Here is a 72,089-nt window from a genome sequence, read left to right on the forward strand (position 1 = left end):
TGTCTGATCCTCCGGATATAAAGTTAATCACTTGTGCGTTTGCCGGAGGTGCTGGAGCCTTTTCAGGGATCCTTTCAGGATCATGGGTCCTTTGCTTTTTTCTCCCCAACAATTCTTTTAGATGCCCCTTGCTTAGCAGGTATCCAATTTCTTTTCTTAAGGCTATGCAATCTTCAGTTAGATGCCCGAAATCCTCATGGTATGCACACCATTTGGACTTGTCTTTAGTCCCGGATGGTTTATCATTCTTCCTGGGCCACCTAGCCTTTTCACCTAGATTCTGCATTGCAAGGATTAGTTCATGATTATCAACGGAAAAACAATATTCTGAGATTGGAGGATATTCTTCGTCATCCTCTTCTTGGTCAACAGCATGCACATTTTTGTTCTCGTTTCTATGGTAGGATTTGAACTTGTTGCTTTTGAAGGAGGATCCTTGCTTATCTTGTTTCGAGGATCCTTCTTGTCTTTCCTGGATCCTCTTGTCATCCTCTAGCCGGATAAACCTGAGTGCTCGAGTTCTTACTTCATCTAAATTCCTGCATGGTGTCATAACAAGATCATCATAGAATAATGAATCCTTAAGCAGTCCCATTTTGAAGGCTTCAACAGCCGTAGCCATATCCAAGTTGGGAATGTCCAAGGATTCTTTACTAAATTTAGTTATATAATCCCTTAATGATTCATTATTATTTTGAGTTATCCTGTACAAATCACTTGTTAATTTTTCAAATTTTCTACTACAAGAGAATTGGTTATTGAATAAATTAACTAAATTGGCAAATGAAGTAATAGAGTAAGGGGGAAGACTTAGCAGCCACTTAAGAGCTGATCCAGTAAGAGTGGATCCAAATCCTTTACATAGGCATGCTTCCTTCAATTTTTCTGGGATAGGATTGATCTCCATCCTCTCCCTGTATTGTGCTATATGCTCCTCTGGATCCGTTGTGCCATCATACAACTTCATGGTAGGGATATGGAACCTTTTGGGTACCTCTGCATCACAAATTGGTGGTGCAAAACGAGATACCTTGTGGCTTCCATCTGCAATCTCTGGGATAGGCTTGACTACCCCTGGAACACTTGAGATCATGTCCTTTAGTTTCTGTAATTCCCTGGCCATAGCATGATTGGTACCTGTATCCTGCATGAATCCATGGTTAGTGGTAGGATAATTGTTTAAAATGTTACCTCCCATTGGGTTCAAGTTAGGGAATCCATATTGCTGGGTTTCTGGAATAACGGAGGGACCAGTGGAAGCAATGGTCTGCATTGGAATGAAGTCCCCTTGATGGACATCTAGACTTCCTGTTTGCAAACTTTTTAGAGATCCTGGCATCTGTAAGGATCCTGGTATCTGGAAGGATCCTGGTGTCTGGGATGATCCTGGAACAAAGGAGGATCCTTGAACCTGGGATGATCCTGGAACAAAGGAGGATCCTTGGCCCTGGAGTGATCCTGGAACAAAGTAGGATCCTTGAAATTGCTGTGCCCCTGGATAGGCTCCTGAATTCATGAAGGATCCCATGTACTGAGGATAGGATCCTACTGGCTGAAAATGTGAGCCTGATGTCTGAGTCATTGCTGCCGAGTTAAGATGTGATCCTCTTGACTCCCCTATGATTTGCACGTCCGGGATCCCTGATGGCTGGGAAGTGATCATTGGAGTATCAAAGCTCAAGGATTTGGGCATCAGTGGAGAATGATCCTCTGTCGCTTTCTTTTGTCTTTTGAGATCTCCAATTTCCCTGAGGATCCTTTCGTTAGTTTCATCTTGCCGCTGCATACGATCCTTCATCTGCAAAATTAAAGCAAATACATCACTAGTACTGGGAATAGAAGAATTCATAGCAGAAGAAGATAGAGGTTTAGAGAAGGTGGGAGTTGATCTCTTCTCAGTATTTTTCTGAGATCCTGCCGGTGGAGGAGGCAAGGTGATCTGTGATGAAGTGACCGCAGACATCGCCGTGGACGTGTTCTTCAATGATGAAGCCATGTAACTCTCTGAAATGATTTCGAACAAAAGATTTTCTTATGAATGAAGCACCAATTGCCCCACGGTGGGCGCCAAACTGTTTTGGTCAAAAATCACACAAGGATAATGTAACCAAACTTTATGAAAACGGGGTATGATGCTTGGTTAATTACGAAAGTAAAGGATCACTTCTGTGATAAAGATGCAAAGACACGATGATTTATACGAGGAAAAAGCCCTTGATCAATGAATGATCTCCGGCATAAAAAACCTCGGGTGATGGCAACTACCGATCACCAACTTCAATATAACAAAAATATGATTACAACTTTGGATGATAATGAGCTGAGTACAAGGATCACTATTGCTTTTGGTGTCTAAGTGTGTGAGAGTTGCGTTGTATGTCGTGTGTGTTCTTCCGAATGAAGAAGGGTGGTACTTATACGTGTGTAGGTGACTTATTTTAGGTAAAAGGACTAATTATCAGCTCATTACCCCTTTAGAAATAAAGACAATCTATCCTAAATTGCAGCCCATGAATCAAGCCATGTTTCCAAATCCTGTGCAACGTCCTTCTTCAATTAAGCTCTTGCCATATTTGTGAAGACGCGTCCCTGGATCATGATGTCTAGAGCATATCCTGCTAGATGGTCCTGCAAAACAATATTGTATTAAGCGGAAGTGGCCGTTAGTATGAGGATCACCATAATGTCCCATGATCCTGATCCTGGAGTCCTGCCGAGGATCACTGTCTGCCAAAGAAATAAGGATCACTGGTTAGGATCATGTGTAAGGATCACCTATAACAGAAATCCAGCCCTAACAGGAATAAAATCTCCTTGATGGACATCTGAACTTCCTGTTTGCAAATTCTTCAAGGATCCTGACATCTGGAAGGATCCCTGAAACTGGGATGATCCTGGAACGAATGAGGATCCTTGAACCTGGGATGATCCTGGAATGAAGGAAGATCCTTGAACCTGGGATGATCCTGGAACAAAGGAGGATCCTTGAACCTGGGATGATCCTGGAACAAAGGGGGATCCTTGAACCTGCTGCGCTCCTGAGTAGGCTCCTGAATTCACGAAGGATCCCATATGCTGAGGATAGGATCCTACTGGCTGGAAATATGAACCTGATGCCTGAGTCACTATTGCTGAGCCGAAGTGCCCTCCTCTTGGTCCACCCACATGTTGCATGTCTGGGATCTCTGATGGCTGAGAAGTAATCATCGGAGTATCAAAATTCAAAGATTTGGGCACCAGTGGAGAATGATCCTCTGCCGTTTTCTTTTGTCTCTTGAGATCTCCAATTTCCTTGAGGATCCTGTCATTAGTTTCATCCTGCCGCTGAATACGATCCCTCATCTGCAAAATCAAAGTAAACATATCACTAGTACTGGGAGCAGAAGAAGTTGGAGCAGAAGAAGATGGAGGTTTAGAGAAAATGGGAGTAGGTCTCTTCTCAGCATTTTTCTGAGATCCAGCAGGTGGTGGGGGCAAAGGTGGAATGCCCTGAGACGCATTGAGTGCAGACATCGCTGTAGAGGTGTTCTTCAACGATGAAGCCATGTATGCAACGATCCGGAATGATCACCAACGGGAAACTTTCTTATGAATGAAGTACCAATTGCCCCACGGTGGGCGCCAAACTGTTTTGGTCAAAAATTACACAAGGATAATGCAACCAAACTCTCTGTAATGGGGAATGATGCTTGAAATGATGAATAAAGATAAAGATCACTTAAATGTAAATTGCACAAGTGACACAAAGATTTATACGAGGAAAAAGCCCTTGATCAACGAATGATCTCCGGCATAAAAAACCTCGGGTGATGGAAACTACCGATCACCAAACTTCAATATAACAAACAATGTTTACAACTTTGGATGGTAACGAGCTAGGTACAAGGATCACTATGGTGTAGTATGCAAGTACGTGTAAGAAATGTGTTGTGTCTTCCGAATGCTTGAGAGTGCCCTTTATATAAGTGTGTGTGGTTGAATTTAGGTAAGTCACCTAACTACTAGCTCGTTACCCCTTTAGAAACAGAAGTAAATTTAGCCTAACTAATTGCCCGTAATTTGTGCTAAGTTTCCATATTCTCCACAACGTCTATTTCTGGTTATGCATGTGCGAAATTAGCGTGAAAGATTCCTTAATAACGTTGCCAAGACCAGGTCCAACTCGTAATTCCTGCAAAACAACATTAAATTCAAAGAGAACAATCGTTAGTATGAGGATCCTTAGGATGATCCATTATCCTGATCCTGAAGTTCTTCTGAGGATCACTATCTGCCACAGAAACAAGGATCATTATTAGGATACTAGGTAAGGATTACAGGTCATTAGAAATCCTGCCCTAACAATATATACCCGAATTTGGTACCTCCCGCGTGTCGCGACAGGTTTACCCGTGCCTGTCGCGTATCGCGGGGCAAGTCCCCCTAGCCTAGGGTAGGCTTGTCACCTGGGTAGCCCTGCTGAGTCATCGTACAACGAAAATTTTACTTAGACAACGAATTCGGAGGATAAATATCAATTAGGGTTTATCCCCCCTAAGTTTTAGGGGCCCTGATCCTGATTCTGATTATTTTGAAAATTTTAGGGTTTATGCAGAACTACTTGGGTTTCTCAATTAGGGTTTCCTTATTAGACAATTAACATAATACATAATGTTTTTAGTGAGAGTTGTTACATCCTCCCCACCTTAAGAAAAATCTCGTCCTCAAGATTTACTGAAATAAATGAGGATATTTTCGCTTCATTTCTGATTCTAGCTCCCAAGTGTATTCTGGTCCTCGTTTTGAATCCCACTTGACCTTGACCAGCACTAGTCGCTTGTGTTTGAGAAACTTGACTTTCTTGTCTTCTATTTGCAGTGGTTTCTCTATAAATTTTAATTTTTTGTTTACCTCTATCTTTGGAAGAGGTACTACCAGGGATTCGTCTGATAAACATTTCTTGAGATTGGATACATGAAATACATCATGTACTCCAGCTAATTCTTCTGGTAGTTGTAAACGATAAGCAACTGGTCCTATTCGTTTGATTACTGGAAATGGTTCTACGTACCTTGGACTTAGTTTTCCTTTCTTACCAAATCGTACTACTCCTTTCCAAGGAGAGACTTTCAAAAGTACTTTGTCTCCGACTTGAAACTCTAGCGGCTTGCGGCGATTGTCTGCATAGCTTTTCTGGCGATCTCTAGCAGTCTTCAGTCTTTCCTTGATTTGAGTTATCTTGTCTGTGGTTTCTTGCACAATTTCCGGACCTGATAGTTGACTTTCTCCTATTTCTGCCCAACAGACTGGAGTTCTGCACTTGCGTCCATACAGTGCTTCGAATGGGGCAGCTTCGATGCTTGAATGATAACTATTGTTATAGGAGAATTCAATTAAGGGTAAGTGGCTATCCCAATTACCACCAAAATCAATTACACATGCTCGGAGCATGTCTTCCAGGGTTTGCATCGTCCTTTCACTTTGTCCGTCTGTTTGAGGATGATATGCAGTACTTAGATTTAGTCGGGTTCCCATTGCTTCCTGGAAACTAGTCCAGAAATGGGAAGTGAAACGACTATCCCTATCCGATACAATGGAGAGTGGGACTCCATGTAAGGATACTACTTTATCTACGTATAATTTGGCTAATATTTCCATGCTAAAGGTTTCCTTCATCGGTAGAAAATGAGCTGATTTGGTTAGTCGATCCACAATCACCCAAATCGCATCATTACCTTTTCTGGTTTTGGGCAACTTGGTAACAAAATCCATGGTTATGAGTTCCCATTTCCATACTGGCATTTCTAATTGTTGTAGTAGTCCTGAAGGTTTCTGGTGTTCTGCCTTAACTTGTGAACAAGTAAGACACTTAGATACATAACTAGCTATATCCTTTTTCATTCCTATCCACCAGAAATTATTCCTTAAATCTTGGTACATCTTATTATTACCTGGATGTATGGTATACCGAGATTTATGAGCTTCTTCTAAAATCTTATTTCTTAATTCTCCCTGCTTAGGTACCCAAATTCGTTTCTTGTGGAACCTCCAAATTCCATCATTTCCTTGCTCTAGTTCCTTTATATAACCTTTCATTCCTTCAGCATCATCCTTGATTGCTGTTTCCTGAACTTTCTTCAATTGTTCCATTAAATCTAATTGTAGATTTAATCTAAGCATACGAACTCGTCGTTGCTTCTCATGATACTTACGACTTAAGGTATCTGCAACTACGTTCGCCTTTCCTTCGTGATATTGAATATCACAGTCGTAATCGCTTAGGATTTCCATCCATCTTCTTTTCCTCATGTTTAATTCTTTTTGCCCAAATATGTACCTTAAACTTTTATGATCCGTATATATAGTAAACTTACTTCCATACAGATAATGTCTCCAAATCTTAAGGGCAAAAATTATGGCTCCTAATTCTAAGTCATGAGTCGTAAAATTTTCTTCGTGCTTCTTCAATTGCCTGGAAGCATACGGAATTACCTTCTTGCGTTGCATCAACACACATCCGAATCCTAATTTTGAAGCATCACAATATACTTCAAAATCTTCAGTTCCTTCTGGCAAGGCTAAAATTGGAGCATTTGTCAATCTTTGTTTTAAAATCTTAAAATCTTCTTCTTGTCTAGGTCCCCATTCAAACTTAACTGCTTTATAGGTCAGCTTAGTCAAGGGTACAACTATCTTAGAAAAATCCTTAATAAATCGCCTATAGTATCCAGCTAAGCCTAGAAAACTTCTAATTTCCATAGCCGTTTGTGGGACCTTCCATTTGGTGATTGCTTCGATTTTAGAAGGATCTACGTGAATTCCTTCGTGATTCACCATGTGACCTAAAAATTGCACTTCTTGCAGCCAGAATTCACACTTCGAGAATTTGGCGTAAAGCTTTTCCTTTCTTAACAAAGTTAAGAGTGCATGTAGGTGCTCACAATGTTCTTCCTGACTTTTGGAATAAATAAGTATATCGTCGATGAAAACGATTACAAATTTATCCAAGTATGGTTTACAAATTCGATTCATCATGTCCATAAATGTTGCTGGAGCATTTGTTAGTCCGAAGGGCATGACTGTAAACTCATAATGACCATACCTCGTTCTGAAGGTAGTTTTAGGTATGTCTTCCTCTTGTACTTTCAATTGATGATATCCGGATCGTAAGTCTATCTTAGAAAAATACCTAGCGCCTTGGAGTTGATCAAAAAGATCATCAATCCTAGGTAATGGGTATCGATTCTTAATTGTAACCTTATTCAGTTCCTTATAATCAATACACATCCGTATCGATTCGTCTTTCTTTTTCACAAACAATACTAGTGCTCCCCAAGGGGATGAACTAGGTTGTATAAATCCTTTGCTTAATAATTCATCTAGCTGCTTTTTCAGTTCTAGCATTTCAGTGGGTGCTAATCGATAAGGTGCCTTGGCTATTGGTGTAGTTCCAGGAATTAGATGAATTCTAAACTCTACTTCTCTATCGGGTGGTAACCCGGGTAATTCTTCTGGAAAGACATCTGGGTATTCTGAGACTACAGGGATGTCCTGAAGTTCCTTGCTTTTAGTGTTAATGATTACGGAAATCATATACACTACTTCTTGTTTTCTTGAATAACTAGCCAACTTCATTACTGAAATGAATTTTAGTGGCTTTCTAGGTTTATCTCCTGTAATTAAAATTACCTCTCCTGTGGGGGTACGAATTTCTACAGAATTCTTATCACAAAGGATTCGAGCCTGGTTAGCTACTAACCAATCCATTCCTAATACTACATCGAACCCGGCTAATTTCATAGGTAACAGATTTGCTAGAAAACTTATGGCCTAAAAGTTCTATTTTTCCTTCTTGCAAAATCTTATCTATGTTAACAGAATTCCCATCTGCTGTTTCGACTGAAAAAATTTGCCTAAGGGTGGTTAATGGTAAATTAAGAGCTTGGCAGAATGAAGTAATGATAAAACTTTAATTGGCACCAGAGTCGAATAGTACTTTTGCATAAATGTTGTGAACTAAAAACGTACCAGCTATGACGTCAGGAATTAGTTCGGCTTCCTGAGTAGTCAACTGGAATGCTCGTGCATTCTTCTTGGTTGTTCCGTCGATTGGTTTAGCCTTATTGTCTGCAGGGTTGACCAGTTTGGGGCATTCAGGTCTGAAATGTCCGGCTTCTCCACAGTTATAGCAAATCCTGGTCTTTCTCCTACAATCTTCCTCACGATGCCCTATGGCTTTGCAAAAGTTACAGGTTTCATTGCATTTTCCAAAATGTTTCTTTCTGCAATTCCTGCAGAAAGGCAGAGTGGAAGATTGCCCGATTCCCCTTTTCTTGAACTTGTTGTTATTACCCATATGAAATCCTTGGGTAATTTTCTGAGCCAATTCCTTCTTCCTATTTTCTTCCCTTGTGCGCACCAGTTCATCAGTTAGGGTGTTAGCTAATTCCACAGCATCGTCAATAGTGCGTGGTCTCGCAGCTTTAGCGATGTTACGGATTTCGCCAATTAATCCCCAAATATAGCGAGAAATGAGTACTGGTTCTGGCGAAGCCAGTGTTGGTACCACTCTAGCATATTCAAAGAATTTCGAAGTATAACCGCGACAATCTACACCCGTCATACAATGATTTAGGAACTTATTTGTCATTTGATCTTTTTCATATTCGGGACAGAATTTTCTTTCTACAAGACTCTTAAATTCTTCCCAATTCATCGCATAGGCCATCCTTCTTCCTTTTGCTTGTAATACCGTGTTCCACCATTCTAGCACCCCTTCTTTGAACAAATTTGACGCATACATGACCTGATCGTTCATATCACATTTGCTTATTGCAATTACTGCTTCGGTTTTCTCTAACCATCGCAGTGTTACAGTGGCTCCTTCATTACCTGCAAATTCTGCTGGTTTACAGGCAAGAAATTCTTTGTAAGTGCAACCAGGCGTTGCAGCTTTCATTTTCTTAGGAAGTGAGGCCTGCCGTGGATTATTCTCTTCATGATTGCCGCCCCCATTTATGCTGTTACTGCCGTTATCTTCCGGAGTACGTTTACTAGGAATGAATTGTTGTGGTTCAGCAGGTTTCTGAGCAGCAGCCAGGATGGCTGGAATAGCATTAGCTATCCCTTGAGCAACGATATTCTTGATATCTTGCCTAGTCATATATTGATTTTCCTGATTTTGCTCAGATTGATTTACTTCATTAACTGGTTCGTTACCAGCGATTTCCATCTGATAATTATTATTGGTGTGAATTATTAGTATCCAATAATTGATAGTTAGATATAACAAAACAATTACACATAAGCACATAAAATCTTACAACATATATATATAGCCAAAATTGTCGATTTCTCAACCTTCAGTTTTATAGATTATATAGGCATCCATACACACTGTTTATCTTACAACGTTTTATTTCTATTTTACAGTGTTATATGTTTATTATACAACCACAGTTTCGTAACCCACTATTTCTTTGTCAACTGGCATTTCAATAGTGACGCTCCCTTCGTCGTATTTCCAGGAGATTTGTTCTCCTATTTCCCGGATCCTATTCCCTGTACCTATCAGTTCTTCACCAAACTGACGAAGTTCGGCTAAGTTTTCGTTGCTCCTTGGCGGGTTGGGGATAGGTTCTGGATCAAACTGAGGGAGAAAGGTATAAGGACTATTTATTATGTTTTGAAATTGCCAGTCGTTCGTCCACCACTCTTCCATTTCGCCTAAAGGTCGAGTGTGGATTAGAGGGTCTGGAATAGCTGGTTCCAAATTTACTGGAAGTTGAATTTCGGCCGGATAAGGGTAAAGGTTGTTGTTGATAGGGCGAACAACATCACAGTTTGCTAGTAGACGGTCTATTTCTTCTTGAAACGTGATTTCTTCAATTTGTTTAGAACTCTCTCCAGTTTCTATTCCCTTTTTCCTAGAATTTTCCCTGATTTCTATTTCTGCTGGCTTAGAGCTCTCTCCGGTCTCGATCTCTTTTCCTTTGTTCATAGGATTTTCTATCTTAGGGAGTCTCCTAGTTGCTGGTTTCCTTCTACGCACTTTTCTCCATCCTACATATCTTCTTCTTTTCTTAGACTTTGCTTTTTCCGGAGGTGGAGCTTGAAAGTCCAGGGGTTCCTCCACATCAGCAAAATAACCAGTAAAGTCATTGGAGACTTCAATTGGTACTGGGTAGAGATTGAGATTCTGAAATGCTTCAGATAGCTCACTCATGCTGTTTGGCATATATGCAAAATGCACAAAAATGCTAAGTTAAAATCTTATAAGGAAATTTAGATAAACATTCTGTTTTGTAACAACTCTCACTAAAATCAATACTTAGGATGTTAGTTATCTATTAAGGAAACCCTAATTAAGATCCCCAGGTGATTCTACACAAACCCTAAAAGTTTCAGAACAATCAGAATCAGGATCAGGGCCCCTAAAACTCAGGGGGGGTAAACCCTAATCAATATTTATCTTCAGAATTCGTTGTTCAATTTAAAACTAATCGTACAACTGACTCACCTAGGCTATGCAGATGACCAGGCTACCCTAGGCTGTAGGGGTGTGCCCCGCGACACGCGACAGGGACCAAGGAACCCTTCGCGACACGCGGGCGGTTCCAATTTTCAGTATATATAGAGGGGGTTGGCACTTGACATTCTGCTTTACTTCGACGTAGAAATTCACAGTATACGTTAAGTTATACGTAAATTACTATCAACACACACAAATCTCGAAGTGCTGCCGCAATCAGGGTAATAACTCGATCGCTATTACGATTCAACGTCCGATCGATTGTAACTATCCAATGATTGTTTGAGTGCTGCTCAAATTGAGTTTATACTTTGTTATTCATCGTGATTTCGACTTGAATATTTGAGTATTATCCAATTTCGGACTATGCTCTGTCATTCGTTGTGAATCCGCTGAATTGTTAAGTGTTGCACTTTGTTAATCGTTGTGAGGGTTTAATCTCGTGAATTGTCGTAACTGCTGTATTAGTTACTAACCCAGTTCGTGTGCATCATTGTTTAAATTAGGTTATTAGGCTAATCAGTAAGCTAAACTCTATCCCATACCCTTACAATCAAAGAAGATAAGCAAACTGAGCAAAACAAAAGCAAAGGTGAGTTCACGAACCTTCTACAAGGCACGGCCATCCTCCAGAGGTAGGATGCCACTCCACTAATCTTCGCACACATGCCTGTAGGGCCGCGACGCGATATGGATACTAACCTTCGCACACATGTCTAGGAGACCGCGATACGGGCTAGTAAGCCAGCGAACCAACCGTGAATTCACTCAACTTTGTTGTTGACTCGTTGTTACATGCCTTGCAGATCATTAGGTCCCTAGCTTAAGGAGGTTGCACCAGGAGGCGTGGTCGTTGTGGGGAAACTTATATTAAAACTTATGTTTTGCTTCCGCTGTAAACTCAAAATATGTTTTGACACCAATTGTATTGTGGTTAGTTTTATTTACTTAAATACGTTGTTCAATATGATTGGTGGCTATGATCCTGGGCATGTCACGCCTCCAAGGCGGGGTGGGGTTTTGGAGGGGTGTGACAGAGTGGTATCAGAGCCATTGGTTATAGTGAACTTGGTTTTAAAAAGGGAAAAGCTTTTTGATAAAACCAGACTTTAACCTGTACAGTGCTCAATGATCCACAACGATGCTTCGCTCCAAGTGCAAGACTCAATACTTTACTATGTTCTATAATATTCATTTTAAGTGTTACGGCTAAGGTTAAGTCCTCCCTAAATATTTCATGTATCCAACTTTAAGAAATATCTATTTGATGAATAGCTGGTAGTACCTCTTCAAGACATATAATTGAATGAAAAATTTAAAGATTAGTTGAGAAACCACTTTATATAGAAGACGGAAAGGTCAAGTTTCTCGAGCATAAAAGATTAGTATTGGTCAAAGTCAAATAGGTTTGGAAGAAAGGACCAGAATATACTTAGGAACTGGAAGCAGAAATAAAGCGAAAGTATCCTAACTTATTCCAATAAATCTTGAGGACGAGATTTAAATAAGGTAGGGAGAATGTAACAACTCTCACTAAAATCAATACTTAGGATGTTAATTATCTATTAAGGAAACCCTAATTAAGATCCCCAGGTGATTCTGCACAAACCCTGAAAGTTTCAGAACAATCAGAATCAGGATCAGGGCCCCTAAAACTCGGGGGGGGGGGGGTAAACCCTAATCAATATTTATCTTCAGAATTCGTTGTTCAATTTAAAACTAATCGTACAACTGACTCACCTAGGCTATGCAGATGACCAGGCTACCCTAGGCCATAGGGGTGTGCCCCGCGACACACGACAGGGACCAAGGAACCCTTCGCGACACGCGGGCGGTTCCAAATTTCAGTATATATAGAGGGGGTTGGCACTTGACATTCTGCTTTACTTCGACGTAGAAATTCACAATATACGTTAAGTTATACGTAAAATACTATCAACACACACAAATCTCGAAGTGCTGCCGCAATCAGGGTAATAACTCGATCGCTATTACGATTCAACGTCCGATCGATTGTAACTATCCAACGATTGTTTAAGTGCTGCTCAAATTGAGTTTATTCTTTGTTATTCATCGTGATTTCGACTTGAATATTTCAGTATTATCCAATTTCGGAATATGCTCTTTCATTCGTTGTGAATCCGCTGAATTGTTAAGTATTGCACTTTGTTAATCGTTGTGAGGGTTTAATCTCGTGAATTGTCGTAACTGCTGTATTAGTTACTAACCCAGCTCGTGTGCATCATTGTTTAAATTAGGTTATTAGGCTTATCAGTAAGCTAAACTCTATCCCATACCCTTACAATCAAAGAAGATAATCAAACCAAGCAAAACAAAAGCAAAGGTGAGTTCACGAACCTTCTACAAGGCACGGCCATCCTCCAGAGGTAGGATGCCACTCCACTAATCTTTGCACACATGCCTGTAGGGCCGCGACGCGATATGGATACTAACCTTCGCACACACGTCTGGGAGACCGCGATACGGGCTAGTAAGCCAGCGAACCAACCGTGAATTCACTCAACTTTGTTGTTGACTCGTTGTTACATGCCTTGCAGGTCATTAGGTCCCTAGCTTAAGGAGGTTGCACAAGGAGGCGTGGTCGTTGTGGGGAAACTTATATTAAAACTTATGTTTTGCTTCCGCTGTAAACTCAAAATATGTTTTGACACCAATTGTATTGTGGTTGGTTTTATTTACTTAAATACGTTGTTCAATATGATTGGTGGCTATGATCCTGGGCATGTCACGCCTCCAAGGCGGGGTGGGGTTTTGGAGGGGTGTGACACGTTTATTGCATGTCGAAAGACTAATTTTACAAAGGATAACGGAAGATTTAAAACACACTAAGATTTATTTATTTACGGAGTAGTGGTTCTTGGATAAAGATGCTAATACTGGATCAGGTTTATTAGAGGTTTGTATTCTCTGCTACAGTAGCTTGCATATAGAGGTTAGCCCATTTTTCGTCTAATTTATCTTCCCAAGGTGGATTATTGCCTATTTCCTAGATTTCTGGATTAAACCTCACTTTCTTGAGTTGGGGTTTCTGACTTTTCCTAATAATCGAATTTCTTTTCTCTGGGGTAAGAGGATTCTCATATTGAGCTTTACGGACAAAGATTCCCTCTTCCAGATCTGCTGGGTATTTTGAGGAAGAGGTTCCTTTTTCTTTAGGTGCAGTATCTAATTTGTGGTAGATAGCAGAAAGTCTTTGTTTACCCATACTGTAACTAACAAATAACTAGTTAATAAAACACATAATCACAGAATGGCAATTTAAATATTCCTTAAATTTTAATAGACTTAAATCAGTGGCAAGCTTATATTAGTGGCTCTGATACCACCTTTTCCTGTCACGGCTCTCGACCCTGGTTTGACCCGGTCCAGAGCCGCGAGGCAGGAAATCCCGTGGTATTAAATTTAAGCGACATCGGAAGTCTTTTAAAACAGGATCTTTTAATATTAAAACTGCCCGTTTACATAATTTACGGATAAAACCTTATAATTTACAATAAGATGATTTCACCGGGAAATCTTTATTTTACAAAACATGTTTCTTTATTTATTTACATTGAGCCACTTCTCTAAGCTTGTAGTGCTTCATGGCACTTTTCTTGGATCACAACAGATCACCTGAAACATGTTTGAAAAAGGTTTTGTCAGCGGGGAAATACTGAGTGAATCATTCAGTTTAATGAAGACGACACATTTGTTATAATTTACAGTATTAAGAGCGATTACAATGTTTCTATATCAACCATATACCCACGGTATTTGTCACTCGACTACCCATTGGCTATCTCGTTGTCCAAATGGTGTCTGTGACTATGGTCAGATCACCCATTGGCTAACTCGTTGTCCAATGGTGACGGGAAATAAGTAATGTATACAAAACCCCACATACCGGTTGTAACTTGGTGATTACAAAGACTTAATCCCTGTAATTATAACTTCGAAAACAATTTTGGAGTTTTGTAAAACAGTTGATAAAAAGAGAATGACTCACATTGCAGATTTAACGAGCAGAGTATAAGCCTACTGATTAGCCTTGTTTAACCTAATTTAAATAACAATGCACACAAACTGGGTTAGTAACTAATACAGCATTTACGTCAATTCACGAGATTAAACCCTCACAACGATTGACAAAGTGCAATACTTAAATATCCAGCGGATTCACAACGAATGACAGAGTATAGCCCGAGTTCGGGCAGCACTCAAACATCCTGTCGAAATCACGATGAATAACAAAGTATAAACCCAATCTGAGCAGCACTTAAACAATCGTTGGATAGTTTCAATCGATCGGACGTTGTATCGTAATAGCGATCGAGTTATTACCCTGTTTGTTGCAGCAGAGTTCCGTGCAGTGTGTGTTTTGTAGTAAACAGCTAATATCTCGTAGTATGTATTGAATTTTAACGTCGAAGAAGTATCAGAATTCAAGTCCTAAGGCCCCCTATATATACCCGAATTTGGTACCTCCCGTGTGTCGCGACAGGTTTACCCGTGCCTGTCGCGTATCGCGGGGCAATTCCCCCTAGCCTAGGGTAGGCTTGTCACCTGGATAGCCCTGCTGAGTCGTCGTACAACGAAAATTTTACTTAGACAACGAATTCGGAGGATAAATATCAATTAGGGTTTATCCCCCTAAGTTTTAGGGGCCCTGATCCTGATTCTGATTATTTTGAAAATTTTAGGGTTTATGTAGAATTACTTGGGTTTCTCAATTAGGGTTTCCTTATTAGACAATTAACATAATACATAATGTTTTTAGTGAGAGTTGTTACACTAACACCCACCTTAGCTTACAGTGGTTTTGCAGAATACGCTTCGGGATATAGCACCAGGATACACACTTAGGACACTTCGAAAGATTAGAGGATTGGCCCCCTCTCTCATGTCTAAGGGATCCTGATCCCTTCACAGGTTTAAAGGTATTCACCTTTCTTCCGAATTGGGTTTAAACAACCCGCCTGGAGCGCAAGTTATTCGGGAATAGTTCAAGGTGGCGGGACCAGTTCATGTAAAAGTGGCTGACAATGTCGTTACTATTGGCTAAATCCTGAATCCTAAAGGTATATGAGGATTGATCACCCTCTCTCACGAAAGGGTATTTTCATACTCTCTAAGGTTTAAAGGTTTTCACCTTTCTAAGTCTTGGAGTTTATACACTCCCGCCTGTAGCGCATGAAATTTGGGATTTTCCCCAGGATACTAAGGATTTATCTCCAGTGTATTTTTGGGTTTTACCCCTGTAACACAAGAATCGTCTATACAGTTGGAACTAATGTTGAATAATTTTCTAAGTGTTCGAGGACATCATGCACAGGGGACATTCCTTCTAAAGCAATTGTGTGAAGTTCGAAAGATCAAAATTGGGCTAAGTGTCTCGGACTGGGGACATCTTGGTAGGAGAAGTTGCAAAAGGGGTTGGTGTTTGATGCTAGGGTTACACTCAATTCCGGGTATGATCTTTCCTTTGTGAATCTTACATGAATTATTTAACTCTGATTAACGACATATCTTTAGGATATGCCTTCAGAATATGTTTTTGGATATGTTTCGGGATATCTGATTGAAATATTGGGGAAGTAATACTTGGTTAAAAATAAAACTCTGATCAAACAAGTGTTATCAAAACAGGTTTTAGAAAGTGGACTATCTTTTATCTAAAATTGATTGAATTTTTAGAAATTCTATAAAAATTTCCACAATGTATCACTGAGTATAGTGATCAGGATATTTTGCAAAATGCATAACAGAAATTAGGAGGCAACAACAAGTAAGTAAAGAGGTAGTTATATTAACAAATCAAAAGTTGTGCTTTTGGTTTCACCTCAAACCGAGGCCCATCCACCAAAAGCACGATTAGTTTCAACCATATTTGCGCAACGGCTGAAGGTTTGATCTCAAAATGAGACCCATCCGCCTCCAACCGTTGCATCATCCAAAATATCTTATACTAACCGATGACCAAGGGCTTCATCCTGAAACACAGGACCCATCCACCTTTGGTCATCATATTGTTCTAGTGCAGAAAATATAAATTGTTCGACGGCAGGAAAAGTAAATTGTTTGTACAAACCACAACCATGAAATTTAAAAAAGTGGGCTCCGGCCTTGGCACGTATATCCATCATCGCCCACTTCACCGCCTAAGGGGCAGCACCTTCTTGATCAGCAACCTCTTTCCCAGCATCTGCACCAGCATCACCCTCAGGATTCTTCTCGGCATCATCACCAGCATTGGCCACTTCCTCTGCCGCCTTAGAAGGCTCTTCACCAGCATGCTTTGCGGGATGAGCAACAGGATGGCCTCCAAGATCCTGTAATTTCGCTTCCCAAGCCTTGACATTCCAGGAGGGGCATTCGAAGCCCAAGGCTTTGGCCTCATAAGCCATCCTTAACCTGGCTTGGAGAAGGGAAATAACAACGGATGCTTTGAGACTGTCCCGATAGGAACTCATATCCTGCTGGTATTGAAGAAGGGCGGCATCTAGTTTGGCTTGAGCATCCTCATTGGCTTTGTGAAGGGCAGCTTGGTGCTCCTGGGTCATGGCCTTGAATTTATCTTCATAATGCTGGGACTTGGTGGCCGCAATCGCTCCTTGATCAGCTATACTGGCTTCAGCTTTTTCGAGCTTGATCTCCAGCATCTTATTAAGCCCGCAGGCATCTTCATACAAGTGCATGAGACGTTCCAAGCCCTGCAGTTAAAGACACAGGTATCAATATGAAATGAGCAGGATAATGGTTAACATGCATGTTCAGGATATCGGAAGGGAATTTTTACCTGCTTGAGGAATGAAGTGGCTTCACTAAATCCATGGGTCTCGAGAGAGAACGTCTCGGAGGCAGCTGGAGAATCCATTTCTTTTCTCTTCCGGGAGCTAGAGGCTCGGGTCCTGGATGCCGGAGGAGCTTTAGGAGCAGTAGTGATCTTTGAAATAGTAGGATTTGGTGTGGCAGACGACTTCGGCTTAGGTTCTTGCTTGACAGGTACAAGGCTAGAGTAACTATCCAACTCGTCAAGTTGGAAGCCTTCGAGGTTGACAACTGGTACTGCACAAGGGAAGATATTTTTAAACTCATCATAAATAAAGATAATTACTGAGAATATGCTTACCAGACATCTCTGAACTTGACTTTTGGCTTGAATCTGTAAGAAACGGGGAGAAGGTTCTTTCACTAGCAGGAAGTCGGTAGATTTCTTTGATCCTGGACTCGGATTCCGCACTTGGGTGTGCTAAATCTCTAAAGTTTGCTGCACAAAAACATCAGGATATAAGTCTGGGATATAGTTTAAGGATACATTTGGGGATATTCCTAAAACCCTAGATCCTACCCTTGGTTAACCATCTAACCGGCAGATCGAAACCCTTGTCAATAGAGTCTCTTTTCACGAAAAAGAACTTTCGCCGCCGTTGGTCTTCGCTCTTGGTGGCTTTAAGGACTAAAGGGCTCTTGGAGGTGGAGAACAAAAGAAAACGGCTATCACCATGGGACCTCAACCGGTATGCTATGGGGAGGTCTTCAATACACAGGTCAGGGCAATGGCGAGATTTGATTTGATCTAGCACCATCAAAACTCGCCAGACCATTGGCATAGTTTGGGCATAACTAAGGCCGGTGAGGTCGAAGAAACGAAAGATGAAGGGTGGAAATGGATACCGGAGTCCCAAAGAAAAGGGGTATGCGAAAAAGCAGACCCACTCGCCTGATGACACGTCTGATCGGACCTCCCGATTAAAAGGGCGAATGACTGTTCCGGCGGGGAAGGCGGAATCTTTCAGGGCAGCGATATCGGCATTATTGAAGCAGCAGATTTCTTTTTCTGGTTCTCATATGAGGTTTTGACTCACGAGGGTTGGGACTGGTTCATCCGAACGAGATCTTGTCCGTGATGCCATGAGGGGTATCAAGCAAACTATAAGAAATTCAAAGAAAAACAGAGGATGAAAGAAAGGATGAGTACCTGGAAATTGCTTGAAGAGTAATGATAATAATGTGAGATATCTCAGCTAATTATAGGCTGGATATAGGGGGATGAAGAGTAAAAGTAGCATGGGAAGTTGCACAATGTCCTCTCAAACGTCGCTTCGTTTTAATTGCCTCAGTCTGCGAGATAGAATTTTTAAAATATATTCGTTGGATTGGTATACCAACATATATATTTGGGGACAATTGTATGGGCCATTTTCTGAGCGTATATATCCTGACTAATATCTTGCTTTTGACTGTTTGCTTGTGATCAGGATACTGGATTGGGATATTGGTAACATCCTGGGCGATATCCTGGTGTTAACTAAATAATCCACGTGCAGGTAAGAAGCTATAGGTCACTAACGGTCAGATGGACTTCTTCTCCTAGAGACTCGGGCAAATCAGTTATTTGAGAGATGTTGGACCCGAAAGACCAGGTCTACAACGTTCAAGTGGGGAATATCCGCCGGATCCCGGTTTAATAGGATAGTTTGTTATATTTCTTTTAAAAAAAAATTCCCTAAAAATAATACCTTTTCCGGGGCTTATTTACGTTTCAATTTTTTGCAGATTTACATGCCCGTAGCGCACAACGAAAACCACTGGTTACTTCTAAAAATAAATATGCGTTCGCTTAAGATGCTTATTTTCCCGATAACTGTAACCTAAGTAATTGCGGAGAAGGATTTTGCATACACAGGAAAATACATCAAATTCTTTTAGAATTTGAATCTCCATTCGTATGGTTTCTGGGCCGTATATCGTACTGGCAACACTCGGGGATAGATAGTGTAGAAGCCTTAGAGTATTGCGGGGATGTTGTGTGGCCTGATCACGGAGCTCATATTGGCAGAAACTCAGGTGTTATCATATGTATGCTAATAGAAAATCTAGTTTACAACCGTTCATTGACATGGAATGAAGTAAACATGCAGGATGCTTGTGTCAGATATAGACGCTACATGGCTGATGAACTCTACGTCGGGCGCTACACACCAACTAATTTTTGAAGGCTGGACGTACGAATTGTAAAATTTAATTCTTATATAAATTAAAAGTACTAATTACTATTGCGGTTACGAGAATTTGTTACATGATTTTCCTAATTAAAACATAAAAAACTAAGCTATTATTAAAATTCTGCTAAATTATAAGATGGACAAATGTCATCCGTTGGACTCTGGGTTTCTACCTCTTTCCCTTTTCCTTTGCCTGATGATTTACGTGAACGAATCTGTGATGGCATTGGATCTAAACAAACGTCACGAACATGGCCGTATGTTCGACCCCGCGAACAATATACCTGAACGGGCTCTTCCCCACGAGACAAGATTCGGGTGTTTTCTTTTGGATGGCCAGATTGACGTTTTGTATTATGCGAGGGTAATACACTGCCAAGGCCTTCTGGTATCACCCATTCAGACCTATGAGGCAGAGGATTAATCGATTCTTCATACGTTTTTTTGTATACTTCGTTTGAATAACACGAGAATGCATAATGACTGCAGTCAGGTTCACCCAAAAATCTTGAAACAGCAATCACATGCCCACAAGGTAGACCAGAAACTTGCCAGACACGGCAGCTGCACGAACGATTCAAAAAATCAACTACACCCCTTTTCCCACCGTCTTCAACAACAAAATTGTGTACCCCGATGCCTCCAACAGTCCAGGTTCTAGACCCTTCAATTTTCTTTAAAATTTTCTTCTGTGCCCACTGAGTCAGTGAGTGGCTCTCCTGCATGCCCTGCAGTCGACGGTCATAAAACCATTTTTGTACAGACTCGCGGAAGAATTCGATAAGTTGCGTTATCGGCATCTTACGCGAGAATCTAGACAAAGAGTTAATAGACTCCGCACTATTAGATGTCATATAGTGGTATCGATTTCCAGGACAATGAGCTCTTGCCCATCTACCAAACCCAATATTTGTTAAAACCTGGCGTATTCTAGGAATGGCAAGACACAAAGCATTGAATGATTCGCTAAAGTCAGACATCCGATAAGATTTACATGTCTTCCACCATAGTGCCTCGTACTCTTTTTTTAGACGACGGCAAACGTAAATTCATCATTAAATGACGACAACACAACCCGTGGTAAACACGTGGAAACACGTTTCTAACACCTACATGTATAGAATTCGCCCTATCCGAAATGATCGCCATATTTGCTATTTCACCAACACAGTCTCTAAGCTTTGAGAGAAACCATGTCCAAGATTCACCATCCTCTGATTTTCCAATGCCATAAGCAATTGGTAAAATCTGATTATTTCCATCCATGCCCACTGCTAAAAACAACGTCCCTTTAAATTCACCCTTTAGGTGTGCCGCGTCAATGATAACGACCGTCTTAGATTAAACATAAAGCTACGAATCTGAAAATTAATGATAACAAAATAAGATCAAAACCCATGTTACTTTAAAAAAAATAAGAGCAAGTACAAAAGAAAAGGTGTAAATTACCGCAGCACCTAAAGCAACAAAAACCATTTCAAAACGACTTTGCTGATCAACCAAGATGTGAGTAACGCTTCCAGGATTTGCAAGCTTCAAATTGTAATAGTATATTGGTAGTTCGGCAAAAGAGTCTCGGGTTGTTCCTTGTAGAAGTTCAAGTACATGGCTTTTACCACGCCAAGCTTGAAGGTTTGTTATCTCAACCTTGAACCTTTGTCTAAAATCTTTGACAATCTCTTTCGCTCGATATATCCTACCACTGTCTTTTAGTTGTTCCTTTAAAAAGTGACCCAAAACCTTGGGTTAGCCTGACGGAAATGTGGGTGTGTTTGTGTCTTCGAACAGGTGTGTCTATCGTTCATATGTTTAACAAAAAATAAACTACCACCAGGAATAGCGTATGCCTTAAATCGCCATTCACAACCATCACCCATGCATGACACTTCATACCGTGTCTTTGATGATCTATCAACTTTAAACTCGAAATGCTCTAACAAACATTTCTTTCCCAACTCAAGCTTCATCTCTTCTTTGTTATTGAACATATGACCGGCCTCAAACACTATAGATGAAGAAGCTGATTCGTTGTTAGACGTGGATGATTTTTCAAAATTATTTTCTAAAATAGGACACTCATCGTTTAAAACATCAACACTTTCTTTTACTGAAATATTTAGATCTGGAGTTTTGAACTTGTTTAAAGAAGAAAAACCAGAGGAACCAACACCAGACTCTTGAATAACATATAATTTATATAATTCAAAAGGATTCTGCATCGCCAAATCACAAAAAAATCTAACATCTCGATCATTAATTATATCGATCGGATCAGTAAACGTAGACATCCGGTATGACAACCGTGTAATGTTTGGAGTATCACACATCTTAGAAACATAGTTTAAAAAACTATTATATGAATGATCTGTTTCAATTTCTAAACCACGTCTCCTTGAATCGCCATGAGTAACATACTCAATGTTTCCGTTAATGACATCCCACTTCCCCCCAGTATAAACAACAAACTTGACCCTCATGTTGTGAGATAATTACTAAAAAACAAACTCGTAGAATCTTAGATTTATACTTCAAATACGGTTTTTCATAATGTACAGTATTTAAATAAGGGGTCCCTCTAAATAAATGCAAAATGTCTTAAATTCCTACAAAAACGTCTTAGACTCGTACAGAAACGTCTTCAATTCGTACAACAAACGTGTTAAAATAAGAAATCCGGCTCGAGCTGATGTAGCCGACTAAAGAGAGTGAAATGGCTCAAGCCGGGCGGAAACGTCTCAAGCCGTCTGAAAAAATGGGCAGCCATAACGAAACGTCTCAAGCCGTCTGAAACGTCTTAGCCAAGACGTCCAGACGCCTGAGTTTACTGTCGGACACGTGGCAGCGTATGGTTGGTTAGCCGCCAAGACGCTAGACCCCATTGGTGGCGTCTCCCCAAGACGTTTGACTTGGCCATTTTCGCAAGGTTGACCAAGTCTTGGCCATTTTGGCTATTTTCTCATTTATTTATATGTAGGACTCACTCCTTTATAAAAACAAAAAACAACCCCATCCCCACCTTCATCTCTTTTTCTTCTCTCTTCCCCCTTCCCCTGCAGCTCCATTCACCCCACCCTCTTTTACCACCTTCACCTTCACCACCACCACCAACTCATCCTGTCGGAAAAACGCCACTTGTGTTTAAATTTAACAAATGAAAGATACACAGCACAAAAGAGAACACAGTCCAGTGGTTGGGACATGTGTAAACGAAACGGAGGTCACGGGTTCGACCCTACCATCCCTATGAAGAACCCTAATTACAGTTTAAGTTTAATAAAAGAACCCGGTATTCCACAAAGACAGAGCACACCCCAGTGGTTGGGGTGTTAGTATACATAACAGAGGTCGCGGGTTCAAACTCGGCTGACTCTGTTTTCATTGTTTTTATTTCTTTTTATAACTAACTATAAGATTAAGACTTAATTATAAAAATACAAATAATTAATGATTTATTTTTATAACAAAATATAAGAATAAAGATTTATTTCAAATAATTAATTAATGAAAGTTTAAGCAATAAATAATAGGATTTTTATTAACTTATAAATGATAACTAGATCGTTTATATGGTATGTTAATATCTAGGGTAATCGCTTTTGTTCTTTCGGAATTCCCTATTTTCCTTGTGCGCTTATCTTCAAGGAACCTTCAACGCAAAATTGTGAGTAAATCTACAACTCTCCTCTTTATTACACGTTTTTGGGGTGTATCATGTGTCCCTTTTGTCAACTCACGTTTCCAAACCTTACGTGCCAATTACCATATGTTGTGTTATGTGATTATTTTGTTGTTGGTTGTTGTTTTGTTATTTACCTTACATTGTACATTACCATTGGATATAATTGGCCATCCGCTTCCCCATTACCTATGAGTGGAACAAGATGATGCCAACACACGAGATCGGTTCCGTTTGATTGAGCCTAGATCTTGCATTACAAAACCGCACAACATATTACTGTGCACCTTAACATATTGAGATGCTTATTGTTTGAGATTGTTATGAGGTTTGTCGTTTTACCATACAATATGTTCATTTATTACAAGTTGATACATGATTTTGCCATAAACAAACTAAGCTACATTTTTCCAAATAACAAATAAGATTTACTCACCAACCTTTGTTGACCACAAAACTACTTTTACACATGATACAGATGAACAAGCATGAAGAAAGGATCACGCGGGACTTGGGCCTTAGAAGAAAAATGAAGTTATTTAAGTTGGAACATTTTGATTTGTACTTGTTGATTTGAACTATGTGTTATTTGAATTATTTCAATTTTGAATAAATAAATATTGAAACATTTAATAGTATGTCACAAGATTTGTACCAACAAATCATGCCCCACTCACCTTGTCTATTGTTGGTTGGGGTGTGACAGCGTGGGTTCTAAATCGACTTAGTTATTCTTTTCAATATTTTACGTTTCGTCTAATTTCTCCGCATTAACACGCCACAACGGGTGTGCGTGGTTCAACGATTTTACATTTGTTTTTTATTTAGTGTTATTTTTCCTTTTTATTTATGTTTTTACGAGTTTTTCGGGTGTTGATGATTGTCGACAGTGGTATAACATTGGTACTACTTGACGTAACGGGAGGACTTAATACTAGTTTATTAAATTCCAAAAGGAAATGCAATAACATGTAATAGTAATAAAAGAGTCTATTTAATGCAAGATGGCATTCTTTCCTTCAATTCACCACCACCACCACCACCACCACTGCTATTATTATTATTAATTAATACAAAACAATGAAAAATTCCGTATCAACTTAATACTAATAAATGTTTTATTGTATATTTAGATATTGATCATTTACTTTTGACTTATCTGAAATATATAATTAGTTATTAGTAATAATTCTAGTTATAATAAATAATTTCAAATAATGTCAATGTGACAATACCGTCATATTTTTTAAAATGATTTTTTTACTATATGTTTAAAACATCTATTAAATAAATTATTATTTTACATTACTCTATATAACATTTTGTGTAGTTCTTGGCTACAGTACATAAATATATCGTTTTTATGACTTAATTACTATAATGTCATCCGTAAGTTTTTACTTCTCTTCCTTGAGTCTTTTAGTTTTTACACCATAGAGAATCGACTGTTGGAGGGCTGTTATTTTCTATTTTATTTTCTTGTACTGATTTTTCTTTAATGTGGTTTACATTTTTTGTCCATCTGATTTCTATTTCTATGTTTCGTTTTTGGTTGTGTAAGTTTTGTCTTTAAATTAATGTTTTTCGCTATAAATGCAATTAAAGTTTGTCTACGTTTTATGTCATCCCATGGCATAAGTTAGCTTTTGTCTTTGCCTATATTTGACGTAACATGGCGGTATAAATTCGCACTTTTGTTTTACGATTTTCACGGTTTTAGTTGTTTTTTGCTTACTACCTAACACGATTTTATGACCTACGCCCCGCAAAATCTATGATTGTTCATATAATCATAACTTTCAGCCAGAGGCTTGCCGAAGCTCAACTAGATGTCTGTCGGAATCTAAACAGATCAGAGATAATGGTTGAGAACAACCTTTCATGGAACCTAAAAAAATATTAAATACTAATAAAAGGAAATTAAAATCAAACAATAAAAAGGAAAAAAAAAACATAACTCACCGTGTTCTTAAAATCAAACAATAAAAAGGGGAAAAAATATAACTCACCGTTTTCTAGATGTGATGATTTATTAAACAATAAAATATAAATTAATAAATCAATCACCGTTTTCTTCTTCAACAAACTAGCATCGGTCGTCTAAGGACGAGAAGGGGTGAGGAGATAGTTAGAGGAAGAAGTTGGAATGGGTGGTCTCGGAACAAAACAACAAATAACGATAGATTATTTTGTTCGAAGCCACACATTCCATCACCTTCCCCGAACCTTGTCTCCCTTTCCCTCTATCCCACTTTCTTTCAACAAAAACTTCAGAACAACACGGCAGGAACAAAGTAAAATTACTGGGGTTGAGGTATTTACAAATCTGATGGTGGGTTGAGTTTTTATAGGCGAATGTTGAAATATGTTTAGGGTTTTGGGTGGGGTAATAAGGTAATTTCACCTAGAATAAAAGAAAAACAATATTAAATAGTAAAATTGATTATTTATTTATTTTAATAGACATTGAATTAACCGGTAGCAAAAGTATGGGTTATGCTTTAGCCGACATCAAAAAGTGCGAACTGAGTTGTCAAAAGTGTGGGATAAGCCACCAAATGCGTGAGTTAAGCCTTAGCTGTCACAACCAAATAAATTTATTTGACAGAAGGTAATTGGTTGTAATCATAAATGTCTATTTTCTTAACTCTGAAATTTAATAACTATTTAGGTGATTTTCTCTTTTGTATAAATTTATTTGATGTATACTTTTAAAAAGATTAAAGTATTCCCTTAATAAACCAAACACAAGATACATTATATTACATCTAATATTTACAGCTCATTTATCAATAAATATGTCTTGGTAGAATAAATGTTTATGAATTAATTTACGTTTACTAAATTTATACAAAAGCTTGATTTGGTATACTCAAATTACATGGTTAGTAAAAAATGTTCAGACCATGTTTGTATGGGACGTTGTCCTTTACGTTGATACTACGTATTTCACGTTCGTATCATATTCCCTGTGGTACTATGTTCTTCACGTTGGTACTATGTCATTTACGTTGGTACCATGTCCCCTTATGGATGGTCATATTTATGTTTATTAAAACGATTAAAGTACTTCTTTAATAAATAACTCATAAATAAAACACAAGATGCATGATATTACATTTGATATTTACAACTCATTTATCAATAAATATGTCGTGGGGAAAATAAATGTTTATGAATTAATTTACTTTTACTAGATTTATACAAAAGCTTAATTTGGTATACTTAAATTACATGGATGGTCAAAAATGTTCAGTACCATGTTTTGTATGGTATGTTGTCCTTTACGTTGACATGATATCTTTCACGTTGGTATCATATTCTTTATGGTACCTTGTCCTCCATGTTGGTACTATTTCCTTCACGTTGATATCATGTCACTTATCGATAGTCAAAAGCATCCTAGTTATAATAATAAAAATAGTAAAGAATAAGTTAATCCAATACTTGAAACCCAGTTTACTTCCATGCTTTGAAAACACTTTTAATGTTATTAGACCCGTGTAATACACGAGTTTAAGGATAGAATATCTTGATAATAATTTTGATGCAAGTCTATACTCACTAAAGGTCCTAAATGGAGTTATATTTTTAGGCTTGCCAAACCATTGATAATTACCAAAGGTCGGTGTTCTAGTGACATTATCAAGAAATATTGATTAAAATAATGCTTTATGTAATGGAACTCGATTACAAGTCCTATCACTAGGTTATCAGGTTATTGAGCCACTCATATTATCCAAAAGTAATACTGGCACTCAAACGTTCATCCCTAGATTTCGTTTAATACCATCAAATAAAGGGATTCCGTTTAAATTGAAAAGAAGACGGTTTTCTCTCGCTCTATGTTTTGTTATGACGATAAATAAAAGTATATGAGAATTTCTATGTAAAGTTGGTTTGTTTCTCAAAGAAACGGTTTTTACACATGATCAATTGTTGCGTTATCTATGTTAAAAAAATTCACTTATATAAATTAATGAAGACAATATAAAATTAAGTAATTTATAATTTTATATCCTTAAACCCGTGTAGTACACAGGTTTAATAATCTAGTAAGAGAATAAAACCGTTAATAAAAGGTGGTTTAAGTTAAATAAATCCAGTTTATTTATATTTCAGCAGCTTGCAGAAGTTAAAAAACAAACTGTTTTCTTCTTACAGACTGCAAATGTTTTGTCCACCTCTTCAGCTGCAGATGTGATCCACATACTGTAGACGTTTTACATCTAAAAAAAAAAACACCTAATTCTATGCATTTTGCTAATCTCAATCTAAAAGGAAATGCAATAACATAAATAAGAGAATAAAATCGTAAATAAAAACCTAAGTCCATGCATTTTTCTAATCTCAAGACACTTGTTTTGTCTCTCGTCAATTAAACAATTGGGGTGCCAACTACCAAACCCCCTTTCTACCCCCTCTCTATCTAACACGATGGACCAACGAGTCCATGACAAGAAGATTACGGCAACGCGGTTGAATAAAAAATTAGTAACTCTCATTAAATATGTTTGTTTTTCATACTTTTTTCTTTTTTCTTATTATTTTACTAGTAATGGTCTAAAATGTGAACAAAATTTAAGTTTACCAAATAGTAAGCAAGTACGACCCTCTCTCATTAGTGCCTTGTTACATTATACCATCAACACTTATCTTCTTAGAACCACACACATATGATATTATTTAAAAATCGGTTCTTTAAGATAATCCACATAATTTGTATAAAAAAAATTACCAATACTAATTCATTATCAAAACTGTAAACGCCTTTAAATCTTTAATGTAATCAGACGTGCTTCATTTGGTTGATTACTTGGGCGGCTCGGATACTAAGAAAGGGATTATATATGGCATTTTTATTTTGACGTGTTGGCGAATGTTACTAAAATCGTTTCCGATATAAAATCGTTGGGGTTTCTTTGGTATAGGAGTAGACACAAGGAGGGTACGGTAGAATGGAGAAACTGGTGTAACTTTTCTTTTGTCCTTGATGTAACAGTTTTTTAGGCGGGTCATCTCTATCTCTTTCTTGGAGATGTCCGTTCTCTTTGGTGTTTAATGAAGTTTACCACTCAACCACCACCTCATTGGCAAAAGTACTCATTAGTTTACTTTATTTTTGAGAGTGTTTTTAAAATGGATGGATCTGACAAGTATTCTAAAACCTCAATGGTTCAGGTAAGAAAAATGTTTTTTTTTTTTTTGAATGAATTTGACAAATTTGACTATACCTCAGGGACGGATTTGATAATTTACTCTAAAAAAATTATTATTTTTAAACTGTTAAGACTTTTAGGAAGCAACCCTTCACTTTCCCTGTTTATCACCATGAATTCCTCAATTGTTCATTTAGATTTGAACTAGTATTGAAGCCTGCGCTTCGCAGCGGGATCGTAGCAGGGTATTGGCGAGAATATATTTTTGTTAATTGATACATCGATGAGTTTTTATAGACCAAGCATGCTATAATGTAAACGGCGGTTACAATAAGCAATTAATGCGGTTAAGTAAACATGTCTAAAGTTAAAAGTTAGCTTTAATTTAAACAACGGTAAAAATAAGGAAGCAACACCATTAAGTTAAGTAAATAATAAGTAAAATAGAACAGAATCAAACTTATAAAAAAGATAAGAGAACAAATACTTGTTAAAAAATTAACTTTATTAAACTTTAAGGAACATATGATAACTCCATTAAAGTTTGGGGTTGAAACATAAATCGTTTATAGAAAAAAATTATTATTAAACTTCCGTATGATAAATATATTAAGAATCACATGTATATGTAAATCGTTTATAAATAATATTAGAGCTCAATTAATAATTTTATTAAAGTTTAGGGTTAGAAATGTAAATTAATTAAAAAATAATATTGTAGCTCTGTAATTATAAATTAAAGTTAAAATGACCAAATAAATATTTCCTACTGTTTACAATTTGTTTTGTTAGTATATAGAATGCTAGCAATAATAAAATCTTAAAAAATATCAAATTTTGCAATATACATTAAACGAGCTCCACCTCAGGATTAAACCGAGGCTTATTTAATAGGGGTTTTTGCATATTTCCCTTTAAAAAACTTTGAAATTGCATATATACCCAAGTAAAAAATTAAATTGCATATTTCCCCTCTATTAACTAGTAAAATTACAAATTTACCCATTTTAATTTAATTTATTAAAATTAAATTATAGAAAGACTTTTTTACCCTTCATTTTACTAAACTTTAAAAAAATGCATATTTACCCTTTTTTTTTTTTTTTTTTTTACTAGCTTTCGTCTTTTTCTAACAAAAAAAATACAAGAATTAAATAAAACAATAATAAAAACAAAGTTGCTGTGACAAATTAGTGTTCTCAAATCACCTACTTCAAGCTAAAAAAAGGACTGCAATTCAAACTTATAATTTCAATCATATTCAAACTAGAAATCTCAAATAAAACAATAAAACAATAACTAACCTGCAATCGTAAAGTTATAAACTTATAACTGTAATCATATTCAAACTATAAATCTCAAATAAAACAATAACTAACTGCAATCGTAAAGTTATAAAGTTACAAATAAAACAATAATTATACCTGCTATGTCGCCGGCCGAAATCATGATGCTGCTGTGTCGCCGGCCGAAATCACGATGCTGCTGTGTCGCCGGCCTGAAGAATCGCCGGTCGAAATCACGATGCTGCTGTGTCGCAGGCCTGAAGAATCGTCGGGCGAACTGAAGATGCTGCTGTGTCGCCGGCCTGAAGAATCGCCGGCCGAAATCATGATGCTGCTGTGTCGCCGGCCTGAAGAATCGCCGGCCGAACTGAAGACGCTGCTGTGTCGCCGTAGAAGAAGAAGATACTGAAACGTGGCATGTGAATTATAATGACCTGATTTTTCTATAAGCTTTATCTTTTAATTTTGAGAATGGGTAATTTTGTAATTTTAATAGAGAAGGGGAGATATGTAATTTTTATTTAGGTTTGGATAAATATGTAATTAAGGGTGTTTTTAAGGGGAAATATGTAATTATTCCTATTTAATAAACAAACTTAAACCCAAACTTCACATATTAAGGTTGACTAGGCTTGAGAACCTATTATTTAAAAAAATATCATAACTACTATTTCATACTGTAAATATATAATCTATCTACTATAATAAAAGAAACCAAGTTTTGGACACGTGTCATTCATTTGGACACGTGTCATTCATAGAAGGTATCCTCAAATCTATATTTATCTTATATTAACTAAATAAATAAATAATAAATTAATATTAAATTTTATCATATTTTATTAAAATATTATCCTCAAATCTAAATTGTTAATTTAATATATTTTTAAAACAAATACCTCCCTTTCCTGTCTATCTTATAATAAACTAGGTTATAACCCCGTGTATTACACGGGTTGAATAAATAAATTTTATCGTGATAAATAATTTGTTTTATTTAAAAATATCTTAAATTAACAATTTAAATTTTAGAATAATATTTTATTAGAAAAATAAAAGAATGGTATTCAAAATTTAAAGTAGGATGAAATTTAATATTAGCTCATTATTCATTTATTTATTTATTTATTTAATATAAGATAAGTTTGAAAGTGAGGCAAGAAAATCATAAAACAAATGCTTACAATGAATGATATGTGTCACACATTAAGGTTTTATTATATAATATTGTATAGATATATATTTAGATTGATATAAATAGATTATTATATTGTAGTACAATTTGTTAACGAAGTTTTAATAAATTTAACTCTTTATTTAAAACTTGTAAATGTAACGAAGTCTCAATAAATTTAACCATTTATTTAAAACTTGTATATGTAGAAATGATAAATAATATTAGTTAATTTTATTTTAAGTTTCGTAGAATCTATTTGATACTAAACTAAACAAAACGTTCAAATATACAGTTAATATTAAGAGTAAATTACGATTTTGGCCCCTGTGGTTATATCACTTTTACCCTTTTAGCCAAAAAATGAATCTTTTAACATCTGAGCACTCAACTTCTTTTTTTTTTTTTTTTTTTTTTACCCTTTTGGCCCCTAACACTAACCCCATCCATTTACTTTTAGTGGCCAAAAAGGTTAGAAAAAAAGACGTTGAAGGCTTAGATGTTAAAAAATTCTTTTTTGGGCTAGAAGGGTAAAAGTGATATAACCACAGGGGACAAAATCGTAATTTACTCTAATATCAAATTAGATAACTAAGTTTGAATTTGAAGTAAATAGATAAATATAAAAGTAATAATTAAACTAAATAATATTTAGTAGGAGGATTATCTATAATTAATTAGAAAAGATAAAACTAAAATCATAATTATCCATAAGACATGGCCTAATATGATGACAAGTGTCTCAAAAATAGTTTCTTTTATTATATAGTATAGATATATAAATAATAAATTAATATTAAATGTTATCCTAATTTATTAAAAATATAACTTTTTTTATTAATTGGTATATAAAATTATATTTATTCAACTCGTGTAAAACGCGAGGTTTTTAAAAATATAACTTTTTTTTTATTATTTAGTATACAAAGTTACATTTATATAACACGTGAAATACACGAAGTTTTTAAAGATATAACTTTTTATCATTTGCTATGTAGAATTAGATTTATTCAACACGTGTAAGACACAAGGTTTTTAAGGATACAATTTTTTTATTATTCGGTAGATTTTTCAATCCGACTATACAAGGGTTTTTTAAAGATACGACGTTTTTACATTTATTTAACATGTGTAATACACATGATTTTTTATTTAATATGTGTAATACACATGATTTTTAAAGATGTAACTCTTTTTAGATCTATTCAACATGTGTAACATAGGAGGCTTTTAAGGATGTAGTATTTTTATTATTTGGTAGATTTATTCAACCCGATTATACACGGCTTTTTTAAAGATACGACGTTTTTATTTTTTAGTATTTAGTATACAAAATTACATTTATTTAATCTGTGTAATACACATGGTTTTTAAAGATATAACTATTTTTTTATTATTTGATATATAAAATTACATTTATTTAACCCGTACAATATACGGGGTTCTTAAAGATATAACTTTTTATTATTTAATATATAAAATTATATTTATTCAACCCGTGTAATACACGGGGTTCTAACCTAATTATATAATAAATATTATTTATAGAAATCTTCGATTAAAAAACAAAGTAATATACTTGTCATATAAATAAATTTGTATAAAATATATAAACACTCTAAACCCGTTCTCAAAAAAATATTAATGAATTAGGCTCTAGCTTTAGAAACAAAACTCGAAACAAACTAAACTTAAGCCTAGACGAGCTCGTAATCAACTCATTTAGAACTTAGCTCATGGAATGCTTCCTAGGGTTAGGGTAGGTTCAAATTTCACAATCAAGCATGTTGTTTTTTATTTTTAATTTAACTTTTTTTGTTCTGCTTGGATGAGATCTATCCACTCACCCAAAAGGCCAAAAGTGTACACCGGCCCAGACCAACCACACAAGCCCAAAAGTAAAACCCCATCCATTTTTTGCATATAATAGACAAACATTATTTAACATTAATTTTTTTGCTCCTAAAATACTTACCAAATTGCCTTTGAACGCCACTTTTACGGTGGATAAACACCATACCAGTAGGAAGGAAAAACAAACCTATAGATGTCTATTTCCCTTTAATGAATTATCATTTCAAATTGCACAAGATGGAGGAATTGCACTTGCTTTCCAAACTAATTTACAAAAAAATTATTTCTTGAGCAAGATATTGTACAAAATTTGATTCCAAGCATCGGGCACGCCAGCGAGGCACCAGTGGCTGCAGTCTATGCCATCGTCACCGTACTTTGACGGGTGTCCGTCTTTTCTTAACTGTGTAAGAAGCGTTATATCCAATAAATAAACCGGATTTTTCATTTTCGCCAATACATCTTTCACCACTTCTTCCCCGGGGTATCTCTTTCCTGGGTAATGAAGTCCCCGAGTAGGTAGTGTTTGCCCTATACAATTTTGAGCACTAGGTTCGTTCCAGCCTCTAATCACACAAATTAAATATACTTTAGAACCAAAAGCAAAACACCCGATTCACTAAGATTAATTTAGGAGGTGCTAAATCAGTGGTGACGAGTCGAACACCATAGGAGTTTTCGTTAGTTGACACGAACACTGTATTTTGAATCTGAAAAATTATTTTCTCGTATTGTATTGTAATATCCTTTTTTTCTCGTTACAAATTTACAAAAAAAAAAAGTACAAATGTATATAAAATAATTACATTTAATTATCTTTAATTTTTGGATAACATACCCAATTAATTGACTGATGACATAAAACATTTTCTTTCTCAAAACTTTTATATAAACAAATGGTTGTTGTAAACCCACCATATTGACCCTAGAATGCAACCCGTAACCCGTTCACCTAAACGCGATTGCATGTTCCACCCGAAACTGACCCCAACCCGTTTAGAAATTCACAAATCCACAAACTTCATGTTAGGTTCGTGTTGTGTCAGAAATTCACACCCCTAAAGATTATCATCAAGTAACGTAGCTTACCGGTCATGAACAGCAGAAACCCCCTGGAAAAAGACCCGGGTTTTTTTGAAATCTATGTAGGAGTCAACCCAGTTGGCCCATGTTGTCAAAGCAATCTTGTAAGCCAACATGCGGCCCATGTCTTTGTATATGTTTTCACCAACTTGATAGTAGTCCCATCTGCAGCCAAAACCATACACATATGTAAGAATCACGGCATAAAGATTAAAGAGGCCGTACAATGTGTATAATGAGTTGTGAATGGAGCGTACGTTTGACGGGTTCCGGTGTGTGTCCACCAGTGATAGCTGTTGAAGATGAGAATGTCTGCTCCTTTCCATTTGCCAAACCTGCTGATGGAGTCGAGTTTTAAAATCCGGCCTCTTTTCTCCACCACCAGGTCTACTAGAAACCCGTTTTTTAAGTACATGACTGAGACTCCGTATTCCTGCAGTCGACACAAAAGTAAATGATTAAATTTGCGAAACTAAACCTGAGTACTGCGTTTGGGCAGTATCGCTAACTACTGTTTCAGGAAAGGGTAAATCAAATTGGCCCGATCAGCCGGTTTTAATGGTTTGGTGAGTTGACTGTTTGGTTTTAGTAGTTTGAAAATTTGAACTGTTTTTTTTTTTAATTTATTTCTAATATAGTTAGTTTTTATTAAAACCTTTAAAAATGACAAAGATGTTGATGAATACAATAACTATGCCTAACTGTATGATGCAAAAATAAAATAAAAATAAATAAAATAAACGGCCAGTTTCAAGTTTCAAAATATGAACCGGACCATTAAACCACCAAACCGAACAATAAAAATCCCAAGCGGGCTGACTTGCGGTTGGTTACAATTAGGGATGTTCCCGAGTCAAAATCAGTAATAATACAAGCCAAGAAGCGAGCTTATAACAACCCAATAATTTGTACGAGCCGATCAGCCAACTAAATCGAGCTAAATTTTCTCAGTTTTTTTTTTTTTTTCTGAGCAAGTTACTACTGGCGCATCCCAGTTTCAGTTAGGGGTGTTCACGGTCCGGTTTGTTGGGTTTTGGCAAAAAAAAATATAGGCCAAACTGGTAAATGGGGTTTCGGGAAACAACAGACAAAGCTGGGTTGGGTGTGTCAGCTGAATCAGTTGTGGTTTTGACTGTTTGAACATTTCTAATTTATTTATTTAGTTTTAAATCATTATTTGGCATTAACATTTTAAAATAATAAAAGTGGTCTCCAGTTCCAAGTTACAACCGGATCAAACCGTTAAACTATCAAACCACAAAAACCGAACCGATTAAATCTCAAACCAGCCGATGTTAAGCAAAATATTTAATTGTCATAAGTTAGAGGGTTATTATTGTAACTAGCAGAATATATATAAACCTCTTTGTATTCAATATTGAAATTATGAATGAAATTATGAGTTGATAGCCTACTTGCTTCGACATGAGCGCACCTAATAATTAGACATAATGGGTACGACAACTTACTGGGAATGAAAGAGTTGAGAGTGGTCCTGTAACCTCGAATGTGTGGTTGGAACCAACGGTCCGGTAAAGCATGCAGGCCAGTGACTGCCATTGGTTCGAACTCAATGAGTCCCCCACAAACATTATTTTCTTACCCCTGTTCCTCTTCAAAAACCTCTCCCCCTTAAACCTGCACATTCCCACCCATAAATAAATGTCATTTTCTTCCTTCCCCATGGTTTTTTACCATTTCCGTCTCTCTGACATTCTTGAAACATATTAATTCCGTCCAAAAAAAGCTAAGCTTGAATCGAATAATTGGACAAATCACAAGTGCGAAAATGTTAGGGACGAAAATGGTACAAAGTTGAAATTAGTCCTGGCATAATTAGACAAACCGGAGGGATACGAAAATGACCGTTAACTAGGGATGAGCACGGTACCCGTTCGGTACCGAACCGTTACCGGTACCAAAAAATGGGAAAAGTGGGTACCGACACCGAATGATTCGGTGCCGATACCGGTACTTACCGGTGTTTTACCCGTATATAGCGGTACCGTACCGGTACCGAAAAACGGAGAAAGTAGGTACTAGTACTGGTATCAAATATACCCGGTACATCGATACCGGTACCTGATACCAAATGCTCATCCCTACCCTACCGTTAATTCTAAATAAACCGACCCCATTTTTTAAAATATACAAGAGTTCTCAAGTTCAAATCCATAAGTTACGAAAAACAGATCCCGAGACAAGAGCTACAATAGATCCAATAACAAAGGGTGGTCACCTGGAAAGTGAACAGGCATGGGGCTTCCATTTGAAGTTGAGGTAGATGGTATCGGCTCTACCGTTGTTCTGGCAGTTCAACCCTGGGTCAACAAAGGGGCATTCGGATCCGTTGTACATCGGGTAGGATCGATCCATGATCCAGCTTCCTTTGAAGAAGTTGCATTGGTTTGATTGTTTTGTTATATGGGCGTGGGCTAGAGGTAGAATGGTGAAGAGATAAAAGAGTGCAGCAGCAGAGCAAGCGGTAGTGGGTGAGGTTTTGAACATCATGGCAAGCAGCAGAGGCAACAAAAAGAGGCTGGTGGTTGGATAGTGTGTATTTATAGTCTCGTGCCTGCCCTATGGCATAATTTTTATATTATATTTATCAAATTATTCCTGTTAATTTGCTAAAAAAAAATAATAATAAAAGGGTTCAAAACTTCAAATATTGGAACTTCTTTAATATTCTGACTTTAGGGAGAAAGGAGTCGAGTGAGCTTAAATTTGACTGGGCTTGAGCTTGGCTCGTAAATAGTTTTATAAGCTTGAGCTCTAAAGAGTTTTAAAATTAGGTATATATGATCCCAAATAATATAAAGCCCAATTAGTTTAAACAATTTAACCCGAATTGGATTTTAAACCCAAATAAAAACAAGCCTAACTACTCAAATTGTTGAACAATTAAATAAACAAAAGCTCAACAATTGAATGACATTACAAATTTATAACAGTTATTTTAACGTATTATGCTTTTTTATATATGATTATTGAGTTTATATTACAGGAGCCAACTGTATTTACTCACCCTGAACTAAAACGTTTCGAGGATTCTCGGGGCCGGTCCTGTCAATTCGAGCTTGAAAAGTGAAGTTCGGACTCGAGCTATTTTACTAAACAAGCTTATTTTTAAGCTCATAATGTAGCTCGTTTCGAACTTTTTTCCAAACTAAGCTTTTTTGCCTTGTTTACACCCCTAATATTTTTTCAAATAACTTTAGTTCTTAACACCTGCTACATAGCTTGTGATTAAATTTTGCAACCTATCTTTCTAGCACTATTGCCAATTTCATGATGCATGGTTTGTGATTTTTTTGTTGAAACATGTGTTGTTATTATGCATAAGGCTCGAGTAGCTGAGCTGAGTTTTTTTTATAATGCCTTCTGCTCTACTTAGGCCATATGAAGTCATAAAGCCCTTTGTGGGGCGTTATATGACAAGTGGCGAGACGCGTAAGAGAGTGGCTTTATATAACTTGAGTGTGTAGTGGGAATACATATGTATGGGGCTTTATATATATGTGTGTGTGTGTGTGTGAGTGGGGAAGAATGGGCAACGCCGTGATAATTTTCGTGAGGAGGAGAGATTTTCAGCACATGGCACCCCCCGTAATAATGTTCAGGGGAGCCATGGGACGGTATAGTGGGAATTGGCATGATATGGCGCTTCATTACAGGGGGTATTAAGTGACCTATGTTTAATATTGCAGCCCAATTACTATGGGTGTGTTATTTCAAAGTATCATCATGAATATCTTAATTTGGGAGGAATATTAAGCATAAGAGCCAGAGGAACACAACCCCTAAAACTAATACATGTAATCAATCTTTTAAGTCGTAACTTAAGGAGATTAGCGACTTAACTGTTTAAAAATCATTGTCACATGAAGGGGTATGGTCCAAATCCTGCGTAAGGCTTTACAGACCATGCACACAGAGAACCATACCCAAACTTAAATAACAACACTCAGCTACTTCCAGAGTTAGTGCACACACCTTATCCGAGCGCACGCAACAGTGACAACTATCACAACTACAGATAGTACAAATGGCAGGAGCCTACAGCCAATCAGCATGTGCCAGGCTCTATCCATACAATTCCCACGATGGTCAATCGTGCACGGGACAAGAAGTACATAAGGACAGTGACGTGTAGCCAATCCGCGTGCGTCATTCACTGTTTCATGATCTCCACTCACAGCTAATGACAGACTCGACAACAAGTACACTCAGCAGGACACATGGCACCAATCATCGTGCGCCTACGTCCCTCTACCTCTGCACACAATATATGTCGTGTCAGAGGGGACCAACCGGATATTCCTTGTTGGCGACGTCTGGCCCAAGGCCCATCAACTCATCTCCTTCTCCACATTCTTCGGCTACAAATACCAGCCTTCAACCACAGATTCAAGGATCATTTCTCTTACTCTAACACAATTAACACACACTCGTTTACTATCTTTAAACGGATATTTATTCTCACGCCGGGGGTGGTTACAAGGGGAACCCCCCACCTCTCCTCCTTGTAACAAGCTTCACGGTGTTATTGTTTTTGGAAATCTATTCTCATAACAGATTCAGTCGTTGATCAAGATGAGATTAAGTATTAATCATCTTGTCGAGACAACAACCCATAAGCCTAATCCTTACAGTTTAGACTTAGTGTTTCTTCGACAGGTATATATTTTCTAGATTTCAAATTTGTTTATTAACTAGAAGAAGAAATATATTTTAAATACTTGAAACTGCCTCGAAAATCTTCTAAGGTAGTGGTATTATATCTATTTCTAAAATCTTGTGTAGTTTACGATGATTTATTTGCTATGGCAAAGGTTCTTCATAGAGGTGGTAAATTTGACCTATTAATTTATCAGTGTGTTTAAAGGTATTAATTTTCAAACTATTTTCCGTATAATCTTATATTCTTTATTTGGATTCTTATTGTTAACCTTACTTTTGCATAAAGTTGATCTTTAAATGTTTTTTACTTTTGTTAAGATTCTTTTGTTAAGTTTTTCGTTTCGTTTTAAATTTTGTGAGTTAACGCACCGCAACGTGCGTGTGGGTTCAACATTTTTTCGTATATTTTTTCCCGTTTAACTGGCCCGTCGCGTCACATCTATTTTTCTGCGTTTGACAAGTTCGTCCAACACGCGGGTCCTGTATGGATTTAGTTATTTTTTTCTATGTTTTACATTTCGGTTTAAATTCTCAGCAACGAGAGTGCGTGATTCAAAGATTTTACGTCTGTTTTTCGTTCGGCGTTATTTTTTTCCCGTTTTTATTTATTTTGTTTTTACGAAGTTTTCCGGTGTTGGCGGTCGCTGACAATGATATAGTATTACTACTACTTAACACAGTTTTATGACAATCGATGTAACGCAGGGGCTTAATACTAATATTATAACAACCCTCCTAGAACCCTTAACGTAACCCTAAACGTCCCTAAATATACCTCGTACGCGAGAAACGAGCCTGAAATACCCTTGTACTTAGAAAAATCAAGAAAAACCAAGTTCAGAAGTCGCTCGCGGGGCGCGACTGCCTTAGCTTAGGTTGTCGCGGGCTGCGACTGCCTTGGTGTGCCGGACAAGGCATTGCGCCACGTGTCCAGTGAGTCACCCAAGCTAGGTCATTGACTCGACCAAGCTATACTCAACACGTAGTCCCTCACGGCGCGAGCCACCATAAAATCAGCCTATAAATTGGATCGATCAGCTTCATTTGAATTCGTTCAACTTTCTGATTTAGGATTCCGTAACGCATGTCAAGGCTCTGCCTAACTCAGTCGTTGGAATTCTGTCTCGTGTTACACTCGATTGATCTAGGATTCCGTAATGCATGTCAAGGCTCTGCCTGACTCAGTTATTGGAATTTTGTCTCGAGTTGTACGGTTAATGTGATTTGGATTATTTTACTAACACGTGTGCATTGTTTAATTTTAATAGATAATAAACCAGGAGAATCACCAGGAAACTTTAGTTTTACCTAAGTAAACAATGTGAGTACATCTACTTTTTGCCACCTTTTTGTAAATCTTTTTGTGAGTTAAAATGTTTTATCAAAACCTCAAATGTTTTAAATTACACTTAACAGTAATTGAGTATTTGTGATTCTACAATTACTGTCGGTATGTTGGGATTTTGTATACAAAATGTGGAATACGTTACCATTGGACAAAAAGTTAGCCAATGAGTAATATGACCCACAAGTTAGGGTTGTGTGTCAACTTAGTTTCGGTGTTCATTGAGTTGAGGCCAGTTTGAATTGTTTACCTAATACTCAGTTAGAAGTTATCTAGGTTATCAAGATCGATCAGTTTGAATTGTTTCAAAATTAGTGTTTGATTTTGAAGGTTTCAATGATGATATGCCATCACCGTGTGTCGGTGTAATCATAGTGTGTCGAGGTAGTAGGCTGAACAAAGGAAGAAGACTCGTTCAAAGGCAGTGGTAAAACATCTCAGTCAGATTTTGGATTATCCTTCTTCTAGTTGGCCGAGTTATGTTATTGGTTAAGTTCAAAGATTCGATTGAAGTGGGTTTAAAGGATAATTCAAGTGCTACTTGAAAGGTGTTCGAGGGCCTCTTGAAGTCCCATCAAAAAGGTCACATAGTCCATGACTATCAATCGAATCCAGATGAAAAGGCAGTTTTCACCCAAGGCGATGGGTGTTTCGCTGAGGCTCTTCGGGATGAAGTGTCAATGTAATGATCGGAAGACGTGATGTTAGTACCAGTAATGATGTTGTAACCAATGATGATAATGGTAGTGTGTCTACTGAAGATGTCAATGGCGGTCATGTGTTCAACGAAGATGGTGCGGCAGATTGAGGAAGAATGGGTCTCTATTTTTTGGGGACTGAGCCTTTCTCTACATGCTAAGTAGATGTAACGACCCAAATTATTATTATATCTTTGCTTTTAAGTAAATTATAACTATCTGGTAATGTTTTAATATGTTAAAACAGCTAATTAACGTAAAGGCCAAACGGTATCAAGATCGGATCTAATATATCATAATATAAGTTCCGTACGTCATATATTATGTTTAACTACTTGTGTTGACCAATGTTACAACTTTTTATGCAACTTTACAATAAATTATTTCCAACATTTCAACTTGAATTTATACCATTACTTTGATATTTGTCCCTTGTCAGTATAAAAGAGTATAAATTAAATAGTAAATCTATAACGGTCACATTTATTTTTTAATTTAAAGAGTATGTGCAATATTTGATCCATTCTCTTTTTGAGGAATTTCCTTTGCTTATCTGACATAAGCTAAATATATCAGGTACATGGAGCAATATTAGTGGAGTTGAATATTCATTTTTTTCACTAAAAATAGTAGTGAGGAGGGAGGAAGATACTATTTTATGGTTAAGTTTCTTTTATTTATTCCAGGTAGGGCTGTCTTTTTTAACCGTAACTCGAAACCCAAACCAAAACCGAAGTCACCTGAACCCGAAGTAGACAAAACCCGAAGAACTAGTAACTGAATAACTGTAAACCCGAACCCGAATATAGTTCTATGGATTGGTTAACGGGTTGAATAAAGGGTAAAACGGTTTAACCCGAAAAACCCGAAATAACTTTAAAACAATTAGCATATTTTCTACATATAGTCATATCTTTTAAAAGGAACTAATAATCCTTTCCTATTCCATGATGCAACCAACCATATCTTCTAAGAATTTTAAATCACTAATTCCATATTTTCTACATATAGTCATATAGTCAAGTTGTCAACCGTGAAGAGTGAAGAAGAATATCAAACTTATAATAATTTGTTTCTAATTGAAAGACATAATGCATTTTACAATTTATAATTTGTATTAAATTACTATAGAAGAGTTGTTTTATAAAATTGTTTTATAAAATTGTTTTTGTAGTGTTAACCTAGTTCTTTAAACCCGATCTAACCCAACCCGTTCTAACCCAAACCATTTAACCCGAACACCGAAGAAACCGAACCTAGAAAGGTTTGGTTATCGGGTTAAATATTTAGTTTTGAAAACTCGAATAACCCGAACCGAAAAACCCGAAATCAGATTAAAAAACCCGAAGAACACCCCTAATTCCAGGGGCAGATCCAGCCCATATTTGTGGTTGTGGGAGGGAGACGGGTCTAGTAGATTTATGGTTCAATCAGTGAGACTTATAATAGAGAATATGATGTCTAAACAAGAGAACTATTCCCATGCTTGGCTAAAATCGTTACCACTGAAGATCGATTTTTTTGATTGGAGGGGAGCAATTGATAGAGTCTCATCTAAGGTTTCTCTTGAAGAAAAGAGGTGCGATAATTGATCCATCTTGCTATCCTATTTGTGGTTAGGAGCCCGGAATTGTGGATCATTTTATAATTTCATGTAGTTTGGCATCCTAGGCTTAGTCTCTAGTTAGAGTGTGGTATCAAGCCACAACGGCTTATCGATCTACTCCGTAGGATTTATTACTTTACCTGGACTCTCTATTTCTATATACCAAACATATATAAGAAAACTATATTATCTTATATAATTAGTGTAAGGATCAAATACAAATGAGTTTTAACATGAGAAGCGAATGAAGGTTTTTTTTTTTTTTTTTTTGTTGAATTTTTTTATCGTCTACTTAGGTATGATGTTTAATTGTAAAATGTAAAAAAAAATCGTGATTTTACATTAGTAGGGTAATTATGTAATTTTTGTATAGTAATTATAATTAGTCTACAATATTTGTAGGGTTGTATAGTAATTATAATTAACCTACAGTTTTACATAATTACACTACTTATGTAAAATCACGATTTGTTTATATTCTGTGACTAAAATACATGATTAATACGATGGGAAGAAAACTTTCAAATTCTTTTCCTCCTACACTTCTCACGTTAAGCCAATTTGTATGTTAAGATCCATTTGTAGAATAACTTAACCATATATAATTACCCCCTTATTACCTTAGAAATCAGATGTGTTTTATTACTAATACTATATTATAACCTCGTGTTTTACATGGTTGAATAAAAGAATCAAATAGTTAGTAATGAATATTTAAATTATGAAATGATAATTTTAGACGTTTTTCCGATGCCCAAATAAATTTTATATCATGTATGATCAATATGTGTGATGTTTACCAAGTTTATAAATATAAAAGCATTTAATTCATCGATTAAAGAAACTGCATTATCAACTTTCTCATAAGTTTCAGCAGTCACAATGACCATGACCATTGTTTCTATGTTTTTTTTTTAAAAATTGAATGAGTTATATATATACACACAGTGTTAGAATCTCGTGTATTATAATACACAAGTTAAGTAAATGTAACGTCCAATACTTAATAACAAAAAAAAAAAATATTACGTTTTCTGAAAATCTATGTATGTTTGAGTTGAATACACATGTTTATTACACCAACATGAGTATTAAATAATATTACAAATATAATTTGATACTTTATTTATATAATCTACTACCAATTTTAGTATCTGAAGTTATACTATTAATAAAATTATAAGTATGCGTACATGTTATATGATTCTTCTTCTTTTTTTACTATTTTAGTAATATGTATAAAGAAAATATTATTATTAAATATTATTTATAGCATGAACAATAAAAATATTATTATTTGTAAAAACGATTAACATAATAATGTACCAAACAATTTGGAAAAACTATATATAAGGTAATTAAAAGTAAGAAAACCTTTCCATTTTCCACATTTACTTGTTTTAGTTTTAATATTGTTTTGTATTTGTATTATTACAGAGTTCTTATATATAATTATGATTTATTTATTGAAAAAGAAAAAAAAATCAAACCATTTATCAAATCGAATGATATTGATATTAGGAGTAAATTGATTATATAGTTACTATAATCTCTTTCTGTTTTTATTTACATCTATTTTGTTTTAGGTTTGTATTTTTCTTTTTAGATTTGTTAAGATTTTATAGGAGTTACAATTTAAAAAAAAAAAAAGATAAATTGTTTGTATTAAAAAAATAAAAAAAGTGTAAGGTTGAAGGAGAGAATATCATATGGCATTAAATGAAGTCTTTTATTAATATTTAGATTAGATTACATTAGATTAGATTTAGATGATATAATAAAATTATTTATGTTACCCAAGTACCCCAAGTATTAAATAAAATATGATAAATTAAATTAGATTTTAAGTTTCCGTCATAGTTATGAATTTGGTTTGTATATATCACTAATTTTTCGGCCAATAATTCTCTTTTAGTATTTTATAACAATCAATATTGTTTAATTATCATCATATTCTACTTGCAAATTTCTTTAACTTCATCTGTTACCAAGTTTTAGGCGTTCTTAGATTTCTGCAACTAATTTCAGTTCACAAATAACCATGGAGTTTGATGCTACAAGTACAACAGTTGCATACATGAAACGCAAGAACGTAACATCTTCGGTTGAAAAGTTGGATGATCACATGATGATTGATCATGCTAACTCTATCGCCACCACCTCCACCGCAATCAAACCCATACACACAATCAAATTCAAGAAACCGAAGGATACTAAGGCTGTCGCATTCGCCGCCACCACCATAACCGTTCCAGCCAAACGCAGGACAAAAACAAATGTCAAGAAAGGCAAGAAACCGATGGAGAATGGACAACATATTCTAGCATGTCGTGTATGTCAAAAGAATTGCGTATCGATGAAATACTGTCATCATTGGAGGGGTCACTCGAATGACGAGTTCTTTGCATCATCTAGCACTTACTATCAAACTCGTGACACTGAGGTGGTCAATCAATCAGAGGATTATTATGATGAAGATGTACTAGTAGCGGCAAAGACCCTAATGCTAATGTCTAATGATCACCGGTCAAAGGGGAAATCAAGCGTACGTGTTGGATTGAAGGACACTATCGATGTTGGGTGTAAGGTGGTTCGTGAGTTTGATCTGAATAAGTGAATATGGCTCTAGATATGGAAGAGGACAATCCATTAATAACGATATAGGTTAAAAGTTTTCTATTCTTCTTCTTTCTACTTAGGTGTCAGCGCTAGTTACTTTCTAGGTGGTTCGTTTTTGTCATCCTTGTTCTTTTCTTCTCGAGTTCTCGACTATTATACAAATATAAGTTTTTGAGTTAAGTGTTCCTTTGGGAGTAGCATCTCTATCTTATGTGATAAGAGATAATGTTTATCCTGATCTCACCCTTTCCGAACGCTACTCTATGAGGGCGATTTATTGGGTACTTTTGTTTGTTTGATTTCATTTAAAACTCATAAAACATATTAATTATTTGTTTTACATATTATGATAATAAAAAAATAGTCTAAATAAAAGGAAAGTTGTTTAAACCAATCAAACATGCCAAAACTAGAACACCAAAACATGTACCAAAAAAATGAGCAAAATACTGGTAGCCATACCAACATATAAACCTAGCCATACAAAAAGAACCTTTTTTTCTCATATTCGCCTCTAATTGTTATAAAATTGATTATCAGCAACTAGAGGTGAAATACGAGTAAGAGGCGTTTTCAAAATACATTGGTGGCTAGGTTTATGGCTGCTAGTTTTTTGTGCTACATCGTTTTGGCTTGTTGGCATTGTTCTTGTTCGGTTCATGTTTAGTGTTCTAGTTTCGAATGTTTGTTTCTTGGTTTTAGCTGCTGGTTAATGTGAGGAGTAGCTTTTGTTTGATAGCCTTATTCCTTGATTAATATTTCCAAGTTTTGTTTGTTACAAAAAATGTCTGTTACAAAAATAGGAAAAAAATAATAATATTTTTTTAATAATTGTGAAACAATATAAATAGAACAGAAAAAAAACAGAGGTTGTAAATAGAGGGCAAAAAACAATTTTAGGCATTGTGCCAACATTTAAGCCCATAGTTGGGTCGGGTCTAGTCAAAGATCGCTTACTTATGTAAAATCTCACAAGGGTTATTTTGTCAATGATTACAAGTTTCACACACAAACAACTTATGATGGTCGAGTCACACAAAATTGTGGTGTCTGTGTCAGAGGGGCCACATAGGACGAAAATGAAAACGACTACTATGGATTATTAGATGAGATCCTAGAATTGGAATACCATAGTACGATTGGCCGTTGTGTGGTTGTTTTGTTTAGATGCACTTGGTTTGATCCCGTGAAGGGGGTAAGGGTAGACCCCAAAACTCATATGGTTAATGTTAAACCCACGGTAATAGGATGCGTCGATGACCCCTTTATCTTAGCATCACAAGCGCAACAAGTGTATTATACATCATATCCTTCAAAAGCAAAAGAACTAAATGCCTGGTTAGCCGTTGTAAAGACGATCCTAGGGGGAAGTTTACCAACTCGCCCAAGATGTTAGTGAAGTGGTGGATGATGATGTGGACATGGAACATTTCTTTCAAGAGAATGAAAGGGTAGAATGCACAGTTATAGAGGATCTTCTCCCCATTTCTTATGTACATAAGAATGGAAGGTTAGAAGAAGTGGAAGATGTCGACAATGATAATAATGATGAAGTTGAATTTAAAGCCACACATTTAGCTGATGAGGGTTTTAACGATAATGATGAAGAAGTTCATTTTAACAATGAAAATTCTGAAAATGAAGATCGAGCGAAAGGTTTGATTAGTGTATATATAATGGTTAGGTTTTTTATTTAGAATTATGCATAATCTACTTTACTTTCAAATAATGTTTTTGTTGCTAATTAGTTGTCTAACATTCAAAGTGAGCGTAACTAGTTTGTGTTATCTAATGTTTTTTTCTAAATATTTATGGTTGCTTTGTTGTAGATGTCATGGCACGTACTATGGGTCGAGGTAGTGTTCCAGCTGGTGGTCGAGGTGTTGGGCGAGAGTTTGGTCAAGTTGGTGGTCGAGGTGTTAGGCGAGATGTTGGTCAAACTGGTGAATGAGGTATTGGATGAGGCAGTAGTCAATGTATCTGTTTAGCTACTACTCAAGAGGTTTGGCGTTGTGGTGGTTGAGTTTATGTGCAAGGTGGTGGTCAAGTGGGTGATCGAGGAGTTGGGCGACACAGTGGTATAGGTAACAACCAAAGTAGTGGTCAAGCAGGTGATCGAGGAGTTGGGCGAGGTGGTGTTCAATCCGGTGATCGAGGTGTTGGTGATGTTGATGTTGAGTCTCATTTTCACGTGATGAATTCTCCTATCGAGAGTAGCGCTGGTAATGATGAGTCTGCTTTTCATGTTGCTCCCACGAGGCGGGGAAGCGCTTCCCAAGCCCAAGTACCTAAACCTATCAATCGCGATTGGATTTAGGTTGTAGAAGGAGAGTAAGTACATATATATTGTTTCTTTGCGTACATGAAAAATGTTACTAATATGGTTTTGTATGCACTGCTTTCATTTTGTAGATTTAGTAATCAAGGGACTGCTACCTGGATTATTTTATTAAATTTCATAAGTTTGTGATCCGGTCCATGGGACAGCTGGAGAGATGTTCATAATGAGCACATGACACAGGTGTGTGTACTTAGACAATTTTTATTTAACTTGTTGGAACATTTTGTACTTTATTTATTGTTTTTTTCTTCATAGATGTATTTTCGGTGGGAGGATAAAAACAATGCACAAATTCATAGGCGTTGGTAGAAGTGCATTGTTAGTAAATTCACCACTATGTTGCGTAACGTACGGAATGATGCTAAAGCTACGACGATAGAACAAGGTAAAAATGTGTCACACCCCGATTTCCACATGTATCACCGGTGGGCCCGGTGGGGGATTATCGTGACGTAGTTGGCAACAATATAGTCAAACCACAATATATAAATGCACAGCGGAAGCATAAAGATAAATATAATTCAACCTTTTACTGTAATATAAAATGTATCACAAGTAGTTGAATAGTATCCACAGGAGGGATCAAAATAAACAAAAATGTTGTTCAACAGATAAGACATCAAGCTTGCGAGACTTCTTAAGATGCTAAGGAGCTAATGCCAGCCGATTACGTGTAGTACCTGCACTTAATCTTTTTGGGGAAAATACGTCAGTTTACACTGGTAAATACATTCAACCGACTCTTTTGTAAAATGTTTATTAAAATTGATTTGAATGCACGAGGCACAAATTCTTTTATAACTTGGGAGAATTATTTAAAATTATAATCTTGTGAACGAATTACATGTTCCTTCTATGCGTTCAGTAGCCCGGATCCTGTCCGGGTTAAAGATCAATAGACACACCACATTGCGTAAAACCGAGGTGGGTAAACCATCGGCTACGTCTTTTAATAGTATAGACATAATACCGGGTGTACGCCTACACCCGACTGTCAAGGTCGTGGCCATTTCGTAAAATGATGCCTAGGATATCCGGGACATGGTCATTAACCCCCCAAAGGCTTTTAAGTAACAAGACTGTTTAAATGAGCCGATCAAATTATTCAATTAACCACCTAAGCGATGGAAGATTTGATGCTCAATCAAGCGGTATATTATATACCGTAACCCAAGCCCGTATAAGGGAAAATAAGTTAAAAGTATTTACCTTTGCAAGTATTGTCCTTAATCAGTTAAATCACAGATATCTTTTACCGGGGCTCCTTATTCTGGAACGAAGGTTTTAAAATAACCTATTAGAATCCTAACGGGTCTTTATATTAGCCGTAGCCTAGACCGGTTAGTTTCGAGGGATAGATACGGTTTAATCGCGTGAAAGGCGAAAACCGAGAATGGAATGTGATTCTGACCCAACAAGTTCGGAGACTCGTTTTATATGGGTTTAATATTCACACTCTGGATTTTGGGGTCAAAATGATATGGTTTGACCCGTATCGGCTAATTTATGTAAGCTAGTTACATAAGCCGAACCGTGCGCGCAATAGGCGCAACGGGTAACCGTAGGAGTCCTACACTGTTTTCCTAAGTCAATATACTTTAAAGAGGTTGTGGTATCAGTAGGATACCTTCCATAATGCCCGTAACGAGTTTTAGTTCATTATACGCCCCGTAGGGGTTTTCCGGTCATTTTAAAGACTTTTAAAGGGATTTCTGAGTTCTACAGGAAACCTGAGTTTCCCGATCAGTTTAATAAGTCTAAAATATCTTATTTATTATTTAGAATCAGTAGCAACTGAAATCGGGTCAAAAGACCTTGTAGAACTCAAGTTTTGGCCGAAAAGGGCATATTCGGTACTTACCGAACCGTAGCCATAACCGTAGGTTATGAGCAGGTTAAAATTAATTAAAAATCTTTAAAAATCCCAAAATATTATTTTACTACACTGGGTACAAGTTTTGGTGACGAAATCTTGGTTTAGGTAGGCGTTATGCTAATTGCGCCGTTTATTACAAAAGTTTCTTATAAATGCGCTATTTAGCATAACTCCCATTCTAGACCTCGGGTTGGCGTGAAACTTTAGGGACATGCTTAGAATTTAGTAAGCAAGGTTATGGTCCCTTCACGTGTCCGAAATACTCGTTTTATTTTAAAAAGGTCGTTACGGTCAACTTTTAAGTAATTAACGGAAATGCGTAAAAGACTCGGACAAACAACGAACCGGTCACAGAGGGTGATACCATCACGTGACCTGGTCCTAAGAGAGTCCTAAAGCATATCTACATTGTACTAAAACGGGTCAGAACTGAAGTCAAAGCAAAAGTCAAAATCTTTGCGACATTCGGCTCCGAACCGGGTCAATATAGCAAATGGCCGAATCAAACTTGATTAAACGAGTTTATATACTTATTATCATGTTTTATGACCATCAAAACAGGTTTCATAGTATATACATTACAGATTATGTACAAAATCGCAAAACGGCTTTCTGTTGACTTTTTAAGCATACGTTTGACTCGATATTTGAACTAGTTAGAGTGGCGATCAGGGGGAACCCTTTTAGAGGTTTATTACCCACATAAATACCAACGCATAACTACTTTTGGTTCGAGAATTCACTGGACCATTCGTGAATTATCGCAAAGTCAATCGTTAGTTACGACGGATTGACTTTTAGGCTAAACTAAGCAAAAACGAAGTCACAGAAGGTTTGGCTTACTTACAGAGACTTGTGCATGACTTAGGAATGCTAGAAGAAGACTTAGGAGCTTCAGAAATGAGCAGGAGGTGTGTTTTGAGGTGTGGTGAACATATGCACAAGGTAGCCTATTTATAGTGAAAGAATTGGCTTTAAGATCCTTACAACTTAGCCTATAAGTGATTATGGATGATGGGCAGGTGGCCTAAGGTGCTATGGGTCGAGTAGGGGACGCCCATACCTCTGGGAAACCCATCTTTAATTGTTTTGCCGCTTTAAACAGCCAACAACCAACTTTCTGTCGCTGGGCATCGCTTACGGACCGTATGGCTTGGGCCTTGCGGTCCGTAAGCCTGTGGCGGAGACAAGCTTAATCATTCACCCCTTTACGGTCCGTAAGGCAGGGCCCTTGCGGTCCGTAAAGGCTGTTTTTAAATCTTTTTCAATCTTTTGAAATGATTAATAAAATCTTTGTAATTAGTAACGAAATCTTTGGTAATTAATAACCTGACCTTTCGGGTTTGAAGGGGTAACTTTGCGATTTGGCCCTTGATTATTTACAACTAAGGGCCTCGTGTTATTTACCCGTACTGTTAAGTCCCCGGTTATCTTGTTAATTATTCGTAAAGCCGTAACTTTCATTGTTGACGCTTTTAACCCTTCTCGTACGTATTTGATCATAACTTTCTCGTTTTAAAACGGAACTTCGTGGAATTTATACTGTATATTCTTGTGAGCGTATTTTACTGTTACAAAGCCTCGGGTACGTCAAGGGGTCACTCAGAGGTATAATTAAACATGTTGACACAGATAACCCCCGCAACTTGTAATCTCTCACTTTCTTCCGCGTTTCGCTTCCGTACGATCCATGATTTTTTCGTTTGAAGGTACGAGCATCGTTTAGGGTTACTATACAGTATACTTACCCTTGTTTGACATTTATAACCCTCGAATTTACTCACTTTCAAGGTTTGTCAACATTAGTCCTTTATTAAATATTAAATGCCACGTGTAAACTCAAGACACGTGTCAATACATTATTGGACACAAAATTTCGAGGTGTTACATCCTCACCCCCTTAAAATAAATCTCGACCCGAGATTTACTCAAACAAATAGGGATATTTCTCTTTCATCGTGGATTCAATTTCCCACGTGAATTCGGGACCTCTCCGGGCATCCCATTTAACCTTAACTATCGGCACATGTTTTCTTCGGAGCTTTTTCACATGTCGGTCTTCAATCGACAAAGGCTTCTCCACAAACTTCAAGCTCTCATCTATATGCACATCTGTGTGTGGGATCACTAATGATTCATCAGCGAAGCACTTCTTTAGATTGCAGATGTGGAACACATTATGAATTCCATTGAGCTCTTCTGGTAAGTTGAACTTATAGGCAACTGACCCGACACGTTCGATAACCTCAAAAGGTCCTATGTATCGTGGGCTCAGTTTACCCTTCTTACCGAAACGCATCACCCCCTTCCAAGGTGATACTTTTAGTAACACTTTTTCACCTACCTCGAAGTGAAAATCCTTACGCTTCGGATCGGCATAGCTTTTCTGCCTATCACGGGCAGCTTTGAGACGTTCCCGAATCTGGACAATCTTGTCCGTTGTTTTGAAAACTATCTCTGGCCCTGATAATTGGACCTCTCCCACTTCCGCCCAACAAACAGGCGATCTACACTTCCTACCGTATAATGCCTCGAAAGGCGCAGCCTTTATGCTGGTATGGTAGCTATTGTTGTAGGAGAATTCGATTAGGGGTAGGTTCTTATCCCAGCTACCACCTAGATCGATAGCACATGCTCGCAGCATGTCTTCTAACGTTTGAATAGTACGCTCACTCTAGCCGTCTGTCTGAGGATGGTAAGCCGTACTAAAGTTCAAACGCGTGCCTAAAGATTGTTGGAAACTCTTCCAGAAATGAGACGTGTATCTAGTATCCCTGTCAGAGATAATAGATACAGGTATGCCATGTAAGGCCACAATCTTATCAACATATAGCTGGGCTAAAGTGTCGGAGCTATAAGTCTCCTTGATGGGTAAGAAATGAGCTGACTTAGTCAGTCGATCGAGTATAACCCATATTGTGTCGTTTCCTTTGCTCGTTTTTGGTAACTTGGTGATAAAATCCATACTTACACATGTAACGCCCGGCTATTTTGTACTTTCCATTTATAGAAAGTTTGATTCATAATTCTATTTTTGGAAACTTTGTATTCTTGTAATCGTTTCTTTCCTTGTAATCTTTATCAAATCGAGACTTGGATCATTAATGAAGCTTATATTTTGTTACATCTATGTTAAACGCATTCTATGTATACTCGTATGTTCGATTTGGTGAATCAGTCTATGTTTAATCGTGATTCTTGGAAACTATGTGCGAAACTTGTAATTAATCTAAACTTATGCATTGAACGTCTTTTAAACGAGAACGATACTTGAATATGACTCTTATACGCTTAAATATACTTTGGTTATGATCATCATGCTTAACTACACCTTATACTATGCTTTTATATCAAAACAAGTCCCTAAACTCTCAAGTTTGCACCAAAAGGGATTAAAAACAAACTTCAGGGACTAAAGTGTCACAAAACGAAAGATGGAAGACCATACCCGCCGCGTGACGCCTAGGTCCCTCGCGTCACGCGAGGCCCTTGTTTCGGCAGATTGTGTTTTCTTCCAGCTTTGTGCACGAAATCCCATTAACCTAAACCACCCAATCACCTTTAATCCACCTCTAATCACCTCCAATCACCTTCTAACTCCTCCATTATAAATACCCACCTTCTCCAACCCATTTGACACTTTCACAACTCTCTAATCTTCACTAAACTACTCTCTAATCAGCTGAGAATCTGAGTTTTGGACAGATTCGTGAAGACTTACAAAAGTGAGTGTAACTTGCTCATTTCTCAACCAAATCACTTGGTTCTTCTTCCTATTGCTTTGTTATTTCCTTGGGTTTGAATCCTTGGTTTTTCCTTGGAAGAATCAGGCTTGGATTTGCCCTAAAATGGACTAAAACTTCTGTTTTGTTTCAAACTTATGCAAACTTCATCTAACTTGTGTGAAACACATCTCAAACCAATGTCCTAATGCTTACAACCCCTCTCATGGTTGGTTAAGCTTAAAAACATGATTGAGACATCTAAATCAGAGGTTAAAACCTCATAAACTTTCTGTTTTAATTAGGGTTTTACCCACAAGTAGTGTTCAAGTGTGAAGCTTGATGTATGTGTGATGGTTGGATTAGCTTGGGCTATCCTTCATAAGAATCCACTCATTACCTGATGTTTTACTATAGATTAGTTGTTGTTTATGCCTTGATACTTGTATGTTCATGACCCTCCTTGTCGTTTATAACAACAAGCGTAGTGGTGAACAATAGAGGTGCCTAAATGGAAGCTTGTTCTTCCTACCTCATGTATGTATTCTATGACACAAAGAGGTACCTAAATGGAGACATTAATCTCCTACCTCATGCTTGAATCTTAGGACTTGTAAAACTATATAATATCTAAATTATTCTATACGTAAACATCTAAGTAACTAAGACTTGATGATGACTTAATAGTTATTTGTTAAGTGGACGTTACATCATCTATGACCATGCCCTTGTTACGACTCTAATGGATCTTAGAATCCATGAAATCATACCAACTCTTTTGAGTTCCAATAGTGTCAAGAACAAGAGTTATGTGTACAAGATGATTATTTTTACCTATGTTACTTTCTTTATATTTTAAACTCCGAATCTATAATCTTCCGTATACGCCAAACTCACACACCTACGTTTCCTTGTGTAGAAGGACAAGGTGCTCCAAACTAACTCATCTACAAACTTGCTCTCGGAACTTCAAGTCACCACTTGTAAACCGTGAGTATACTCGAACCCATTTTACTTTTAAACACTTTGGGTGCAACATGTATTCTATATTAAACGCACACGACACTTGAAACTTATTTGAAACTTACTCTATCCATTTAAACATGAAACATGAAACTTGTGAATCTTGAGACTTTTTGTGCAAAGTGAACGTTTAATTCTTGTGTGTAGTTCCGCCTTAACAATAGTAGCGCTATAGGAGTAATGCACCTCCCCGTTAGTCTTTGGGGTATTGTTAGGAGGAGACATATCAACCTCCCGTTAAACTTTGGGTTAGGAACTTTAAACGCATTGGGAAACTTGGGCTATCACTTGGACTACGTAAACTAGCACGTTTAAACTATTTTATTATGTTCATGTTGGATATGAGTTTTTATTCTATTATGCTATGTAAACAAACTTGTATACTCGCTCTTTGCTTTTGCATTGAAACTCTATTTTAATACATGTTGCAGGTTGATTTTTGAAGTATGGATGATTCATGAAACAAGTTTAGGGTGGACTAGATACACACCTAGAATATTCTATCTTTTGTTTGTTATGTTATGTTATGAAACAAAGTTGTTATTTCCTTTGAATTATGTATGACATTTAGTTTTGAAATGAAATTTGAATTTAAATTAATTATTGTCACATAGTGTTATGACGTTTTGAGCAATCTACACACTTCGTCTCATCCCGATGTTTCCGCCATCGGTTGGGGTGTGACAGATTGGTATCAGAGCCATAACTATAGGGAATTAGGAAAATTGCCATGCTTTTGCCCTAATCTATAGTTCTAGGAATTTTGCCTCTTATTTGTTGTTTAAAACTTTTGTACTCTACCATGCATGCTTCCTAGCTATACTTTTGATTAAATTTATGTGCCTTTCCTAAGGCTAACACGAATACACTTATGCTATTTTTATACTCTTGTAACACCAACGAGAAGAATTTACCAAAATAGGCGTGAAACCCACAATTTGGTAAACGACTCTCATTCTACCTTTAATCTATTTTTGCACGAAATTTCACCATTAAGCTAGGAGTGACACCCACAACTTAATGGTAATTTCCATTTCAACTCTAGTGGACCCTCGTCAAAGTGTCAAAATTTATTTTGGCCGACGAGTACCAACCACATTTAGGGTACGAAATCGTCAAGTTAGGGGTGAAACCCGCATCTTGTCGATTAAGTCCCATTCCTTGATTTTTATTCTCGCCAAAGTCCCGAATGTTTCAATCATTTAGAGATGTGTAGTAACCGGAAGGGTAAGATACCGTTAATCGCTTCTCGACAAGAGTATCTTACTTATAGGCCAAAGCACAATATCTCTAATTCGAAAGAACTTTCGACCCACTTTGGAATAGTCGACGTTTCTCTACCCGAAACACTCCAATGTTTTATTGAGCCTCTCTTTTATGTATCTCAATTTATATGTGATTTTTATACTTGAACGTTCGTTCATTTCAAAATGTCGTTTTAAACATTTCGCACGTTATCGCAATCACAAACAATAATAATCCCTCGTGAATAAACTAAATTTACAATGCTTTCGTTTATTCATGTTATGCTATGTGGAATTCATGACTATGCTATATGAAACGTTTAAGTTTTTATGCTATGAAAATCAACTTGAACCTTTATGCTATGTGACTCTTTATGCTATGTGATCAATTTCGTTTTCATAAACAAACATTATGACCAAGTCTCACTCATTTCGTTCTTTAAATCTTAGATGTCTTCTCGTCTCTCCAACGCGTCTAAGAAGTCAAAGTCTCGCTCCACCAAGAAGATGATGGCTTTCATGGCCGATCAATTCGCTCGCGTCATCCCAAAGGTCATTTCCGAGATTCGTGCATCTGAAACTCCTCACTCTTCCGTCGACTCTAAGGTTGAAACACGCAAGCCCGTCTCGTTCCGCACCAGTATCAAAGGCGGACAAAAGCTTTGTGTCTTTAGAATTCGAATCATTGTTAAAATGTGCACGCTCTAAGCTACCTAAGTCGTTTTCCGTTGAAGTCGCCAATGGCAAGTCTATCCAAGTCGATTCCATTCTCCTCGATTGTCGTCTTATTCTTAACGAGCACGTCTTCTCTATCGATCTCATACCCATGCAACTGGGTAGTTTCGACGTCATCATAGGCATGGATTGGCTTCAAAAGAATCATGCCGAAATCGCTTGTCACGAGAAATTCGTTCGCTTACCTCTTCCCTCAGGTGATGTTTTACACGTTTATGGAGACCGAACTTCAAGGGGACTGAAGTTGATGTCCTGCACACAAGCAAACAAGTACTTACGCAAACAGTACTTTGCCTTTTTAGCCCACGTTGTGGAAGAAAAAGGCAAGGGAAAAAGCCTAAGTGATGTTTCAGTGGTGCGCGATTTCCCTGACGTCTTCCCTGAAGATTTGCCGGTCCTCCTCCTCCTCGATCCGTTGATTTTCGTATTGACCTCGTACCTGGTGCAACTCCTGTTGCCAAGGCTCCTTATCGGCTTGCACCTTCTGAGATGCAAGAATTATCCTCGCAACTCCAAGAACTCCTCGAGAAGGGTTTCATTCGTCCAAGTACCTCTCCATGGGGTGCTCCTGTGCTTTTCGTTAAAAAGAAAGATGGTTCTTTCCGCATGTGTATCGACTATCGTGAGCTCAACAAACTCACCGTCAAGAATCGTTACCCTCTTCCGCGTATCGACGACCTCTTTGATCAACTTCAAGGCGCTACCTGTTTCTCCAAAATCGATCTTCGTTCTGGTTATCATCAACTTCGAGTCCTCGAAGAGGACGTTCCCAAAACCGCTTTTCGTACTCGCTATGGACATTACGAGTTCGTGGTTATGCCTTTTGGCTTAACCAACGCACCCGCTGTGTTCATGGACCTCATGAATCGTGTTTGTAAACCTTACTTGGATCGCTTCGTAATTGTCTTTATTGACGATATCCTCATTTATTCTAAATCTCGAGCCGATCATGAGCGTCATCTTCGTCTTATACTCGAACTCTTGCGTAGTGAACGTTTATACGCTAAGTTCTCTAAATGCGAGTTTTGGATCAAAGAAGTTCAATTCCTTGGGCACGTTGTTAGTGAAAAAGGAATTCATGTCGACCCTTCAAAAATCGAAGCTGTGAAGAATTTGACCGCGCCTAAATCTCCTTCTGAAATCCGTTCTTTCTTAGGATTGGCGGGTTATTACCGTCGATTCATCTCGAACTTTTCAAAGATCGCCGTTCCTCTCACTTCGTTGACTCAAAAAGAGAAACCTTTTGCTTGGGGTCCTGAGCAAGAGGAATCTTTTCAAACTCTCAAGGACTTACTTTGCAACGCTCCTATCCTCGCTCTCCCTGATGGGAATGATGACTTCGTGGTGTATTGTGATGCATCGAATCGTGGTCTTGGTTGTGTGCTCATGCAACGAGACAAAGTCATCGCTTACGCCTCTCGCCAACTCAAAATACAGGAGAAGAATTATACTACCCACGACCTCGAGCTTGGCGCTGTTGTTTTTGCATTGAAGATTTGGCGACACTACCTATATGGTACTAAGTGTGTGGTTTTCACTGACCATAAGAGCCTACAACACATCTTTGACCAAAAGGAACTCAATATGCGTCAGCGACGTTGGGTGGAATTGCTCAACGACTACGACTGCGAGATTCGCTACCATCCTGGTAAGGCGAATGTCGTGGCCGATGCACTTAGTCGTAAAGCTCACGTAGATGTCATTCGTTGTTTTCATATCTCGAGCGATCTTCACAATCGTATTCGTGAAGCGCAATACTCGTCTATCAATGAAGGTTCCATGGCTGTAGAAATACGTGGAGCTTCTGAAAGTCAACTCGTTTCGAAACCTGATGGTCTTCTCTATTGTTGTGATCGCGTCTGGATCCCAGATCGCGACAATCTTCGTGATCTCATCATGAACGAAGCACACAAATCTAGGTACTCAATTCATCCTGGCGCTGACAAGATGTACCATAATCTACGTACATCCTATTGGTGGCCTGGTATGAAGAGAGACATTTCTGTGTACGTTTCCAAGTGTCTTACCTGTTCGAAAGTCAAAGCCGAGCATCAACGACCTTCTGGTCTACTCGAACAACCTGAAATCCCTGTTTGGAAATGGGATAGCATTGCGATGGACTTCATAACTAAACTTCCTCGTACACCTGCTGGTTACGATAGTATTTGGGTGGTCATTGATCGTTTGACCAAGTCCGCACAATTCATTCCCATTCGTGAGGATTTCAAGGTTGAACGACTTGCTCGTGTCTATACCAATGAAGTCATACGCCATCATGGTGTTCCTCTCGACATCATTTCTGATCGTGATGGACGATTCACTTCGCGTCTCTGGCAAACTTTTCAGTCCGCTAAGGGTACTCATTTGAATCTTAGTACGGCTTTTCATCCCCAAACGGATGGACAGACCGAACGTACTATCCAAACCCTAGAGGACATGCTCCGTTCTTGTGTCATCGACTTTGGTGGTAGTTGGGATGTGCATTTACCTTTGATCGAGTTCTCGTACAACAATAGCTACCACTCTAGTATTCAAATGGCTCCTTTCGAGGCATTGTATGGTCGCAAATGCCGATCTCCTTTAAGCTGGCACGAGATTGGTGATAAGCATTTTTCTGGCCCTGAGATCATACAAGAGGCAACGGATAAGATTCTCCAAATCCGTGACAATCTACTCAAGGCTCGAAATCGTCAAAAGAGCTATGCTGACAAGGGACGAAAACCAATGGAGTTCAACGTTGGGGACCATGTCCTACTCAAAGTATCTCCTTGGAAAGGAGTGGTTCGTTTTGGTAAAAAGGGAAAACTTGCCCCTCGTTATGTCGGTCCTTTCAAGATACTCGAAAGGATTGGTAAGGTGGCTTATCGACTCGACTTACCCCAAGAGCTCAACAACGTTCATCCAACGTTCCACGTCTCGAACCTAAAGAAATGTCTCGCTAATGAAGGACTTCAAGTTCCTCTCGAAGATCTTCAAATCAACGATACTATGCATTTTGTGGAAAAACCAGTGGAAATCGTTGAGCAAGAAGTCAAGCTATTAAGGCGCAGCAAGATTCCTATCGTCAAAGTTAGATGGGAAGGAAAACGTGGCGCTGAATTTACATGGGAACTCAAAAAGGATATGAAGTCAAAGTATCCTCATCTCTTCCCTACGTCTTCCTAAATTTCGGGACGAAATTTCAAAAAGGAGGGGAGACTGTAACGCCCGGCTATTTTGTACTTTCCATTTATAGAAAGTTTGATTCATAATTCTATTTTTGGAAACTTTGTATTCTTGTAATCGTTTCTTTCCTTGTAATCTTTATCAAATCGAGACTTGGATCATTAATGAAGCTTATATTTTGTTACATCTATGTTAAACGCATTCTATGTATACTCGTATGTTCGATTTGGTGAATCAGTCTATGTTTAATCGTGATTCTTGGAAACTATGTGCGAAACTTGTAATTAATCTAAACTTATGCATTGAACGTCTTTTGAACGAGAACGATACTTGAATATGACTCTTATACGCTTAAATATACTTTGGTTATGATCATCATGCTTAACTACACCTTATACTATGCTTTTATATCAAAACAAGTCCCTAAACTCTCAAGTTTGCACCAAAAGGGATTAAAAACAAACTTCAGGGACTAAAGTGTCACAAAACGAAAGATGGAAGACCATACCCGCCGCGTGACGCCTAGGTCCCTCGCGTCACGCGAGGCCCTTGTTTCGGCAGATTGTGTTTTCTTCCAGCTTTGTGCACGAAATCCCATTAACCTAAACCACCCAATCACCTTTAATCCACCTCTAATCACCTCCAATCACCTTCTAACTCCTCCATTATAAATACCCACCTTCTCCAACCCATTTGACACTTTCACAACTCTCTAATCTTCACTAAACTACTCTCTAATCAGCTGAGAATCTGAGTTTTGGACAGATTCGTGAAGACTTACAAAAGTGAGTGTAACTTGCTCATTTCTCAACCAAATCACTTGGTTCTTCTTCCTATTGCTTTGTTATTTCCTTGGGTTTGAATCCTTGGTTTTTCCTTGGAAGAATCAGGCTTGGATTTGCCCTAAAATGGACTAAAACTTCTGTTTTGTTTCAAACTTATGCAAACTTCATCTAACTTGTGTGAAACACATCTCAAACCAATGTCCTAATGCTTACAACCCCTCTCATGGTTGGTTAAGCTTAAAAACATGATTGAGACATCTAAATCAGAGGTTAAAACCTCATAAACTTTCTGTTTTAATTAGGGTTTTACCCACAAGTAGTGTTCAAGTGTGAAGCTTGATGTATGTGTGATGGTTGGATTAGCTTGGGCTATCCTTCATAAGAATCCACTCATTACTTGATGTTTTACTATAGATTAGTTGTTGTTTATGCCTTGATACTTGTATGTTCATGACCCTCCTTGTCGTTTATAACAACAAGCGTAGTGGTGAACAATAGAGGTGCCTAAATGGAAGCTTGTTCTTCCTACATCATGTATGTATTCTATGACACAAAGAGGTACCTAAATGGAGACATTAATCTCCTACCTCATGCTTGAATCTTAGGACTTGTAAAACTATATAATATCTAAATTATTCTATACGTAAACATCTAAGTAACTAAGACTTGATGATGACTTAATAGTTATTTGTTAAGTGGACGTTACATCATCTATGACCATGCCCTTGTTACGACTCTAATGGATCTTAGAATCCATGAAATCATACCAACTCTTTTGAGTTCCAATAGTGTCAAGAACAAGAGTTATGTGTACAAGATGATTATTTTTACCTATGTTACTTTCTTTATATTTTAAACTCCGAATCTATAATCTTCCGTATACGCCAAACTCACACACCTACGTTTCCTTGTGTAGAAGGACAAGGTGCTCCAAACTAACTCATCTACAAACTTGCTCTCGGAACTTCAAGTCACCACTTGTAAACCGTGAGTATACTCGAACCCATTTTACTTTTAAACACTTTGGGTGCAACATGTATTCTATATTAAACGCACACGACACTTGAAACTTATTTGAAACTTACTCTATCCATTTAAACATGAAACATGAAACTTGTGAATCTTGAGACTTTTTGTGCAAAGTGAACGTTTAATTCTTGTGTGTAGTTCCGCCTTAACAATAGTAGCGCTATAGGAGTAATGCACCTCCCCGTTAGTCTTTGGGGTATTGTTAGGAGGAGACATATCAACCTCCCGTTAAACTTTGGGTTAGGAACTTTAAACGCATTGGGAAACTTGGGCTATCACTTGGACTACGTAAACTAGCACGTTTAAACTATTTTATTATGTTCATGTTGGATATGAGTTTTTATTCTATTATGCTATGTAAACAAACTTGTATACTCGCTCTTTGCTTTTGCATTGAAACTCTATTTTAATACATGTTGCAGGTTGATTTTTGAAGTATGGATGATTCATGAAACAAGTTTAGGGTGGACTAGATACACACCTAGAATATTCTATCTTTTGTTTGTTATGTTATGTTATGAAACAAAGTTGTTATTTCCTTTGAATTATGTATGACATTTAGTTTTGAAATGAAATTTGAATTTAAATTAATTATTGTCACATAGTGTTATGACGTTTTGAGCAATCTACACACTTCGTCTCATCCTGATGTTTCCGCCATCGGTTGGGGTGTGACAACACACTCCCATTTCCATTCAGGAAGTTCAGGCTGTTGTAGCAAGCCAGATGGATTTTGATGCTCAGCCTTGACTTGCGCACAAGTCAAGCATTTGGCTACATAAGCGGCTACAGACTTTTTCAAGCCTATCCACCAATAGTTTGCCTTTAAATCCTGATACATTTTGTCTGCTCCAGGATGGACAGAATATTTGGAACTATGGGCTTCCTGGAGGACAACATCTCGTAGTCCTCCATAAATAGGAACCCATATCCGTCCATTCAATCTCAAAAGTCCATCCTTGTGAAGAGTTAACTGCTCCTCAGTTACTCCTAACTTTTCCTTATGATAATTAGCTTCCAGCACAGCCTCTCGCTGTGCGGCTAATATCCTTTCAATCAAGTTATTCTTTACTTCCATCCTCCTAGCATTGATTCGGATGGGTTTCATCCTTTCTTTCCGGCTCAGGGCATCAGCGACTACATTCGCCTTGCCGGGATGGTATCTGATCTCACAGTCATAATCATTCAAGGTTTCCATCCAACGGCGTTGCCTCATGTTTAGCTCCTTCTGATTGAATAAATGTTGAAGGCTTTTGTGATCTGAATAGATCACAAACTTGATCCCGTATAGATAATGCCTCCACAGTTTTAGTGCGAATACAACGGCACCCAGCTCCAAGTCATGGGTGGTGTAATTCTTTTCGTGCACCTTCAACTGTCTTGAAGCATAGGCAATCACCTTGCCTTTCTGCATGAGCACACACCCCATGCCAGTGTGTGACGCGTCGCAGTAGACTATGAACTCTTCGGTGCCTTCCGGCAGCGTCAACACAGGAGCGTTGCTCAGCCTTTGTTTCAAAATATCAAAGGATTCTTGCTGCTTAGGGCCCCAAATAAACTTTTCCTTCTTCTTGGTTAGAGAAGTTAAGGGCGCAGCAATCCTTGAGAAATTCTCAATGAATCTCCTGTAGTATCCTGCCAATCCCAGGAAACTACGGATCTCTGTGGGCGTCTTTGGCTCTTGCCAATTTATGACCGCCTCTACCTTAGCGGGATCCACCTGGATACCACGCTCGCTTACGACGTGTCCAAGAAATTGGACTTCTCGTAGCCAGAATTCGCATTTAGAGAATTTGGCATAGAGTTTCTCACGATGCAGCAATTTAAGGATACATCGTAGGTGTTTCTCATGGTCAGCTTCGCTCTTTGAATAGATAAGAATGTCGTCGATGAATACGATGACGAATTTGTCCAAGTACGGCTTACAGACGCGATTCATGAGATCCATGAACGCAGCCGGTGCATTTGTGAGCCCAAAAGGCATCAATAGGAACTCGTAGTGACCGTAGCGAGTCCTAAATGTTGTTTTGTGTACGTCTTCATCTCTGACCTTCAGCTGATGGTAGCCCGACCTCAAGTCGATCTTTGAGAAATAGCTAGCTCCTTGCAGTTGATCAAACAAATCGTCGATCCTTGGCAATGGGTATCTATTCTTTATCGTGACCTTATTAAGTTCACGATAATCGATGCACAGACGCATCGATCCGTCCTTTTTCTTCACAAACAGGACAGGTGCTCCCCAGGGAGACGAACTAGGCTTGATGAAACCTTTTGCTAACAGTTCATCTAGCTGGGTCCTCAGTTCCTTCATTTCAGTCGGTGCTAGCCTGTAGGGTGCTCTAGCAATGGGAGCTGCTCCAGCGATGATATCTATTCTGAATTCCACCTGCCTATCTGGTGGCAACCCAGGTAGATCTTCGGGGAAAACTTCTGGATACTCCGAAATGACAGGAATGTCCTCTATCCTTGGTTTGGGTTCTTCAATAATCACTTGTGTCATGTAGATGACACAGCCTCTTTTTAAGCATCTTGAAGCTTTGAGCATAGTTATGTTCTCGGGCAATCCATACTGCGTATCCCCTCGAATGGTGAGCGATTCACCAGTCGGGGTCTTTAGCACAATTTGTTTTCTATTGCAGATGATCTGGGCCTGGTTGTGCGATAACCAGTCCATGCCCAGAACGATGTCAAAACCAGCTAGATTAAAGGGAAGTAGAGATAGATGAAAGGAATGGTTCTTAATGGATATCATACATCCCTCTAATATAGTGGAGACGGTTTCTACAGTGCCTCTGCTAGCTCTACTTCGTATTTCACATTTAGGGTTTTGATAGGCATGTTTAGCAACTTGCAAAATTTTTGGTCTACAAAGGATTTATCAGCGCCTGAATCGAAAAGTACTCTTGCAAATATATTATTCACGAGAAAAGTACCTGTGATTACGTTGTCGTCCTGCAACGCTTCCTTCACATCCATTTTGAAGACTCTAGCATTATTCTTTTTGGTCTTTTCAGTCTTCTTGGCGAACTTGGGGCAGTTGCTTTTGATGTGCCCCTTCTCACTACAGTTGTAGCAGGTCGCGTCTTTAATCTTCTTACAGTCCACAGTCTTGTGGTCTTTGGACTTGCACAGCCCACAAGTATGCGTCTTTGACTGGGACTGTGAGTTCGGCCCAAACCTGCATTTCCCAAAGTGGAATTTTTGGCAGTTCTTGCACTTGGGCTTCTCCCCGGTTTGTTGCCCTTCTTTTCTCGCCTCTGTTCCTCTCTTGCCATCACCGTTCCCACGGTGCTTCTTTCCCGACCTTCGCGAGGTATCATCCTCACGCTTCCTCTTTTCGGCCTCTTTGTTCCTCTGCGATCTCAGTCGGACCGCGTCCATCGTGAGGGACAAAGAGAGGTCAGTCACAGACCTGAAGGTCGTTGGCCGAGAGGCCTTCACACTAGCCTTTATCGCGGGTTCTAACCCCCCGATAAAACGAGCAATCCTCCTTGGTTCCGGGGTGAATAGATAAGGAACCAAGCGAGACATCGTATTGAAGCTCGTCAAGTAGGCCTGGCAGTCCAGGTTTGTCATCACCAGTGACACAAAATCGGACTCTATTTTCTCCACCTCATGCTGAGGGCAGTAATTTTCTTTGATGAGAGAAACGAATTCCTCCCACGTCATGCTGTAAAGCATAGCTTTTCCCGAGGCCTGAACCAACGCCCTCCACCAAGCTAGCGCCTCGCCCTTAAATGACTGCGACACAAACTTCACTACATCCCTTTCCGCGCAGCCACTGATGTCCACCACTGTGTCCATCTCATCCAACCATGTCATACATTCGACGGCACCCTTCTCCCCCGTAAAGTCTCGGGGTTTACAAGATACGAAGTACTTGTATGTGCAGCCCCTGGCACGGGAAGCATCAGTATACTCCCGTTCACGACGAACACTATTTTCATTCGACGAGTGATTGTCGTCGTCCTTTTTGGGCTTGGACGAGTGGTTATCGTCGTCCTTCTTGGGTTTGGATAGTGGTTTGCTGTGGGTTTTTGAGTGTGTCTTTGGCTTTGATGGTGGTTTGGAAACTGTTCTGCTTCGAGATTCTGTATATTGTCGATCTAGAGTTGCTTGCACAGCGTTGTCGACAAGAGCCTTGAGTTGAGCGCCCGTTAGATTTATTTGGGCATTATCATAATCATCTTCATTTGTATGACTACTTCCTCCATTAGGATTCGCCATAGTAGCTTGTATCTGCTGCAGAAGATAATGAAAATTCTATTTAGGAGTTTATTATTGAATTGTCTTTTATGGCAATTCATTAACCATGGTAACGAAGACCATATCCGGTTAATCTGTTACTCACTTTTATTTAGGATTTGAACATACTTATCCTAATCACAATTAATATTGCTAGTGGCATAAAAGCCTAGTCACGAGGACGTTATTATAATATTAGCCGAGATTACAGAGAATCAAGGTATGAAAGTTTGAACCGTAGTCCTTTTACTCCTTCTGACAGGGAGTCCCAAACCACCACTGTCTTTTGCCTTATTATGACAATATGTATGGCCCGTAGGCACTACATCGCTTATGGATGTTTAACAGGTGATCATCTTTATTGATGATTTAACCCATGATTTATTATATCATTAATTTGGGCTTTGGAATCCTTTAAAGGATTCTTGTATAAGAATGACGTGTGCGACTTTAACGAATCACATCTGTCATGATTTGTTAACATGCTTACAGAGGTTAACAGGGAATCAGAATCTTTTAATTAGGTCTTACCATCTTGGCCGGATCTTAAAAGACACCTGGCTAGGTTTCACTCTGAAGATTCTTTATTTAGGCAGATCAAATTAAAAGGAATGATTTTGATTTATTTCATATATAGTAATAACAAAATGAAATTCATAACATAACATTCCAAAATTTTAATACGATTACACACCGCCCTAAACGGGACTTTTAAATAGTACATACCTACATAGAGGTTTAAAATAAGTGACAAGTCCACGCAGGGACTAATACAAGATAAGTGTCCATGCATGGACTAAAAGATAAGTCCACTTAGGGACTGAAATACGATAAACGTCCACGCAGGGACCTCTTTAAAATAAACATTACATTAGAACATACATAAGGACTAATGATCACGTTTCTTCTTCTTGCCCTTCAGTAGGTTTGCTAAGCCCTTGAGGAATCCTCGGTGGCTCTTACGTTCTTCTTCGAAGTCTCTTTCCACACGGCTCAAACGGTGGAGTATTTCTTCTTGTTCGGGAGGAGAGAAACGTGGTTGTGGCGCCTGTTGCGGAACTGGAGGTCTGGGAGGTGCTGGGTACCCATGAGCTGAGTAGTCCGGTACTCCCATGTTCCCATGAGCTCCGTCGGGATAGCGTGCATTATACCTAGCCGCTACCACATATGGGTCGTGCTCATAGTTGTAGTTGTAATGTGCTTGCAATGACGGTTCGAACGGGTTGTAAGCCGTTGGTCCCGTATAAGCAGGTATTGGGTGGTCATACCCAAATGGTGGCGAAGTTGGTGCAGCTGGTGCGGAGTTCGCCTCCTGTACAGGACTTGAAGGTCCTTCTTCTTGTAGTGGCGGGTAGTGGCTACTACTAGAGTGTCGAGGGGTGCTGAAGTGGAAATCCCCTCCTCCTCGTGTGGACATACGGGCATTTGTCCTCCTACGCCTTGGCGGATCAGGCATTACTGGCTGTACCGGTGGCGGAGGTGGTGGCGTAACTGCCACGAAGCGTGGATCCTCAGAGGGATCTCGCGGATGTTGCGGCTGTTGTGATGTCTGTGGCGTGTGGTACCACTCGTGTTGATTAAACAACGCCATGAAGCTATCTGGTCCCTGATAGGGTGTACCATGAAAGGATGACCCATCAGAGATTTCTATTGGATGCGTGGGCGTACCACGAGCAGGTTCTGTCGGATCAGTATCCTCGTCCATATGATCTTCGGAGAAGTGGTCTTGTGGTCCTAACGGAACAAAGCCTGAAGGTTCCTGGATGTAGTCAGCTGGGTTAAACTGACTTCTGAAGTATGGAGTAGGGTCGTCAAAATTTCGGTGCGATACCGAACGCTGTAGAGGTATGAAGGAGGGTTGCGGGTTGTTGGGATCATTTTCTGAATTTGGCCCGAATGAGTGCCGGTATGATGGCGTCGAGCTATGCGAGGTGGAATGCCTCTCAGGTTCATAAAGGTCTCTTCGCCTTTGCGGTTCTTCACTCCTCGTGGTCGAAGGAGCTCGCGTATTTGAAGGTCCAGCTTCGTGATCGTGATGAGTAACGATCTCTCCTCTGCCTCTTCTTCCCCTTCCTCTTCCTCGGAAAATCACTGGCGGCATATTTCCTGCTTTCAAAACTTTAAATAACAATAATAAAAGAAAAAGATTAACTGAAAAAATATGATTCCAGTTTGTCTTATGTTCATGTCTAGACTCAAGTATGTGCAATTGTGTCACTGAGATTAAACACATTAGGATAGTGTTTAATTCACTCAATGTTGGCTCTGATACCAACCTGTCACACCCCGATTTCCACGTGTATCACCGGTGGGCCCGGTGGGGGATTATCATGACGTAGTTGGCAACAATATAGTCAAACCACAATATATAAATGCACAGCGGAAGCATAAAGATAAATATAATTCAACCTTTTACTGTAATATAAAATGTATCACAAGTAGTTGAATAGTATCCACAGGAGGGATCAAAATAAACAAAAATGTTGTTCAACAGATAAGACATCAAGCTTGCGAGACTTCTTAAGATGCTAAGGAGCTAATGCCAGCCGATTACGTGTAGTACCTTCACTTAATCTTTTTGGGGAAAATACGTCAGTTTACACTGGTAAATACATTCAACCGACTCTTTTGTAAAATGTTTATTAAAATTGATTTGAATGCACGAGGCACAAATTCTTTTATAACTTGGGAGAATTATTTAAAATTATAATCTTGTGAACGAATTACATGTTCCTTCTATGCGTTCAGTAGCCCGGATCCTGTCCGGGTTAAAGATCAATAGACACACCACATTGCGTAAAACCGAGGTGGGTAAACCATCGGCTACGTCTTTTAATAGTATAGACATAATACCGGGTGTACGCCTACACCCGACTGTCAAGGTCGTGGCCATTTCGTAAAATGATGCCTAGGATATCCGGGACATGGTCATTAACCCCCCAAAGGCTTTTAAGTAACAAGACTGTTTAAATGAGCCGATCAAATTATTCAATTAACCACCTAAGCGATGGAAGATTTGATGCTCAATCAAGCGGTATATTATATACCGTAACCCAAGCCCGTATAAGGGAAAATAAGTTAAAAGTATTTACCTTTGCAAGTATTGTCCTTAATCAGTTAAATCACAGATATCTTTTACCGGGGCTCCTTATTCTGGAACGAAGGTTTTAAAATAACCTATTAGAATCCTAACGGGTCTTTATATTAGCCGTAGCCTAGACCGGTTAGTTTCGAGGGATAGATACGGTTTAATCGCGTGAAAGGCGAAAACTGAGAATGGAATGTGATTCTGACCCAACAAGTTCAGAGACTCGTTTTATATGGGTTTAATATTCACACTCTGGATTTTGGGGTCAAAATGATATGGTTTGACCCGTATCGGCTAATTTATCTAAGCTAGTTACATAAGCCGAACCGTGCGCGCAATAGGCGCAACGGGTAACCGTAGGAGTCCTACACTGTTTTCCTAAGTCAATATACTTTAAAGAGGTTGTGGTATCAGTAGGATACCTTCCATAATGCCCGTAACGAGTTTTAGTTCATTATACGCCCCGTAGGGGTTTTCCGATCATTTTAAAGACTTTTAAAGGGATTTCTGAGTTCTACAGGAAACCTGAGTTTCCCGATCAGTTTAATAAGTCTAAAATATCTTATTTATTATTTAGAATCAGTAGCAACTGGAATCGGGTCAAAAGACCTTGTAGAACTCAAGTTTTGGCCGAAAAGGGCATATTCGGTACTTACCGAACCGTAGCCATAACCGTAGGTTATGAGCAGGTTAAAATTAATTAAAAATCTTTAAAAATCCCAAAATATTATTTTACTACAGTGGGTACAAGTTTTGGTGACGAAATCTTGGTTTAGGTAGGCGTTATGCTAATTGCGCCGTTTATTACAAAAGTTTCTTATAAATGCGCTATTTAGCATAACTCCCATTCTAGACCTCGGGTTGGCGTGAAACTTTAGGGACATGCTTAGAATTTAGTAAGCAAGGTTATGGTCCCTTCACGTGTCCGAAATACTCGTTTTATTTTAAAAAGGGCGTTACGGTCAACTTTTAAGTAATTAACGGAAATGCGTAAAAGACTCGGACAAACAACGAACCGGTCACAGAGGGTGATATCATCACGTGACCTGGTCCTAAGAGAGTCCTAAAGCATATCTACATTGTATTAAAACGGGTCAGAACTGAAGTCAAAGCAAAAGTCAAACTTTTGCGACATTCGGCTCCGAACCGGGTCAATATAGCAAATGGCCGAATCAAACTTGCTTAAACGAGTTTATATACTTATTATCATGTTTTATGACCATCAAAACAGGTTTCATAGTATATACATTACAGATTATGTACAAAATCGCAAAACGGCTTTCTGTTGACTTTTTAAGCATACGTTTGACTCGATATTTGAACTAGTTAGAGTGGCGATCAGGGGGAACCCTTTTAGAGGTTTATTACCCACATAAATACCAACGCATAACTACTTTTGTTTCGAGAATTCACTGGACCATTCGTGAATTATCGCAAAGTCAATCGTTAGTTACGACGGATTGACTTTTAGGCTAAACTAAGCAAAAACGAAGTCACAGAAGGTTTGGCTTACTTACAGAGACTTGTGAACGACTTAGGAATGCTAGAAGAAGACTTGGGAGCTTCAGAAATGAGCAGGAGGTGTGTTTTGAGGTGTGGTGAACATATGCACAAGGTAGCCTATTTATAGTGAAAGATTTGGCTTTAAGATCCTTACAACTTAGCCTATAAGTGATTATGGATGATGGGCAGGTGGCCTAAGGTGCTATGGGTCGAGTACCATACCTCTGGGAAACCCATCTTTAATTGTTTTACCGCTTTAAACAGCCAACTTTCTGTCGCTGGGCATCGCTTACGGACCGTATGGCTTGGGCCTTGCGGTCCGTAAGCCTGTGGCGGAGACAAGCTTAATCATTCACCCCTTTACGGTCCGTAAGGCAGGGCCCTTGCGGTCCGTAAAGGCTGTTTTTAAATCTTTTTCAATCTTTTGAAATGATTAATAAAATCTTTGTAATTAGTAACGAAATCTTTGGTAATTAATAACCTGACCTTTCGGGTTTGAAGGGGTAACTTTGCGATTTGGCCCTTGATTATTTACAACTAAGGGCCTCGTGTTATTTACCCGTACTGTTAAGTCCCCGGTTATCTTGTTAATTATTCGTAAAGCCGTAACTTTCATTGTTGACGCTTTTAACCCTTCTCGTACGTATTTGATCATAACTTTCTCGTTTTAAAACGGAACTTCGTGGAATTTATACTGTATATTCTTGTGAGCGTATTTTACTGTTACAAAGCCTCGGGTACGTCAAGGGGTCACTCAGAGGTATAATTAAACATGTTGACACAGATAACCCCCGCAACTTGTAATCTCTCACTTTCTTCCGCGTTTCGCTTCCGTACGATCCATGATTTTTTCGTTTGAAGGTACGAGCATCGTTTAGGGTTACTATACAGTATACTTACCCTTGTTTGACATTTATAACCCTCGAATTTACTCACTTTCAAGGTTTGTCAACATTAGTCCTTTATTAAATATTAAATGCCACGTGTAAACTCAAGACACGTGTCAATACATTATTGGACACAAAATTTCGAGGTGTTACAAAATGTTGGAGATGATATGACCGATCTTATTGACTTTAAACCACCATAGATAAGATTTGAGATATGGAAACAAATGCTTGATAATTGGAACACACCTGCATGGAAAGGAGAGTCTTTAAGAAACAAAGAAATTAGAAGTAGGGCAACTGGAGGCAAACATATACTAGGATCTCAATCCTATGTGACCATGAAAAGAAAAGCGGTAAAAATTGTTAATTGCCCTCTTTTAGTATATATATATATATATATATGTATATATATATACATCATGTCAATATTATCACTCTTATTAATTCATAAATTCTACATTTGTAGGCTAAGGTACTTGGGCATGAACTATAAGCTCATGAGATGTGGAAGCAATCCCACTTCAGGAAAGGAAGTCGGCCATTGGATAAAGATTTAAGTGTACTTTTGGACGTTGATGCAGAAGGGGACGATTAAGAAGAAAATCTTATCTGGGTAGATGAAAAGGCTGAGGAGACTTGGGTAAGTTGACAAATCCAAACAACATATTTCAAAATACGAGAAAAAAAACACAAGTTCGTTACAATGAAAATTGAATAATATAATTATGTGTTTATCCCATTAGGATAAATATGCTGGTTTTCTTGTGGAGAAGTACGGGAAGGAACGCAGTAAACATCCAAAATTTGACAAAGACTTGTGGTCACGAGCTGGGGGCACTAATAGAGGAAAAGTGTACGGTTTACGCAATGTTAGTGACCCGTATGTATATAGCAGAGAAGACCCTGAGGTGTGTTTAATCCTTTTTAGACTAATATTTTTTTAAATATAAATAAAACCATTTACTCTTTGGCATTTTGGCATATATGGAATCACATACATTAGTAATTTGTGTGCATTTGTATTGTTTCCCACTACTATTGTGTTTGTTTGGTTTGTGATGTTTGTTATTTTTTATTGTTAGGTTTGATGCTTTTAATTTAGTGAGAATTTTAGGAATCACATACATTAGTAATTTGTGTGCATTTTTGAGTATGTGGAATCACATACATTAGTAATTTCTACGCATTGTTACTTTTACTTCGATATTTGTTTGTCTTAGGATAGTGTCATAGACACACAAACTCAAACCAAGCAGTCTCGTACAACAAATGAGTCATCCTCACTAACTGAATAACCAACAACTCACAGATTGCAAGCAACCATTGTCTTAGCAAAGCATCACAGACCCAAAAAGAACATAAATAGTCTCAGACGGCTGAAAAGCCACCCTCACCGACCGAATACCTTTCAATACACAACCTTCCAAAAACAAACAAAGGCATACCATCATATAACACACGAAAAATTAAAACAACCTCGGACAACTAAAACAATCATCCACACAGAACGATTATAAATTAACACATCGACAATCAACAAAGAACGCCTTAACAAAGCATCATATAACAAAACAAACCTTCCAAACAGTCTCTGAATACTAAACAGTAACCATTAGCGTCAAACCAACAACAAAAAATCAACTACTTTTGAAGACATGCAAGTATGTCATCGCATGTTAAAACACATAGAACCTAACAAAACACCATCAAAGTCAACGGCGGATATGAACCGTTAAAGGTAA

General features: G+C 38.0%; 2 protein-coding genes and 1 long non-coding RNA gene across 3 annotated transcripts; all 3 read right to left on the reverse strand.

The window, feature by feature from the left end:
* Positions 1-19,631: 19,631 nt before the first annotated feature.
* On the reverse strand, positions 19,632-21,995 carry LOC110924598. Its single transcript, XM_022168593.1, has 4 exons — positions 21,333-21,995; positions 20,968-21,237; positions 20,513-20,853; positions 19,632-20,412 (listed from the first exon to the last, which is right to left on the reverse strand). The coding sequence occupies exons 1-4, from the start codon at positions 21,993-21,995 to the stop codon at positions 19,632-19,634; spliced, it is 2,055 nt and encodes a 684-aa protein (XP_022024285.1).
* Positions 21,996-26,308: 4,313 nt separating this feature from the next.
* On the reverse strand, positions 26,309-30,103 carry LOC118490666. Its single transcript, XR_004889817.1, has 2 exons — positions 29,778-30,103; positions 26,309-26,596 (listed from the first exon to the last, which is right to left on the reverse strand). It is a non-coding gene; the product is annotated as an uncharacterized LOC118490666 (long non-coding RNA).
* A 2,733-nt stretch (positions 30,104-32,836) lies between these two features.
* Positions 32,837-36,290, reverse strand: LOC110923140 (protein trichome birefringence-like 42). The gene is made up of 5 exons (XM_022167316.2): positions 35,990-36,290; positions 35,220-35,388; positions 34,008-34,183; positions 33,757-33,915; positions 32,837-33,233 (listed from the first exon to the last, which is right to left on the reverse strand). Exons 1-5 carry the CDS (start codon positions 36,259-36,261, stop codon positions 32,948-32,950), a joined length of 1,062 nt encoding a protein of 353 aa, XP_022023008.1. The 5' UTR covers positions 36,262-36,290; the 3' UTR covers positions 32,837-32,947.
* Positions 36,291-72,089: the final 35,799 nt, after the last annotated feature.

This window comes from Helianthus annuus, chromosome 3 (genome assembly GCF_002127325.2).
Source record: "Helianthus annuus cultivar XRQ/B chromosome 3, HanXRQr2.0-SUNRISE, whole genome shotgun sequence".
Classification (NCBI taxonomy): Eukaryota; Viridiplantae; Streptophyta; class Magnoliopsida; order Asterales; family Asteraceae; genus Helianthus; species Helianthus annuus.

What these genes read in the sequence shown, in the direction of transcription:
- LOC110923140 (XM_022167316.2), bottom strand. Translation starts at nt 36,261, where the DNA reads ATGATGTTCAAAACCTCACCCACTACCGCTTGCTCTGCTGCTGCACTC. An exon ending in CATGCCTGTTCACTTTCCAG is followed by an intron (nt 35,389 to 35,989) that starts GTGACCACCCTT and finishes GGGAATGTGCAG; the next exon opens with GTTTAAGGGGGAGAGGTTTT. An exon ending in TCTCAACTCTTTCATTCCCA is followed by an intron (nt 34,184 to 35,219) that starts GTAAGTTGTCGT and finishes TGTCGACTGCAG; the next exon opens with GAATACGGAGTCTCAGTCAT.
- LOC110924598 (XM_022168593.1), bottom strand. Translation starts at nt 21,995, where the DNA reads ATGAGGGTCAAGTTTGTTGTTTATACTGGGGGGAAGTGGGATGTCATT. An exon ending in CTGGTGGTAGTTTATTTTTT is followed by an intron (nt 21,238 to 21,332) that starts GTTAAACATATG and finishes CACTTTTTAAAG; the next exon opens with GAACAACTAAAAGACAGTGG. An exon ending in GGCACTATGGTGGAAGACAT is followed by an intron (nt 20,413 to 20,512) that starts GTAAATCTTATC and finishes TGGGTTTGGTAG; the next exon opens with ATGGGCAAGAGCTCATTGTC.